The sequence below is a fragment of the Salmo salar genome, chromosome 06 (assembly GCF_965601325.2).
Source record: "Salmo salar chromosome 06, fSalSal1, whole genome shotgun sequence".
Classification (NCBI taxonomy): Eukaryota; Metazoa; Chordata; class Actinopteri; order Salmoniformes; family Salmonidae; genus Salmo; species Salmo salar.
In genome coordinates, this window is record NC_138296.1 from 11,273,292 (window position 1) to 11,345,380 (window position 72,089).

At 41.9% G+C, this 72,089-nt stretch overlaps 1 protein-coding gene and 1 non-coding gene across 3 annotated transcripts; one reads left to right on the forward strand and one right to left on the reverse strand.

Moving 5' to 3' along the window:
- Window positions 1–7,950: 7,950 nt before the first annotated feature.
- On the forward strand, window positions 7,951–54,988 carry LOC106606280 (NLR family CARD domain-containing protein 3). 2 transcript variants are annotated; one of them, XM_014202424.3, is made up of 9 exons: window positions 7,951–8,070; window positions 11,347–11,445; window positions 45,464–45,548; window positions 45,672–45,900; window positions 47,637–49,422; window positions 49,688–49,861; window positions 52,744–52,917; window positions 53,080–53,126; window positions 54,089–54,988. In XM_014202424.3, the coding sequence occupies exons 2-9, from the start codon at window positions 11,363–11,365 to the stop codon at window positions 54,643–54,645; spliced, it is 3,135 nt and encodes a 1,044-aa protein (XP_014057899.3). In that variant the 5' UTR covers window positions 7,951–8,070; window positions 11,347–11,362; the 3' UTR covers window positions 54,646–54,988. The 2 variants fall into 2 exon arrangements, with proteins under 2 accessions (XP_014057899.3, XP_082832446.1); XM_082976320.1 differs by lacking the exon at window positions 7,951–8,070 and adding an exon at window positions 9,506–9,982.
- Window positions 54,989–55,744: 756 nt separating this feature from the next.
- On the reverse strand, window positions 55,745–55,820 carry trnaa-ugc (transfer RNA alanine (anticodon UGC)). The gene has a single exon. It is a non-coding gene; the product is annotated as a tRNA-Ala (tRNA).
- Between the last annotated feature and the right edge of the window lie 16,269 nt (window positions 55,821–72,089).

The following is a 72,089-nucleotide window of genomic DNA, read 5'->3' on the forward strand; positions in this document are numbered from 1 at the left end:
GGGTGGTGCTTTGGTAAAAGGGTGTTTGATTTAGTATTTCCGGGTTTTTGGTTTATGGTCTATGTTTATGTATTTCTATGTGTAGTCTAGTAAGTGTGTTTCTATGGTTGGTTAATTGGGGTTGGGATTCTCAATTGAAGGCAGGTGTTTTCCCTTTTGCCTTTGATTGAGAGTCCCATATATTAGGGTGTGTTTGTTTGTCATTTGTGGGAGATTGTTCTGTGTTTAGCCGTGTGCCTTGCTAGACTGTCTATTAATCGGTCGTGCGCTTGTTTTGTTATTTTTGTACGTTCATTTTGGAAGTTAATAAACGTCAAGATGAGCTTACACATACCTGCTGCGTTTTGGTCCTCCATAACCGACGAAAACCGTGACAGTCAGCCTATAGTCAGTTAGGCTACACATTACCTGTACTGTGTTTATGTCCTGTTTTGTATATGTTATATTTGTATATGTTATCTGACAGAGTTGATAGTATTGTGGTGCTTTATATGATAAAGTGGGTTATTCTTTTACATGGCTTAACTTATATTGTGATGTAATAATATGTGTAATTAGAGGGGGAGGGGCTTACCTACTTTGTCCGAGTCGCCAGACTCCCTGTGTCTACTGTTCTATAGTACATTGAAGTGTTGGGGTGTATTGCTGGCCCTGACAATCAAATTTCTTAACCTCTAACAAAATAAGACTACTTCCAGTGTGGATTCACCAACAATGAAATGTTTTTGTAGGAATCACACAACATAATAAGTCTTCAGACAGAGAGAATTCTAAGTAGGAATCAGCTCTGGTAGGTTAGAAACAGAACAGATGAAGCAGAGGTGCTCTCCTTCATACAACAGCAGCTTCAAACATCAAGTTCACAACATGGCTACCGCTGGATGCACCAGAAATGTTGGATGGCCGGAATAGTTACCGACAGGGAAACTGTCCGTCAACTTCTGTGCCTTCTGGATGGTGAGGGTGTGAACCTGGGAGCAAGGAACCACCTGAGAAGGAGAGTAAATAACGGTCGTGGCCCACATTAATTTTTGCACTTGGACGAAACTTTAAACTACCTCTACCAACAGAGGTATTTTCCAAATTGGTTCAAACATTGAACACAGGTCAACACCCCTACTATTATCAAAATTGGTTCAAACATAGATCAAGGAATCCATAAGGCACATGAAAGTTCACATGTTCGAGAAGGCATTTCTGCCAAAAAATGCATTTTGATTAAAAAAAGAGTTTACGTTCAAACGGCTCTCCTGTGAAGTAGTGACCCGCGACATACGCCTAGTTTCCTGAAACGGGTCACAAATGAACATGTGGGAGGGCTTGTTTAGATTTTTGTTTCACAGGGATTTTTGTCTTCTGCCTGCATTATGTGTGAATGTCAAGGCGATCCCCATAGGATGGTAGGTGTGAAGCTGATCCCCAAAGGATGGTAGGTAGGTGTGAGTGGAAGCACACTTTCATCACTTTAATGCAGGGAGGATATTAAGAAAGGTGACTTTTTTGGTGTAAATAATATATTTTCCACTGAAATAAAACATCTATAGTCTTTTAAGTTCATATCCACAAGTTACTTCAAGTGGGGAGTTATTTAAATATATATGTAATTTGATCCAGTGGAAATGTATTGAATGACCTCTCCTGTGATTAGATTCAACACTGCTGCTCAGAACAGCTTGATTCCAGGGAAAACCACACTATCTGGATTTATCTCCACTTTAGCACCTTCTCTTTCTCCATCTTTCTTATAGTCTCCTCCGGAATTTTCCTGCCTCGTAGGAAACTATAAAAGTTGTCCATCCTGCACACACACATTTGACATGTACACTTGAACTGATGCTCTCTGTAATGATACAATGCCATCATATTGTTACCTTAACAACCTTTCTCTACAGTCCAATACATTGAATCCAACACAGTGCAAACCACTCCATACCAGAGTTAGAATTTCAATGGCGAAAGTGCATAAAGATGTAGGAATTCAGATATGATGTAATTGATTTTACCACTGGTCCACAGAGTTCTTAAACTATGGTGCGCCACATGGTTCAACGTGCCAGTAAATCAGCACAATCTACTTTTTCTTTTTTTTCCAAATTACTGCAATCTTGGAGCAAAAATGTTGATTATATATACTGTGCTACTGACAGCTAGAATTGGGATCATGTATACTGTGCTACTGACAATACAAGAAATAAGTAACGGAGAGCACTGTACAATATGGCAAACAAGGCATTTGTGAAATACATGGGGGCTGCCATCTTTATGCACCTTCACCATTAAAACAATCAATCCATGAAGTGGATATTATGCACTTTGTAGTAACACACACACAATATATATTACTGACTAGGATGTCTTACATACCTGGAAGGTTTTTGCTGAGCTGAGCTCTGGATAGATGGAAATCACCACCCAATGCTACAACTGAAGAAACATGTCCTGTCAGTACCATATATATGCTATCTCAAAATGTTTACTTAGGTATCTTGCATTTCCGACATACTATCTTGAAATTTCGAGATAGCATCTACATTTGTTTTATTTAGGTATCTCGAAATGTTGACTTAGTGTCTCAGTTTCTAGATAAATGTTTTGGGGGTGGCGAGAATGGACTTCCATAGATCAAGGAATCCATCAACTCTGACATAATACATTATAAAGGTTTACTATCCTTTCAAGACCTAAAATAGGCGGCTGGGTGCAGTGTCCAGAGGCACCTTTCCAAGCACTCTGATTGGTTGGCAATGGCAGGGCTATGGCGGGTGATGGATAACTAAGGTAGGCTAAACGGCCAAACTAACGGGACTCAAGGGAAACTGAAGGGACTGAGGTGAAATTTAGGTAGAGGTGGGGAGCAGGTCATATTTTTTACAAAACCATTAATTACAGTACAGTTGGAATGTAGTTAGAACTCTCAACCCGTTTCCATCAAACAGAAAAACAACAAGAAAGCTGGATAAACACATTAGATTTTAAAAAGTGCACTTGGCTTTTGCATTACCCATATTACCCAGGCCATACAAAGGCAGAGTGCAGTATCAGAATTTTAAGGGTCATAGGTCAGATCAGTAGTCATGGTTGATATGCACGGACAAAAAAACACATTTTAAAGCCATTTTTCTCAAATTCACTGTTTGTGTAGACTGCTCTTTGTCTTTGTAGGGCAGTAGTTCAGGTGGCTGCCCTTGCCCTTAGTCTACCTCTTGTCTCTCCTATCGCCATGGGTACACCTTCCTAACAACAATGACACCATACTTTTCTGAAACTTGTTTTGCCAGTTCATGTCCTTAAAGACTAGAATGTTCCATTGTTGTTGGCCAAAAAGATGAAAGATAGTTCACACATTCATCATTCAGGGTTACTATCAAACAGATATGTCACATTCTGGTTCGTCCATAATGTGGTTCCTGCTTGTAGCAGGCGGTGTTTACAGGAATCCTTTTCTCTAACTAGAAGTCACATGATTTCATGAGAATGTTTTTCTGCAGTGAGAGTCTAATGCAAGTCAATGTGTCCTTGGATGAATGTCAACAAGATTTATAACCAGCGTTGTTACATTAACCGTTGTAATTGAGAAAAAAATATTATGTTTCATTGTCACATAGGAGCAGTGAAATGTGTTGTTTTACAGGGTCAGTCATAGTAGTACGGCTCCCCTGGAGCAGATCAGGTTTAAGTGCCATGATTAAATATATTACATTTCTATCTCTCCATTCCTCCCCCTGTCTACATCCCTCTATCTCTCCATCCCTCCCCCGTCTACATTTCTCCATCCCTCCCCCTGGCAATATCCCTCTCTCTCTCCATCCCTGCCCGTCTCATCACTCTCTCGCCATCCCTCCCCCTGTCTACATCCCTCTATCTCTCCATCCCTCCCCTGTCTACATCCCTCTATCTCTCCATCCCTCCCCCTGTCTACATTCTTTGTATCTCCATCCCTCCCCTGTCTACATCCCTCTATCTCTATCCCTCCCCCTGTCTATATCCCTCTATCTCTCAATCCCTCCCCCTGTCTACATCCCTCTATCTCGCCATCCCACCCTGTCTACATCCCTCTATCTCTCCATCCCTCCCTCTGTCTACATCCTTTATCTCTCCATCCCTCCCCTGTCTACATCCCTCTATCTCTCCATCCCTCCCCCTGTCTACATTCTTTGTCTCCATCCCTCCCCCTGTCTACATCCCTCTATCGCTCCCCTGGCTACATCCCTCTATCTCTCCATCCCTCCCCCTGTCTACATCCCTCTATCTCTCCATCCCTCCCCTGTCTACATCCCTCTATCTCTCCATCCCTCCCCCCTGTCTACATCCCTCTATCTCTCTATCCCTCCCCCTGTCTACATCCCTCTCTCCATCTCTCCTCTCTGTGTGTGTATGCTGACTGCAGTGATGAGTAACGTGCTTCTACAGATAACTGCCAAAATAAAGTGAACACCAACATAGTGTCTTAATAGGGCGTTTTGTCACCATGAGCCACCAGAACAATGCTCATTGGTGTAGATACGCCTTGAAATACATTCTACAAGTGTCTGGAACTCTATTGGAGGGATGCGACATCATTCCTCCACAAGAAATTCTGTCATTTGGTGTTTTGTTGATGTTGGTGGAATATACTGTCTCAGGCGCCGCTCCAGGATCTCCCATAAGTGTTCAATTGGGATGGGACCTGGTTACTGAGACGACCATGGTTACTGAGACGACCATATCAGCAAGTTGAGCCCTCGTTACTGAAGCTGCTGCCCAACATGCCCCAGCAATAGTCAATCGTTCAGCTCTTCCCGAGCAGGGTCGCAGTCTCGCCTGGTAGAAATCTCTCTCTCTCTCTCTCTCTCTCTCTCTCTCTCTCTCTCTCTCTCTCTCTCACACACACACACACACACACAATACACGTTTACAACACGTCGCAGTTGTAAATGTTGTAAATGAGAACTTGTTGTAAATGAGAACTTGTTCTCAACTGGCCTACCTGGTCAAATAAAGGTTAAATAAAAAACATCCATAGAGCAGCTTTAAGTGATACAGTCTACTGTGTTCTCAACTCACCTCTGTTCTCTCTCCAACTGCCCTCTTTGGTCACTTTCTCTGTGTCTTGTCTGTTGCTGTCTGTGTGTTGTCTGTTGCTGTCTCTGTGTCTTGTCTGGTGTCTCTCTCCATCATATCCTATTCTTCTGTTGCTGTCTCTGTGTCTTGTCTGGTGTCTCTCTCCATCATATCCTATTCTTCTGTTGCTGTCTCTGTGTCTTGTCTGGTGTCTCTCTCCATCATATCCTATTCTTCTGTTGCTGTCTCTGTGTCTTGTCTGGTGTCTCTCTCCATCATATCCTATTCTTCTGTTGCTGTCTCTGTGTCTTGTCTGGTGTCTCTCTCCATCATATCCTATTCTTCTGTTGCTGTCTCTGTGTCTTGTCTGGTGTCTCTCTCCATCATATACTATTCTTCTGTTGCTGTCTCTGTGTCTTGTCTGGTGTCTCTCTCCATCATATCCTATTCTTCTGTTGCTGTCTCTGTGTCTTGTCTGGTGTCTCTCTCCATCATATCCTATTCTTCTGTTGCTGTCACTGTGTCTTGTCTGGTGTCTCTCTCCATCATATCCTATTCTTCTGTTGCTGTCTCTGTGTCTTGTCTGGTGTCTCTCTCCATCATATCCTATTCTTCTGTTGCTGTCTCTGTGTCTTGTCTGGTGTCTCTCTCCATCATATCCTATTCTTCTGTTGCTGTCTCTGTGTCTTGTCTGGTGCGTCTCTTTAGTTTTGCAATCCAAAATGGTCAAGGTGATATTGGGGTATCTTAACTTGTTTTCTGCCTGTGTAACACTGTTGCGATGACTGTATTACCGCCACACCGGTAGTCATGAGTCATGAACGCAATAAAATTCCATGTGACTGTTGAGTCACGGTAATTTCCTCTTCTACACTCAGAACATGTGTTGGTACCAACTCTCTAACAAGGCTCTGTCTCCAGAATTAACCCTCATGTTGTGTTTGTTTCATGTTAATTAATTCTGTGTTCCCGGTTCAAAATGACCGCCCCATTATAGTTGATTATAAATCCATAATAATACATATATTATCACTTAATGTTGTGTTAGATCTTTTTAGCAACTTAAGTTCTTGTGAACATTACAAGTTTTGAACTTCTATTTGCTCTTTATGGCCTGTAGGCCTCATTGACCTGAGCTCATACAATTTGTTTTTGAGTAGAAAAAGCATCATGTATGGATTATTTTGACTATAACAAATACTCAGATGAAACATATTGTGCTATTTATCACAGACTACTTCACTGTCAGTTTCCTGGCCTCTCTCCTCACCAGTGTCATGATCAAAGATATGATCAAGAGCCTCACATACAGTATATCGTATATACAGTATATACAGTATATAGTTTGGTGCTATATATTATTGTCTTGTCAACAGGTGTTGTTCCCGTGGGGGAAAGATTCTATTGGGGAAAGGTTCCCGTGGGGGCTGCCATGGAAGCCAAGAAGGGGAGTGAGGTGTGTGTGTGTGTGTGTGTGTGTGTGTGTGTGTGTGTGTGTGTGTGTGTGTGTGTGTGTGTGTGTGTGTGTGTGTGTGTGTGTGTGTGTGTGTGTGTGTGTGTGTGTGTGTGTGTGTGCTCAAACACACATGCATGTGTGGGTCTGGGAGTGTAAGTGTGTCCATCTGATGAATGGGCATGTGCCTGAACTCAATTTTATACACTAATTGTAGTCTCACCCATTCATTTCCAATGACCGGTCATTTTTGACCGGGAACACAACAGGTGTACAAAAGTTACATAAAACACCCAAAATGTAATGAAAATCATCAAAATGTATTTTGTGTGTTCAGATGCCCTGTGTGGACAAATTCATGGAACCTTATGACCATCAGATTAAATGAACCTCATTTTTCAGAGAGAAAACTAGTAAATCGGTCCAATTCGACCGAAACACAACAGGAGGGTTAATAAACATCAGAAAGGCAAAACTTCCACTGCAGAACAACAAAGATAAGAATATTAGACAACTTTTCGTTACCATGTCCTTCCTTACTGATATGTAATGACTAGCCCACTATATGGCATAATTACATCAGTCACCTCTATCATGGATTTGTTGTTGTACTCAAGGAAGGGAAGCAAGGTCTCGGCTATACAGTCATATAGTATTTACTGAATTCCACTGGTCCCTCTGTTCTTGTACTTTCTGTCTCTTTAATACGTTCTAATGCTTCAAATTAAAGTTACATTAATAAATCATGATGACTTAATATCAGTTGATACTAAAATATAATATTTCTGTCACGTCCTGGCCAGTATATAAGGTTAATTGTTTTGTAGTTTGGTCAGGGCGTGGCAGGGGGTATTTGTTTTATGTGGTTCGGGGTGGTGCGTTTGTGTAAAGGGTGTTTGATTTAGTATTTCCGGGTTTTGGTTTATGTTTAGTTAATTCTATGGTTAGTCTAGTGTGTGTGTTTCTATGTTTGGTTGATTGGGGTTGGGACTCTCAGTTGAAGGCAGGTGTTGTCTATCTGCCTTTGATTGAGAGTCCCATATATTAGGGTGTGTTTGTGTGTGTTATTTGTGGGTGATTGTTCTGTGTGTAAGCCGTATGCTTTACCAGACTGTTTGTAGTCGTTCGTTCGTTCGTTCGTTCGTTCGTTCGTTCGTTCGTTCCGTTTTGTTATTTTGTATGTTCATTTTTGTAGTTAATAAAAATCAAGATGAGCATACACGTACCTGCTGCGTTTTGGTCCTCCTTCACCGACAACAACCGTGACAATTTCTTGGAACTTTTGAGTTTCAAGGATATGTTTCTGTACATGTCTGTTTTATTGTTATTTTTTATTTGTTACATTGGTTGGCTATATCTGTGTCTGCATATGTGTGTGTGAGAGAGAGAGACAGAGAGAGAGAGAGAGAGAGATAAAGAAAGAGAGATAGATAAAGAGATATGTAGATAGACAAAGACAGAGAGAGAGAGAGATAAAGAGGGAAGGAGTTGGAAAGAAAAGAGGCAGAACCTGAAAGTAACTTTCGATGAACGAATGTACATTCCAGGCTCTGCTTCTGTTGAGAGAGAAATAAAAGGTAAGACGACGGTTATTGTGTTTTCATATAGTTGATGATATTGTTATGTTTATTCATATAGTTGATGATATTGTTATGTTTATTCATATAGTTGATGATATTGATATGTGTATTCATATAGCTGATGATATTGTTGTGTGTATTCATATAGTTGATGATATTGTTATGTGTATTCATATAGTTGATGAAATTGTTATGTGTATTAATATAGTTGATGATATTGTTATGTGTATTAATATAGTTGATTATATTTTTGTGTGTATTCATATAGTTGATGATATTGTTATGTGTATTCATATAGTTGATGATATTGTTAAGTGTATTCATATAGTTGATGAAATTGTTATGTGTATTAATATAGTTGATGATATTGTTATGTGTATTAATATAGTTGATTATATTTTTGTTGGACAGTGTTATAATAAGCCTACTCTCCTTAAAATGTATTAGATGTAAATTAGATGGGGGGGATTCGTTCCGTGCCCATCTGTGTTCCCCAGGGTGATCTCTACTGTATCATAGGCCTGTAGGCTTGTCTTCTCAAAACAGGCTAAAAACACAACAAACAACAAACAAACATTTTCTCTTCCTAATCTACTGTTAACTCTTTTCACTCAGGAAGGTATTTTGTGTGAAAAAAATAAAAATAAATATTGTGGAAAGACTAACAACTTACACTCCCTCAAAACAGGTTGTGTGTGCTCATTAGTGTCCACCGTAGCAAAACGTTTGGCAACGGAAACCGTTTGGGTCACGTATAGAGTTTGGAGCAAACCGTTTACACAACATTGCAAAACTGTTGGCTGTGGTGTAAACTAGTGAATACGACCCAGGTATTAGTCTACGACTCGGTTGTTGATGCCTGCCTGATGCTGAAACCTGAACATAGCTTGAGGGGTATACTATTATGCAAGCTAGTGTGTTTGCCTTTCACACCACCAACCTGGGTTCACTTGCTACATTGGTGTCAGAAGTGGTATGGCGGCTGTGAGGCCATCAGAATGACTGGACATGTGAGGGGCCAGAGTAGCGAAGCATGGGGATGTGCCTTCTCCTTCAGAGGGGCCAGAGTAGTTGAAGCATGGGGATGTGCCTTCTCGTTCAGAGGGGCCAGAGTAGCGAAGCATGGGGATGTGCCTTCTCGTTCAGAGGGGCCAGAGTAGCGAAGCATGGGGATGTGCCTTCTCCTTCAGAGGGGCCAGAGTAGTTGAAGCATGGGAATGTGCCTTCTCCTTCAGAGGGGCCAGAGTAGCGAAGCATGGGGATGTGCCTTCTCGTTCAGAGGGGCCAGAGTAGCGAAGCATGGGAATGTGCCTTCTCGTTCAGAGGGGCCAGAGTAGTTGAAGCATGGGGATGTGCCTTCTCGTTTAGAGGGGCCAGAGTAGTTGAAGCATGGGAATGTGCCTTCTCGTTCAGAGGGGCCAGAGTAGCGAAGCATGGGGATGTGTCTTCTCGTTCAGAGGGGCCAGAGTAGCGAAGCATGGGGATGTGTCTTCTCGTTCAGAGGGGCCAGAGTAGTTGAAGCATGGGGATGTGCCTTCTCGTTCAGAGGGGCCAGAGTAGTTGAAGCATGGGGATGTGTCTTCTCGTTCAGAGGGGCCAGAGTAGTTGAAGCATGGGGATGTGTCTTCTCGTTCAGAGGGGCCAGAGTAGCGAAGCATGGGGATGTGTCTTCTCGTTCAGAGGGGCCAGAGTAGTTGAAGCATGGGGATGTGCCTTCTCGTTCAGAGGGGCCAGAGTAGCGAAGCATGGGGATGTCTCTTCTTGTTCAGAGGGGCCAGAGTTGTTGAAGCATGGGGATGTGTCTTCTCATTCAGAGGGGGCAGTGTGAGCCATGTTACAATTCCCAGCAAGTGGGCGGCTGCACCAGTGACCGTCAAAAGTTACGGGATTTCCAGATATGAAAGTGAAAGTAAGTGTTTAGTCTACTCAGTTACAACGCTGCTCTCTGATCATTTATCAAGGATAAATGCCCATTAACAGGGATGTAAACAAATATGTGCATATAATGTGAGAGAAATAAGCTTTTTGTGCGTAAAGAACATTTCTGGTATCTTTTATTTTAGCTCATGAAACATGGGACCAACACTTTACATTTAAATTTTTGTTCAGTGTCGATATTTCACCTTCATAGTAGGTGGACAGATAGCTCAAGGCGTAGAGCAACATGGCAGAGGAAGCAATCCTGAAATCATAGCTCACTTGTATTCAATCTTGAGATGCACTATTTAGATTTTTCCCCTTTCTCAAACAGTCATTGTAAATGAATGGCTCTTGTAGTTATTGGTAATTATCAAATTATGGATCTTAATTGTTTTGTTAATATGTAAAAGTGAGTTGAATAAGTTTAATTCAAACGCAAAGCAAAGTTGACAAGCAGTGATAAATGACATACCAAGTTTAGTTTGATCCCTCAGTTAGAGGATCCCACTGTTATTTCCAAAATATCAGCCTCTGCTGGACACTACTTACAGCCTTAGTCTAGATATTATTCTCCATTTCCTCTGCTGGACACTACTTACAGCCTTAGTCTGGATATTCTTCTCCATTTCCTCTGCTGGACACTACTTACAGGCTGAGTCTAGATATTATTCTCCATTTCCTCTGCTGGACACTACTTACAGCCTTAGTCTGGATATTCTTCTCCATTTCCTCTGCTGGACACTACTTACAGCCTTAGTCTAGATATTATTCTCCATTTCCTCTGCTGGACACTACTTACAGCCTTAGTCTGGATATTCTTCTCCATTTCCTCTGCTGGACACTACTTACAGGCTGAGTCTAGATATTATCCTCCATTTCCTCTGCTGGACACTACTTACAGCCTTAGTCAGGATATTCTTCTCCATTTCCTCTGCTGGACACTACTTACAGCTTTAGTCTAGATATTATTCTCCATTTCCTCTGCTGGACACTACTTACAGCTTTAGTCTAGATATTCTTCTCCATTTCCTCTGCTGGACACTACTTACAGCCTTAGTCTAGATATTCTTCTCCATTTCCTCTGCTGGACACTACTGGACACCGCCATGAGTGTCTTTGAGAAACCTTCCTAAAACCCCACCTGTTTCATCTAGGTTGTTGTTGATGACTCTTTGATTTATTTATTGTTGGGGAATGTAACAATTTTCAGATGATCGCATTAAATCACCTGACTGTTTGGATGTTTCTGTTAGTACATATTTTATGAATTTTATGAATGAAAGAGAACGATTTACAATCAAGAATTTGTTTTCACTGTGTTAACCTCAACCAACGTTCTGGATCTCTGTTTAGGGGTCAGTGCTCTAAAATGAGTCTCTCTGGGGAGAGAGAGGAGGGGGGCCCTGCCTCTGAAATGGATCTCTCTGGGGAACATGACACCAAAGCTAAGAGGTAAGATAAACATTTTCTTTACGAATTTATGAAGGCTTTATTTTCAAAACGCTATATCGCATTAAAAAACGCAGTTTTTTTTTTTATCAGAAATTATTGTTTATGGGTGGGTAGCTTCAATATTACTTTTCTCAGATTTTATATTTATAGATTTTAGATGTGTATAAAACATGTTCATCAGGGAAAAGTCATTCTGACATTTTAAAATGGACATTACAAACTTTAGAAGACTTTTTAAACCTCAAATAAATTACAAGTTTGCCTTTCCTGCCGTGCAGGAAAATTCCTGCAATTACAGGATGATCAAATTAAGATACAGTTGAAGTCGGAAGTTTACATACACTTAGGTTGGAGTCATTAAAACTTGTTTTTCAACCACTCCACAAATTTCTTGATAACAAACTATAGTTTTTACAGAAGATTATTTCACTTATAATTCACATTATCACAATTCCAGTGGGTCAGAAGTTTACAAACACTAAGTTGACTGTGCCTTTAAACAGCTTGGAACATTTCAGAAAATAATGTCATGGCTTTAGAAGCTTCTGATAGGCTAATTGACATAATTTGAGTCAATTGGAGGTGTACCTGTGGATGTATTCCAAAGCCTACCTTAAAACTCAGTGCCTCTTTGCTTGACATCATGGGAAAATCTAAATAAATCAGCCAAGGCCTCAGAAAAATAATTCTAGTCCTCGACAAGTCTTGTTCATCCTTGGGAGCAATTTCCAAACGCCTGAAGTGTTTGGAAATGAATCTGGAAATGAATCTGTACAAACAATAGGACGCAAGTATAAACACCATGGGACCACGCAGCCGTCATACCGCTCAGGAAGGAGACGCGTTCTATCTCCTAGAGATGAACGTACTTTGGTGCGAAAAGTGCAAATCAATCCCAGAACAACAGCAAAGGACCTTGTGAAGATGCTGGAGGAAACAGGAACAAAAGTTTCTATATCCACAGTAAAACGAGTCCTATATCGACATAACCTGAAAAGCTGCTCAGCAAGGAAGAAGCCACTGCTCCAAAACCGCCATAAAAAAGACAAACTACAGTTTGCAACTGCACATGGGGACAAAGATTATACTCTTCGGAGAAATGTCCTCTGGTCTGATGAAACAAAAATAGAACTGTTTAGCCATAATGACCATCATTATGTTTGGAGGAAAAAGGGGGAGGCTTGCTGTCACAGGCGTAGTACTGAACAGACCAAGGTGCAGTGCGTATAGTGCCCATTCTCAAATCTTTAATGATTAACACTTTACAAAAGGAACAAAAACGACCAACAGTTCCGTCAGGTATGACAACTAAACGGAAAATAACCACCCATGAAACCCAAAGGAAAACAGGCTGCCTAAGTATGGCTTCCAATCAGAGACAATGAAAGATACCTGCCTCTGATTAGAAACCATACTCGGCCAAACATAAAAACAAAACATAGAAATAGAAAACTAGAACAAAAGCCCCTAGAACCCAAAAAAAAAAAAAACACACAAAACAACCCCCCTGCCACGCCCTGACCATTCTACTATGGCAAAAGACCCCTTTTCACTGGTCAGGACGTGACACTTACAAGCCGAAGAACACCATCCCAACCGTGAAGCACCAGGGTGGCAGCATCATGTTGTGGGGGTGCTTTGCTGCAGGAGGAACTGGTGCACTTCACAAAATAGATGGCATCATGAGAAGAAAAATTAAGTGGATATTTTGAAGCAACATCTCAAGACATCAGTTAGGAAGTTAAAGCTTGGTCGCAAATGGGACTTCCAAATGGACAATGACCCCAAGCATACTTCCAAAGTTGTGGCAAAATGGTTATGGACAACAATGTCAAGGTATAGGAGTGGCCATCACAAAGCCTTGACCTCAAGCATATAGAACATTTGTGGGCAGAACTGAAAAAGTGTGTGCGAGCAAGGAGGTCTACAAACCTGACTCAGTTACATCTGTCAGGAGGAATGGGCCAAAATGCACCCAATTTATTGTGGGAAGCTTGTGGAAGGCTACCCAAAACGTTTGACCCAAGTTAAACAATTTAAAGGCAATGCTACCAAATACTAATTGAGTGTATGTAAACTTCTGACCCACTGGGAATGTGATGAAAGAAATAAAAGCTGAAATAAATCATTCTCTCTACTAGTATTCTTACATTTCACATTCTGAAAATAAAGTGGTGATCCTAACTGACCTAAGACAGGGAATTTTTACTAGGATTAAATGTCAGGAATTGTGAAAACTGATTTTAAATGTATTTGGCTAAGGTGTATGTAAACTTCCGACTTGAACTGTACACCAACTGTACTGTAACTCTATGTGGCCGGTTTCCTGATAGCGATGGAATTTTGGCTTACGAGGAGTGTTTTAAAGATGCATCTTTCCTACAACGGCCGAAGATGTAATGCATGTATGGATACTAATAGGATGGAAAGAAAGGGAGCGCTGCTCTCAGATTTCTCCATTCAAATCTTTCTTTAACATTTATAATTAGCAGATTTTTTTTATCTCAGTGCTTCTATTTTTGGACAACTCCAAAGTGGAATAGTTTACCTATTTACCTAGTTTGCTTGCTGTTGTGAAATATTCCTCTCCAGGCACATTCAAATGGCGAGAACCATAAGAGGGAAGTATGTATTCTGACAGGCAGACTGGAAGCACACAATTTGAACAGTGCTCTCAGCATATCAATTAGCTGATTGTTGATTTGCGGCAGTCAGCTAAAGCATCTAAAAAAGGCCTATCACAATATTTCAGAATAGTCTACAATCACTGGTAAACACAAAAGAGAAGAGACATAGAAACAACTAACCTGTCTTTAGGTAATCAAAATCCTCAACTAGCAATAGGCTATTGAGTGAACAGTAGTATCTTATTGGCACTATATAGCAGAGAGCGTCAGCCCCAGTCAGTGCTGTCTTTATCATTGGGTGAGTCCTCCTGGGAAGTGTTTTAGGACAATTTCCTTCAATATGTCTTTCCGCTTTTCATAGGCCTTGGTTAGGTGGTTGTATTCAAGACATGGTCGTTTTTAATTATCTTTGTTTGTCAGTCATCAGTAGTACCTGCTACCCTGTCATTGTTGTTGTATTAAATATTCTGCTATTGTAGTACCTGCTACCCTGTCGTTGTTGTATTAAATATTCTGCTATAGTTGTACCTGCTACCCTGTCATTGTTGTGGTATTAAATATTCTGCTATTGTAATAGCTTCTACTCTGTCATTGTTGTGGTATTAAATATTCTGCTATTATAGTAGCTGCTACTCTGTCATTGTTGAGGTATTAAATATTATTCTATTATCTCCAGTCATGGAGAGTAAAGTGTCATAGAATTGCATGTAATATGTTCATAAAAGGTCAGGTATATTCATATCCGCAAAAAAAATGTTCCTCTAGCTGGGCTGAGCTCTGGATGTGTGCAATGAAAGGAGAAGAAAAACAGGTATTTTATGTGAACAGTGAGTCAGTTATATTATTAACCTGACTTATTACTTGCCTAGTTAAATAAAGGTTAAATAAAAAAATATTACCATCCAATCTACTATTAAATATATATATAGTCAGATACATTATTAACTTATTACTATCCCATCTACTATTAACTATATATATAGTCAGTTATATTATTAACTTATTACTATCCCATCTACTATTAACTATATATATAGTCAGTTACATTATTAACCTAACGTATTACTATCCCATCTACTATTCACTATATATATAATAAGTTATATGATTAACTTATTACTATCCCATCTACTTTTAACTATATATATATATATATATATATAGTCAGTTACATTATTAACCTAACGTATTACTATCCCATCTACTATTAACTATATATATAATAAGTTATATGATTAACTTATTACTATCCCATCTACTTTTAACTATATATATAGTCAGTTATATTATTAACCTAACGTATTACTATCCAATCTACTATTAACTATATATATCGTCATTTATATTATTAACTTATTACTATCCCATCTACTATTAACTATATATATAGTCAGTTATATTATTAACCTAACTTATTACTATCCAATTTACTATTCACTTTAGGAATAGGAGGCTATTTTACATTAGTCTGCAAATGCATTGATAGAAGCATGCAATACTTTATTATAAAGGCAATTATGTTTTGTTTATTTTTTGGGATGTTGCTTCCTTTATCTTCAAACTCAAGTGCGGCCAAGACCAAAATCAAGCTTAGTAGTATCTGTTTTATCTTGGGACAAAGTGTCCTTGTTCAATTGCCTTCTGTTTCAGAGAAAAAGGAGTGTCAAACTACAAAATTCCAGTAAAAACAAGGAAACAGCAGTAAGTGAAGTTACTGCCATCTGACTTTGTTCCACCATGTTTTACTGCAGTTACTGAGGTTTTGTTTGGTATTCTATCAGACTCCGAGATCAGGCCATCCCAACCATGACACCCACCCTCACACACTCCATGAGACAGCCAGTGATCCAGTTATCACCAGAATAAACATGGCACAACGGTTGAACTCATATTGAAACGCAAATACCCAGATAATGGTAAAAAAGAGGGCAAACAAAATATACTGCTCAAAAAAATAAAGGGAACACTTAAACAACACAATGTAACTCCAAGTCAATCACACTTCTATGAAATCAAACTGTCCACTTAGGAAGCAACACTGATTGACAATACATTTCACATGCTGTTGTGCAAATGGAATAGACAACAGGTGGAAACTATAGGCAATTAGCAAGACACCCTTTCACTCTAGTGGTAGCATGAGACTGTGGCTCAGGTAGTGCAGCTCATCCAGGATGGCACATCAATGCGAGCTGTGGCAAGAAGGTTTGCTGTGTCTGTCAGCGTAGTGTCCAGAGCATGGAGGCGCTACCAGGAGACAGGCCAGTACATCAGGAGACGTGGAGGAGGCCGTAGGAGAGCAACAACCCAGCAGCAGGACCGCTACCTCTGCCTTTGTGCAAGGAGGAGCAGGAGGAGCACTGCCAGAGCCCTGCAAAATGACCTCCAGCAGGCCACAAATGTGCATGTGTCTGCTCAAACGGTCAGAAACAGACTCCATGAGGGTGGTATGAGGGCCCGATGTCCACAGGTGGGGGTTGTGCGTACAGCCCAACACCATGCAGAACGTTTGGCATTTGCCAGAGAACACCAAGATTGGCAAATTCGCCACTGGCGCCCTGTGCTCTTCACAGATGAAAGCAGGTTCACACAGCACATGTGACAGATGTGACAGAGTCTGGAGACACCGTGGAGAACGTTCTGCTGCCTGCAACATCCTCCAGCATGACCGGTTTGGCGGTGGGTCAGTCATGGTGTGGGGTGGCATTTCTTTGGGGGGCCGCACAGCCCTCCATGTGCTCGCCAGAGGTAGCCTGACTGCCATTAGGTACCGAGATGAGATCCTCAGACCCCTTGTGAGACCATATGCTGGTGCGGTTGGCCCTGGGTTCATCCTAATGCAAGACAATGCTAGACCTCATGTGGCTGGAGTGTGTCAGCAGTTCCTGCAAGAGGAAGGCATTGATGCTATGGACTGGCCCGCCCGTTCCCCAGACCTGAATCCAATTGAGCACATCTGGGACATCATGTCTCGCTCCATCCACCAACGCCACGTTGCACCACAGACTGTCCAGGAGTTGGCGGATGCTTTAGTCCAGGTCTGGGAGGAGATCCCTCAGGAGACCATCAGACACCTCATCAGGAGCATACCCAGGCGTTGTAGAGAGGTCATACAGGCACATGGAGGCCACACACACTACTGAGCATCATTTTGACTTGTTTTAAGGACATTACATCAAAGTTGGATCAGCCTGTAGTGTGGTTTTCCACTTTAATTTTGAGTGTGACTCCAAATCCAGACCTCCATGGGTTGATAAATTGGATTTCCATTGATTATTTTTATGTGATTTTGTTGTCAGCACATTCAACTATGTAAAGAATAAAGTATTTAATAAGATTATTTCATTCATTCAGATCTAGGGTGTGTTATTTTAGTGTTCCCTTTATTTTTTGGAGCAGTGTATATAAATACTAGCTAACATAAAGAAAATGACAGAATTGATAGTAATACAAAGTCAAATATTTGTTCAAAGTATAAACATTCTCTGTGATGAAATAACCTCATGGCAAAAAAATTGTTGAGGGTTAGGCCTACTACAATACAACATTCAAAACAGGAAAACAAAACTACATAACACCATTAGGGGCTCCCGAGTGGAGCAGCGGTCTAAGGCACTGCATCTCAGTGCAAGAGGCATCACTACAGTCCCTGGTTCAAATCCAGGCTGTATCACATCTGGCCGTGATTGGGAGTCCTATAGGGCGGCGCACAATTGGCCCAGCGTCATCCGGGTTTGGCAGGGGTAGGCAGTCATTGTAAATAAGAATTTGTTCTTAACTGACAAGCCTAATTAAATAAAGGTTACAATTAAATACAGTTGAATGTGGTTGGAACTCTCAAAGGGTTTCCATCAAACAGAAAACCAACAAGAAAGCTGGATCAACACATTTAGATTTATAGATACTGCACTTTGCTTTTGCATTACCCATATAGCTGTTTAAGCTCAACCAAAGGCAGAGTGCAGTATCAATGTTTTAGGGGTCATAGGTCAGGTCATTGGTCATGGTTGATATGCAGGGAGAGCAAAAAAAACCTAAAAAACTTTAAAGCCATTTCTCTCAGATTCACTATTTGTGTGGACTGCTCTTTGTCTTTGTAGGGCAGTAGTTCAGGTGGCTGCCCTTGCCCTTAGTCTGCCTCATGTCCCTCCTATCGCCATGGGTACACCTTCCTAACAACAATGACACCATACTTTGCTTTAACCTGTTCTGCCAGTTCATGTCCTTAAAGACTAGAATGTTCCAATGTGGTTAGCCAAAAAGATGACAAGATAGTTCACACATTCATTATTCAGGGTTACTATCAAACAGATATGTCACATTTCTGGTTCGTCCATAATGTGGTTCCTGCTTGTAGCATGCCGCGTTTACAGGAATCCCTTTCTCTAACTATAAGTCACATGATTTCATGAGAAACATTTTCTGCAGTGAAAGGGTAATGCAAGTCAACGTGTCTTTGGATGAATGTCAACAAGATTTATAACCAGCATTGTTAAAAGTCAAGCTAACCATACCAGTTCACACCTTATAAGAAGACAATGCTCAAATGTAGTCCATAAAGAGGAATTAGGATTATGTGCACAGGTATTCTGGCGTACAATTGCAATCTGCTGCTACACATTTGGTCAGATATGAGTTCATACTGAAATCAGGCTTAGCAGTATCTGTTATATCTAGTGACAAAGTATCCTAGTTCAATTATCTTCCGTTTCAGAGAAAATGGACTGTCAAATGTGAAGTAACTTCAAAATCCCAGTTAAAACCCAGTAAAAATGACCTGCTGCCCCACATATAGGTGATGGAGGAGAAGGAGGGGGGGAATATATTGTTACATATAGGTGATGGGGAGAAGGAGAGGGGGATATATCTGTTACATATAGGTGATGAGGGAGAGAGAAGGAGAGGGGGGAATATATTGTTACATATGATGGAGGGAGGGAGAAGGAGAGGGGGATATATATGTTACATATGATGGAGGGAGGGAGAAGGAGAGGGGGATATATCTGTTACATATAGGTGATGGAGGGAGGGAGAAGGAGAGGGGGGAATATATTGTTACATATAGGTGATGAAGGAGAGGGGGATATCTGTTACATATAGGTGATGGAGGGAGGGAGAAGGAGAGGGGGATATATCTGTTACATATAGGTGATGGAGGAGAAGGAGAGGGGGATATATCTGTTACATATAGGTGATGGAGGGAGGGAGAAGGAGAGGGGGATATATCTGTTACATATAGGTGATGGAGGAGAAGGAAAGGGGGGATATATCTGTTACATATAGGTGATGGAGGAGAAGGAGAGGGGGATATATCTGTTACATATAGGTGATGGAGGAGAAGGAGAGGGGGATATATCTGTTACATATAGATGATGGAGGAGAAGGAGAGGGGGGATATATCTGTTACATATAGGTGATGGGGAGAAGGAGAGGGGGGATATATCTGTTACATATAGGTGATGGAGGGAGAGAGAAGAAGAGGGGGGAATATATTGTTACATATGATGGAGGGAGGGAGAAGGAGAGGGGGATATATCTGTTACATATGATGGAGGGAGGGAGAAGGTGAGGGGGATATATCTGTTACATGCTGCCCCACATATAGGTGATGGAGGAGAAGGAGGGGGGGAATATATTGTTACATATAGGTGATGGGGAGAAGGAGAGGGGGATATATCTGTTACATATAGGTGATGTAGGGAGAGAGAAGGAGAGGGGGGAATATATTGTTACATATGATGGAGGGAGGGAGAAGGAGAGGAGGATATATCTGTTACATATGATGGAGGGAGGTAGAAGGAGAGGGGGATATATCTGTTACATATAGGTGATGGAGGGAGGGAGAAGGAGAGGGGGGAATATATTGTTACATATAGGTGATGGAGGGAGGGAGAAGGAGAGGGGTTATATATGTTACATATAGGTGATGGAGGAGAAGGAGAGGGGGATATATCTGTTACATATAGGTGATGGAGGAGAAGGAGAGGGGGATATATCTGTTACATATAGGTGATGGAGGAGAAGGAGAGGGGGATATATCTGTTACATATAGGTGATGGAGGAGAAGGAGAGGGGGATATATCTGTTACATATAGGTGATGGAGGAGAAGGAGAGGGGGGATATATCTGTAACATATAGGTGATGGAGGAGAAGGAGAGGGGGATATATCTGTTACATATAGGTGATGGAGGAGAAGGAGAGGGGGATGTATATGTTACATATAGGTGATGGGGAGAAGGAGAGGGGGATATATCTGTTACATATAGGTGATGGGGAGAAGGAGAGGGGGATATATCTGTTACATATAGGTGATGGAGGAGAAGGAGAGGGGAATATATTGTTACATATAGGTGATGGAGGAGAAGGAGAGTGGGGGTATATCTGTTACATATAGGTGATGGGGAGAAGGAGAGGGGGATATATCTGTTACATATAGGTGATGGAGGAGAAGGAGAGGGGGATATATATGTTACATATAGGTGATGGAGGAGAAGGAGAGGGGGATATATATGTTACATATAGGTGATGGAGAGAGAAGGAGAGGGGGGAATATATTGTTACATATAGGTGATGGGGAGAAGGAGAGAGGGGATATATCTGTTACATATAGGTGATGGAGGAGAAGGAGAGGGGGATATATCTGTTACATATAGGTGATGGAGAGAGAAGGAGAGGGGGGATATATCTGTTACATATAGGTGATGGAGGAGAAGGAGAGGGGGATATATCTGTTACATATAGGTGATGGAGGAGAAGGAGAGGGGGATATATCTGTTACATATAGGTGATGGAGGGAGGGAGAAGGAGAGGGGGATATATCTGTTACATATAGGTGATGGGGAGAAGGAGAGGGGGATATATCTGTTACATATAGGTGATGGAGGAGAAGGAGAGGGGGATATATCTGTTACATATAGGTGATGGGGAGAAGGAGACGGGGATATATCTGTTACATATAGGTGATGGAGGGAGAAGGAGAGGGGGATATATCTGTTACATATAGATGATGGGGAGAAGGAGAGGGGGATATATCTGTTACATAGAGTATAGTGCATTCGGAAAGTATTCAGACCCCTTGACTTTTTCCAAATTTTATTCTAAAATTGATAATATATATATTTTTGTCCAGATCAATTTACACACAATACCCAATAATGACAAAGCAAGAACAGCACATTTACATAAGTATTCAGACCCTTTACTCAGTTCTTTGTTGAATCACCTTTTGCAGTGATTACAGCCTAGAATCTTCTTGGGTATGATGCTACAAGTTTGGCACAGCTGTATTTTGCAGAGTTTCTCCCATTCTTCTCTGCAGATCCTCTCATGCTCTGTCAGGTTGGAAGCGGATCGTCGCTGCACAGCTATTTTCATGTCTCTCCGGAGATGTTCGATTGGGTTCAAGTCTGGGCTCTGGCTGGGCCACTCAAGGATATTCAGAGACTTGTCCCGAAGCGACTCCTGCGTTGTTTTGACTCTGTGCTTAGGGTTGTTGTCCTGCTGGAAGGTGAACCTTTGTCCCAGTCTGAGGTCCTGAGTGCTCTGGAGCAGGTTTTTATCAATGATCTCTCTGTACTTTGCTCCGTTCATCTTTCCCTCGATCCTGACTAGTCTCACAGTCCCTGATGCTGAAAAACATCCCCATAGCATGATGCTGCCACCAACATGCCAGGTTTCCTCCAAACGTGAAGCTTGGCATTCTGGCCAAAGAGTTCAATCTTGGTTTCATCAGACCAGAGAATCTTGTTTCTCATGGTCTGAGTCCTTTAGGTGTCTTTTGGCAAACTTCAAGCGGCCTGTCATGTGCCTTTAATTGAAGAGGGGTTTCCGTCTGACCACTCTACCATAAAGGCCTGATTGGTGGAGTGCTGTAACGTAACAACATGTGGAAAAAAGTCAAGGGGTCTGAATACTTTTCAAATGCACTGTATGTGCATGTACAGACTGTCATGGAATTACAACATTATGTTAATCACATTACTCTTATATTAGAATGTAATCCTATTTTAGTACTCTCATTGTCTGTTTTTCTTAGAGGCAACAGAATAGGATTGTTAGAATTTTCATGTGTCTGTGTGTGGAGTGAAGCCTGAGATTTAAGTAGATTGACGATGGTTTGGTGATAACCTAAAGACTGCATTACATTACAATCCATGATTAGTGTCTGTGTGCTTGTCTTTCAGTGCCAGGGAGACCCAATCTCCAGTTTATTTAGGGAAAGGATTTAGTATTCTATTTTGCATTAGTACTTTTGTGTAAGCAAGCAGTAAATTAACTAGAGACAGATATTATGCGGCATGTAAATCTTCATGTTTTTGGCATGAGAGCACAATGTACCTTTAGTATAATTTCAACGTATCTGTTCTTCGTCAGGAAGACTATAAAGAGTTGTAAGCGAATACTGTTTATTTGGGCTTTAAGTCTACACCATTGGGTGATTGTTAACGTTCCATTACTGCAGTAATAACTAATAAAGTGTAATTGTTTTGAAGAAATCTAAAAGTCTCTCCTTTGATTATAATAATTCCACGACAAGTACCAGTCAAAAGTTTGGACACAACTACTCATTCAAGGATTTTTTTTATTTTTTACAATTTTCTACATTGTAGAATAATAGTGAAGACGTCAAAACTATGAAATAACACATATGGAATCATGTAGTAACCAAATAAGTGTTAAACAAATCAATATATATTTTATATTTGAGATTCTTCAATGTAGCCACCCTTTATCTTGATTACTGCTTTGCACACTCTTGGCATTCAACTAGCTTTATGAGGTAGTCACCTCGAATGCATTTCAATTAACAGGTGTGCCTTGTTAAAAGTTCATTTGTGGAATTTCTTTCCTTCTGTCACATCCTGACCAGCAGGGGGAGTAATTGTATGAATATTTGGTCAGGACGTGGCAGAAGGGTATTTGTTTTGTATGGTTGGGGTTGTGTGTATTATTAAAGGGGTGTTTGGTTTATGTAGTCTGGGGTTTGAGTATATGTTCTAGTGTTGGTTTTCTATGGTTTTCTAGTCTGTCTATTTCTGTGTGGTTTGTGTGGCTCCCAATCAGGAACAGCTGTACGTCGTTGTTACATTTACATTTTACATTTTAGTCATTTAGCAGACGCTCTTATCCAGAGCGACTTACAGCAGTGAATGCATACATTTCATAGATTTTTTTTTTTCTGTGCTGGCCCCCCGTGGGAATCGAACCCACAACCCTGGTGTTGCAAACACCATGCTCTACCAACTGAGCTACAGGGATTCCTGATTGGGAGTCATATATTAGTTGCTTGTTTTCACCTGGGGGTTTGTGGGTAGTTGTTTTTGCACTGCGTTGTGTATAGCTTGCAAAACTGTTCCTGTCGGTCTTTGGTTCTTGTTTTTCTTGGTGTTCACATTTAAATAAAATATGATGAGCACGCAACCCGCTGCGCCTTGGTCTCATCAATATGACAGCAGTGACAGAACTACCCACCAAACACGGACCAAGCAGCGGAGGAAGGAGTAACGGGTTGACTATCGCGAGTCATGGACTTGGGAGCAGATTCTGGCCGGAGAGGGTCCATGGAGGGAGTCTGGTGAGGACCGGGGAACACGGCTGGTAAGGGAGCCCGAGAGGCAGCCCCAATCATTTTTTTGGGGGGGGGACACGGGTAGTTTGGCTGGGCGAGGATTGAGCCCCAGGTCAAATCCCCATACATTTTTTGGGCGACATATGACCGGACAGGTCCCGTGCTTAGGGGTGATAGGTGCTGTGGCGAGGCCGGGTATTTTCAGGCCGGTATGCGCAGTACCAGCGCCCCGCATGTGCCAGGGGAAAGTGGGCATCCAGCCAGTAGGGGTGATGCCAGTCCTGCGCTCGAGACCGCCAGTGAGCCTCTACGGTCCAGTGTTTCCCGCTACACGCTCTAGCCTTGAGGTGCGTGTCTCCAGGCTGGCACATCCAGCACCACGCATCAAGCTTCCAGTGAGTCAGCCCAGTCCAACTCAGCCTGTTCCCGCTCCCCGCACTAGCCCGGAGGTGCGTGTCCCCAAACTGGCACTTCCAGCACCACGCATCAGGCTTCCAGTGCGTCAGACCAGGCCCGAGATTCCGATGACAGTGCCTCGTCCAGAGTGTCCGGCAACAGTGCCTCGTCCAGAGTGTCCGGCAACAGTGCCTCGTCCAGAGTGTCCGGCAACAGTGCCTCGTCCAGAGTATCCGGAACCGGGTGAGATGGCCCACTGTCCGGAACCGGGTGAGACGGCCCACTGTCCGGAACCGGGTGAGACGGCCCGCGACCCAGAACCGAGTGAGTCTGCCCGCGACCCGGAACCGAGGGAGTCTGCCCGCGACCCGGAACCGAGTGAGTCTGCCCGCGACCCGGAACAGAATAAGGTTGACAATAACTTTGAAATGTGTGAGTCTACTTACAGCTCGGAACTGAAGGAGTCTGCCTACGACCCGGAACCGAGTGAGTCTGCCTACCGTTCGGAGCAAAGAGACTCTGTCTACAGTCTGGAGGACAGTAGGCCAGAACCAGAGCCACCTCCAGTATAGGTGGGTTGGGGAGGGGGGGTGTAGCACAGGTGCCGTCGTTGACGGCAGCCACCCTCCCTTCCCTCCCTTTAGTTTAGGGGGAAATTGTTTTTTTTTGTTGTTTTGGGGGATTTTGCTTTTTCTTATGAGGTGCATCCGGGGTCTGCACCTTTTTTTGGGGGGGGGGGGTACTATCACGTCCTGACCAGCAGAGGGAGTAATTGTATTAATATTTGGTCAGGACATGGCAGAAGGGTATTTGTTTTGTATGGTTGGGGTTGTGTGTATTATTAAAGGGGTGTTTGGTTTATGTAGTCTGGGGTTTGAGTGTATGTTCTAGTGTTGGTTTTCTATGGTTTTCTAGTCTGTCTATTTCTGTGTGGTTTGTGTGGCTCCCAATCAGGAACAGCTGTACGTCGTTGTTCCTGATTGTGAGTCATATATTAGTTGCTTGTTTTCACCTGGGGGTTTCTTAATGCGTTTGAGCCAATTAGTTGTGTTGTGAGTCCATATTATGGCAAGAACAGCTCAAATAAGCAAAGACAGTGCATCATTACTCTAAGACATGAAGGTCAGTCAATCCGTAAAATTTCACAAACTCTGAAAGTTTCTTAAAGTGCAGTCGCAAAAACCATCAAGCGCTATGATGAAACTAGCTCTCATGAGGACCGCCACAGGAAAGGAAGACCCAGAGGATCAGTTCATTGGAGTTACCAGCCTCAGAAATTACAGCTCAAATAAATGCTTCACAGAGTTCAAGTAACAGACACATCTCTACATCAACTGTTCAGAGGAGACTGCGTGAATGAGGCCTTCATGGTCGAATTTCTGCAAAGAAACCACTACTAAAGGACACCAATAAGAAGAAGAGACTTGCTTGGGCCAAGAGACATGAGCAATGGACATTAGAGCGGTGAAAATCTGTCCTTTAGTCTGATGAGTCCAAATTTGAGAATTTTGGTTCCAACCGCCATGTCTTTGTGAGACGCAGAGTAGTTGAACGGATAATCTCCGCATGTGTGGTTCCCACCGTGAAGCAAGGAGGAGGAGGTGTGATGGTGTGGGGGTGCTTTGCTGGTGACACTGTTAGTGATTTATTTATAATTCAAGGCACACTTAACCAGCATGGCTACCACAGCATTATGCAGCGATACTCCTTCCCATCAGTTTTTTTGCTTAGTGGGACTATAATTTGTTTTTCAACAGGACAATGACCCAACACACCTCCAGGCTGTGCAAGGGCTATTTGACCAAGAAGGAGAGTGATGGACTGCTGCATCAGATGACCTGGCCTCTACAATCACCTGACCTCAACCCAATTGAGATGGTTTGGGATGAGTTGGACCGCAGAGTGAAGGAAAAGCAGCCGACAAGTGCTCAGCATATGTGGGAACTCCTACAATATGGTTGGAAAAGCATTCCAGGTGAAGCTGGTTGAGAGAATGCCAAGAATGTGCAAAGCTGTCATCAAGGCAAAGGGTGGCTACTTTGAAGAATCTGGTCACATTAGATGTCGAGAGTCTATATACCAGCATTCCCCATGCGGGGGGGCTGGCAGCACTAGCTCACTATTTGGGAGACAGAGATACTAATGAATATCCACCAACAAACTTTATTTTAGAGCTGGCAGAATATGTTTTAAAGTATAACTATTTTAGGTTTGATGATGAATACTACCTCCAAACGAATGGAACGTCGATGGGCTCCACATTCGCTCCGAGCTATGCTAACCTTTATGTGGGTCTATTTGAAGAACTTTTAGTCATTAACAAAAACGAAAATCCATTTTTGAATAAAATCCTGAAGTGGTATCGATATATTGACGACATTTTTTGCATATGGGAAGGAACTGAACAAGAGCTGTCAGATTTTATGGCACTACTCAATGACATGGATCCCAATCTCAAATTTACTATTGAAAGTGACACTCAACGCGTTCATTACCTCGATATGTGGATTGAGAAATCAAATGGAACCCTGTTTACAACTCTGTATCGAAAAGAAACAGACAGAAATACTCTATTACAGGGGGACAGCTTCCACCCTGAGCCATTAAAAAGAGGACTTCCTAGAAGCCAGTTTTTCAGACTGCGCCGTATATGCTATTCCGATGATGATTATCTAGAAAAAGCAGCAGAGATGCGCACTAGGTTTCTAAGAAGAGGCTATTCGCCACAATGTGTGGATGAAGCTCTTCATTTGGCATTGGGAAAAACACGAGATGAATTGTTACAAAAAAGACCAGCTAAAGCAAAAGAACACTCCGTTATGTTCACAACCACATATACTTTGAATTCGCGAAAAGTGGGAGGTGTGGTTAAGAAACATTGGCATATTTTATCATCGGACCCAGCTTTGCCGGCTGAATTCAAGAATCCACCACTCATTGTGTATAGGAGAGGTCGCAATTTGCGCGATAAATTGGTTCATGCAAACTGCCAGCCACGAAAGAAAATCAGCCAGGCTCTTTTACGCCCGCTACCAAATGGTAGCTATAAATGTAGAGGATGCGCACAGTGCAACAATATGATGAAGAGTGAATATTTCTGCCACCCACACACAGGAAAACGGTTTCAAATTAACGATATCATCACGTGCACCACCACCCATGTTATTTACATTATTAAATGTCCATGTGGGCTCTGCTATGTCGGTAAAACCTCCCGCTCTCTCAAACAGAGAATTAGTGAACATAAAAGTTCAATCAGGCGAAACGACAGGGATTATCCAGTCGCAGTACATTTTAATGACCAAAAGCATGACATTTCTACCTTTAGATTTTGTGGTATAGAGAAAGTCAAGATATCAGACAGGGGAGGTGATATTAATAATACTCTGAGCAAAAGAGAATGTTTTTGGATTTTCACCCTCCAGACATTATTTCCTAAAGGACTTAATGATGAAATGCCTATGTATGTTATGTTGTGAATTTAAATTATGTTCCTATTTAAGATTACTTTGTTTTTTCGTATGATGTACCCAATGATTAATGAAAACTTGCTATGTCCTCGTTGTGATTTTATGGACGTGTTCGCTACGTCTTGTCTATACACTTTTGTAATATTTGTGAAATGCATATTGTTATGTTTGGTAGCACTTATTTATTTTTCCTTTGCCTCCAACTCCTTTCCATACGTGGAACGGATGTGGGTGGGGCTAGGTCTACATAGAGGTGCTGTTTTCTGAAAATTCACAAAAGCTCTGACGAAGGCCGTGAGGCCGATACGTAAGCTTATTATATATCAGTGATACTATCAAGAACAGTGTGCGGTTTCCTTTTTTCATTCATACTTTGAAGAATCTAAAATCTAAAATAGATTTTAATTTGTTGAACACTTGTTTGGTTACTACATGATTCCATATGTGTAATTTCAGAGTTTTGATGTGTTCACTATTATTCTACAATATAGAAAATAGTTAAAAAAAATAATCAAAAACTTGAATGAGTAGATGTGTCTAAACCTTTGACTGGTACTGTATGTGTGATGGGATGTATAATTCTGGACAGTATATAGATAGAATATGTAGTATATCAGAAGAATATGTAGGATAGAACAGTATAGTTAAGTAGGATGGCCGTGACTAGAATATTTGTATTTATTTTTATGTAACCTTTATTTAACTAGGCAAGTGAGTTAAGAACAAAGTCTTATTTACAATGACGGCCAACACCGGCCAAACACGGACGACGCTGGGCCAATTGTGCACCGCCCTATGGGACTCCATATCACGACCTATTGTGATACAGCCTGGATTCAAACCAGGGTGTCTGTAGTGATGGCTCAAGCACTGAGATGCAGTGCCTTAGACCGCTATGCCACTCGGGAACCCAGTATATACACTACCTTTAATAAAAAGTTTGGGATCACTTAGAAATGTCCTTGTTTTTGTCAGAAAAACACAATTTTTGTCCATTAAAATAACATCAAATTGATCAGAAATACAGTGTAGACATTGTTAATGTTGTAAATGACCATTGTACCTGGAAACGAGTGATTTCTAATGGAATATCTACATAGGTGTACCGAGGCCCATTATCAGCAACCATCACTCCTGTACTCCAATGGCATGCTGTGTTAACCAATCCAAGTTTATAATTTTAAAAGGCTAATTGACCATTAGAAAACCTTTTTGCAATTATGTTAGCACAGCTGAAAACTGAAGCAATAAAACTGGCCTTCTTTAGAATAGTTGAGTATCTGGAGCATCAGCATTTGTGGGTTCGATTACAGGCTCAAAATGTCCAGAAACAAAGAACTTTCTTCTGAAACTTGTCAGTCTATTCTTGTTCAGAGAAATGAAGGCTATTCCATGCACGAAATTTCAAGAAACTGAAGATCTCGTACAACGCTGTGCATTACTCTCTTCACAGAACAGTGCAAAGTGGCTCTAACCAGAATAGAAAGAGGAGTGGGAGGACAAGAGGACAAGTACATTAAAGTGTCTAGTTTGAGAAACAGATGCCTCACAAGTCCTCACCTGGCAGCTTCATTAAATAGTACCCGCAAAACACCAGTCTCAACGTCAACAGTGAAGAGGCGACTCTGGGATGCTGGCCTTCTAGACAGAGTTGCAAAAAAAAAGCCATATCTCAGACTGGCCAAGAAAAATAAAAGATTAAGATGGGCAAAAGAACACTGGACAGAGGAAGATTGAAAAACAGTGTTATGGACAGACGAATCTAAGTTTGAGGTGCTGGAGGAGTTCTTGAAACCATCTGTCAAGCATGGTGGAGGCAATGGGATGGTCTGTGGGTGCTTTGGTGGTGGTAAAAGGGATCTTGAAGAAGGAAGGCTATCACTTCATTTTTCAACGCCATGCAATACTCTGTGGACAGCGCTTTATTGGAGCCAATTTCCTCTTACAAGAGGACAATGACCCAAAGCACAGCTCCAAACTATGCAAGAACTATTTAGGGAAGAAGCAGTCAGCTGGTGTTCTGTCTAGAATGGAATGGCCATCTCAGTCATAGGATCTCAACCCTATTGAGCTGTTGTGGGAGCAGCTTGACCGTATGGTACGTAAGAAGTGCTCATCAAGCCAATCCAACTTGTGGGAGGTTCTTCAGGAAGCATGGGGTGAAATCTCTTCAGATTACATAAAAACAAATCGACAACTAGAATGCCAAAGGTCTGCAAGGCTGTAACTGCTGCAAATGTAGTATTATTTTACCAAAGCAAAGTTTGAAGGACACAATTATTATTTAAAATAAAAATCATTATTTATAACCTTGTCAACATCTTGACTATATTTCCTATTCATTTTGCAACTCATTTCATGTATGTTTTCATGGAAAACAAGGACATTTCTAACTGACCACAAACATTTTAACAGTAGTGTCCACTGAACTGATGCAATAATAAAAAATATTTTATTGAGTTACAGTTCAATAAAGGAAATCAATCAATTTTAATAAATGAATTAAGCCCTAATCTATTGATTTCACATAACTGGGAATACAGATCTGTTTGTCACAGATACAAGAACAATAGGTGCATGGATCAGAAAATCAGTCAGTATCTGGAATGACCATTTGCCTCATGCAGCGTGACACATCTCCTTCACATAGAGTTAATCAGGGTTTTGATTAGTGACCTGTGGAATGTTGTCCCACTCCTCTTCAATGTCTGTGCGAAGTTGCCAGAGCATCCCAAACATGCTCAATGGGTGACAAGTCTGGTGAGTATGCAGGCCATGGAAGAACTGGGACATTTTCAGCTTCCAGGAAGCTGTGTACAGATCCTTGCGACATGGGACTTTGCAATATCATGCTGAAACATGAGGTGAGGGCGGGAATTAATGGCACGACCTTATGATCTTGTCATGGTATCTCTGTGCATTCAATTGCCATTGATAAAATGCAATTGTGTTCGTTGTCTGTAGTTTATGCCTGTCCATACCACAACCCCACTGATGTCGGTTTACGACGCCGAACAGCAATCAGGTCAAGACCCTGGTGAGGACGACGAGCATGCAGATGAGCTTCCATGAGACGGTTTCTAACAGTTTGTGCAGAATTTCTTTGGTTGTGCAAACCCACAGCGTCATCAGCTGTCCGAGTGGCTGGTCTCAGACGATCCCGCAGGTTAAGAAGCCAGATGTGGAGGTCCTGGGCTAGCGTGGTTACACGTGGTCTGCGGTTGTGAGGCCGGTTGGACGTACTGCCAAATTCTCCAAAACGACATTGGAGGCAGCTTATGGTGGAGAAATGAACATTCAATTCTCTTGCAACAGCTCTGTTGGACATTCCTGCAGTGAGGATGCCAATTGCAAGCTCACTCAAAACTTGAGACATCTGAGGCATTGTGTTGTGTGACAAAACTGCACATTTTAGAGTGGTCTTTTATTGTCCCCAGCACAAGGTGCACCTGTGTAATGATCATGCTGTTTAATCAGGTTCTTGATATGCCAGACCTGTCAGATGGTTGGATTATTTTGGCAAAGGAGAAATGCTCACTAACAGGGATTTAAATACATTTGTGCTCAACATTTGAGATTAACAAGCTTTTTGTGCGTATTGAACATTTCTGGGATCTTTTATTTAAGCTCACGAAACATGGGACCAACACTTTACATGTTGCGTAATTTTTGTTGTTCAGTGACCAGTGTTATGGGCAACAGGTGGCCTGGCAGGTAGGAGCGTTGGAGTGCTGTTCACCTTAATGCCTTCAACTGAAACGTGTCTTCCGCATTTAACCAAACCCCTCTGAATCAGAGAGGTTCGAACAATGGGGTTAACTGCTTTGCTCAGGGCCAGTAACCAAAATGTTTCTGGATCGAATCCCAGAGCCAACAAGGTAAAAATCTGTCAATTTGCCTCTGAGCAAGGCAGTTAATCCACTGTTCCCTGATTAAGGTCGCCCTCTGCAACTCTGTGATTCAGAGGTTGAATGCAGAAAACAAATTTCAGTTGAAGGGATTCAGATGTAAAACTGACTAGGTGTCCACCTTTCCCTTTCTCTTCCATGACTATGTTCATAGGGCAGAAGTCTATAACATGCATGGTGGAATAACTGGGTGGTAGCCAGCTAGTAACAGTGACAAAGATTCTGGGCAGGGTAATGACTAAAGTTCAGGGCAGGGTACAGTGACTAAAGTTCAGGGCAGGGTACAGTGACTAAAGTTCAGGGCAGGGTACAGTGACTAAAGTTCAGGGCAGGGTACAGTGACTAAAGTTCAGGGCAGGGTACAGTGACTACAGTTCAGGGCAGGGTAGTGGGCGGAATCCGGCTAGTGGTGACTATTGGCCTTGAGAAAGTCTAATGGCCTTGAGATAGAAGCTGTTTTTCAGTCTCTCGGTCCCAGCTTTGATGCACCTGTACTGACCTCGCCTTCTAGATGTTAACGGGGGTTACAGCCCGAAAGGATGCTCTCAATGGTGCATCTGTAAACGTTTTTGAGAGTCTTAGCAGCCAATCCAAATGTCTTCATCCTCCTGAGGCTGAAGAGGTGCTGTTGCGCCTTCTTAACCACAATGTATGTGTTGACCATTTTAGTTTGTCAGTGTATACCGAGGAACTTTAAGCTTTTCACCTTCACCACTGTGGCCCCCACTGAGCTATGGTGAAAGTGCGACCCACTGTTCATACTAATCTGGTGATGCGGTTGCTCTGGATAGTAAGTGAATTTGAAATCGATTAAAGCAGACTAAGGAAGTATATTAGCTACAAAATAACGCACCATGTCAGAAGTCTCTGCAACATCAGGTAGAGAACGGTATGGAACTGACCAATGGGAACACTTTTAATGGCAAAGACCAGGGGTTCCCAAACTTTTTTGCTTCATAAACCAATACCAATTACCTTTGTGGGCCTCCTCGTCAGTATACCCGCAGACACAGACACACACAAATATGGGCGCAGTTCAGTCATCTGCGCCCAATGCAGCTATAGCCTTTAACATATTCTTACATATTCTTATATATTCTTACCTCTTTGCTGATTGATATCCATTGAATTGTTTCTGTTTCCTGTTTTACAAATAATAATTTTAAAAGGGAGAAAGTTTCAAACAAGCCATTTGCACAAATATAAAATTATATCAATTTAGATAATATAGGGAGAAACCTTACCTTAAGGCCAGATCGTTCTTCAAAAATGTTCAAAAGTTCATAGATGACCAGCAGGGTTACATAATAATTACAGTGGTTATAGAGGGTGCAACAGGTCAGCACCTCATGAGTAAATGTCAGTTGGCTTTTCATAGCTGAGCATTTAAAGGTTCGAGACAAAAGGTGCAGTAGAGAGAGAGACGGAGAGGGAGAGAGAGGGTCGAAACAGCAGGTTCGGGACAAGGTCGCACGTCCGGTGAACAGGTCAGAGAAACTGGATCAGCAGCATGAGAAACTGGATCAGAAACTGGATCAGCAGCATGACAGGTTACACGTCCGGTGGAGCATGTATCGAGAACTGATATGATCGAAAGAAAGAAAGGGAGTGCTGTTCTCGGATCAGTTTTCTCCATTTAAATCTTTCCTTAACATTATAATTATTTCACAACACTGACGACGGATCAGCTCCTAGAGAGATATTATCACCTATGGCTGCAAATATTGCAAATATTGAGGTGGCTTATTCTAATGTTTACCCAATAAAAATGCACCAAATCACAGATTCGGTACATCATTGAGCACATGCTTGTAACGTCTGTGTCCAACTCACACTCCAAAACACTTAGATCCCCTGAACGCAGCCCACTTTCCAGCTCCCTCTCCAGATCCCAATCACCCGAATTCTAATCACCTGTTCACACACCTGCATGTCATCATCCCACACTATTTAGTTCAGTTATTTGCACCCCATCACTGTGAGGTATTGTTTGTTTTGAGACACACGGTTTCGGAGCACTGTTTTTCCCCCCGTCCTTCTCTCCTCCTGTGTATGATAGTTTTTGCCTGCCTCACTCACGATGCCTTTTGCCTGCCTGTACTGTTGCCATTTTTGGACCTACTGTCTATGACCTTCTGCCTGCCCCCTGGACCCAGCTACCTGCCTCCTCCTATGGTCCCTTTCATTAAACACCTGCTGCGCTCTGATCTTGAAACCAGCTCTCTGTCTCCCTCGTGTTCATTACAATGTTAGGCTACATATTATGAAATATATTAAGAAAAATTACAGACACTACAAGTAGCAAAATATAACTCAATTGATTGAACAAGAAACGTATTTCAATATGATTGAAATATGCCTATTGCCGCGTATTTATATTTTAATGCAGGTATCCTGGTTTTCATTTGAAGCATAATTGTATACGTCACCTGTTTGTATCAATTGCAAAGACACTGGCAACTTTGTATTTGTAGTGAACTTTGTTCTGAAGTTATCGGCGATCATAGAGAGAAGGATAAACCATGTGATTCTATGTTTAGCTGAGATCTTCTCTGTATAAAGTGACGCAGGAGGGCAAAAATGCATCTAACTTAGCTGTTCTACTGTTCTATTGTGTTTTTTACATTGGATGAACGTTGCGACTCAGAGCTACAAAATGGTATATCATACACTGCATTTGAGGAACAATTGGAAAGTAATTCTGCTTTGAAAGTTGATAAACTTGTAACCCCACTTTTTTTTAGAAAATGGCCTTTGAATGTTTTGGTACCTACTGGAGGGCTCTCTTTGTCTACACCCATTTAGCATTGTTCACACCCTCTTAAGCCCCACCCATCTCTTTAGGGATTCACATGTGAGGTCATGTACTAAAGGTCATGTAGTGTGGTAAAGATTAAGATGAAAAGTGGTAAAATAAGGAACATTTCAGGTAAACAGAAAGTGTCCAAATAAAATTATTTTATAAATATTAGATGACGCTTATTCAGACACACTTGTCTAAATTGTTGGGTCATGTGAAAGAAATGCTATAACCCCGAGCCACATCATGCTAAGTGGGTCACTACAGAAGATGTAAACAATACAGCAATAACAAAAAATATATAGTTTCAATATAAAGAAAATAAGAAAAAGTGTCAATGCCAGTAGAGAAATAACAAAATAATATACAGTATGAAGAAGAATAATATCAATAACAATATCAGTGATACTGGTGACAGATGAGGTAGTTATATGCATACAATCAGGGGTGAAGTGGCAGCGGGATAAACCAATAAATAGTAGGAGCAAAGTATGGCGTGTGTTAGGAGAGAGTCATGTGAACAGGGGCACTGCAGATACTGCTCATGACTGTGAACTCGCCCCCAGTGATGAACTGGTCTGTCTGAACCATGCATGAACAAACAATGAACCATAATCCCAATCCATAGTGTACTAGCAATACAAACCAATTGTCATAGCTAGCTAAAGTTAACTGAATAGGTTCAATGTTAGCTAGTTAGCTAACATTAGGCTATAACTAGCCATGCAAATGGCTTGCTGAGATAATATTTCTACACAGATCATAAATGTAAGGTTAGCTAGTGAGCCAGCCATCTAACGTCAGCTAGCTTGCTAACAGTACGTTTTAAAACTTCTTAGGGATAGCCCCCTTTTTTTAAATTTTCGCCTAAATGACATACCCAAATCTAACTGTCTGTAGCTCAGGCCCTGAAGCAAGGATTTGCATATTCTTGGTATCATTTGAAAGGAAACACTTTGAATGTAGGAGAATATAACACAATAGATCTGGTAGAAGAAAATACAAAGAAAAAACCAAACTGTTTTTTTTCTACCACCATCTTTGAAATGCAACAGAAAGGTCCCTGTTCCAGCCATCACCATCATTCCGATGGTGTCCACAAGATGGCAGCAGTGTATGTGCAAAGTTTCAGACGGATAACTTGAAGTTTGAGCAAACTACATGACTTTTAGTGTGAAGTCACCCAGGTACATTTGGGCTTATCGTGAAGGAGACATTCACATTCACATTACATTTTTCTGCAAGAATATCGTCTGTATACTTGAACTTTGATTTAGCTTTTCCAGTATTAGTAGCTTATTATAAGTTCAACAATTTTTGTCCAAAAGGAAAAGGCATGCTGTCGCAAAAGGTTAGCACCTACATTTTGCAACATATACAGGGCTTCCAGATACTCCCGTAAAGCCCAGCTCATTGGCTATCTAGCTAGCTTTGTTTGCCCCCGATTGGTGCTTATTTGACAAAGATACAGTTGATCAAATGAAGACCGGCCGCGTCATCGGTGTGCCTTGAAGGCGTCGCTCTCTGACCAAATACAGTGTCCTATAGGATATACTACTCCCCTAATGATATAGTGAAGTCTGGTTATGTTCTAAGATCTCTGAGGAATACCTACAAACGTGATTTGCCCGGTTGAAACAACATTTAGAGTTAGATTTTCACAGATTCCTTTCTTTGCAAATTGAACAAGTGTAAATACAAAATCGATTGTGCATGCTATATGGACCTTTTTAGGATATGAAAATAGATTTTATCTAACAAAACAACACTTCATGTTATCTCTGGGACCCTTTGGATGATAAATCAGAGCAAGATGTCAGAATGTAAGTACACATTTCACCTTCAGAGGTGAATTTATCAAACCTATTGTGGTGAAAAAAGTGTTTTGTTGTTAGGAGCTCTCCTCAAACAATAGCATGGCATTTTTTCCGCAGTAATAGCTACTGTAAATTCGACAGTGCAGTTATATTAACAAGAATTTAAGCATTCAGCCAATATAAGACACTTATATGTACCGACATGTGTTGTTTATCTAAAATATGCGATGGTAACATAAGGCGCTGCGTGATTTACAACTGTCCCGTTAAAGGGACGCCTATCCCTACTTAGACATCTAGCTAGCTAGCTAAATAATAACTTGCCATGAAAACAACTTTCTGACAAAATTAGAAACATATAATATCTGAAACTGTAGCTAGACTCTTACCCGTATACATGGATGATCGCTTCACAGCAGACTGCAACCCCTGTCATTAAATAAGATGTCCTGTGTTGTTTCCGTTTTGTTTGTACAGTCCTCCTGAAAGTAGTCCATCACAACCGTTTCCCACTGACCTTTGTCGATAGCGCCTGACAAATTCAGAGCAGCAATGCTATTGAGAGCATTAGCAACACATTTGCAGTTCTCCACGGCTAATTTTAAAATCTTTTGAAAAAAACAGTACTAGAAAGGATTAACGAGCAGCTCATTTTATAGACAGAAGGGTCATACACGGCAGACCAATCCGAAACTCATCTCTCGGCATGTCCAGCCCATTCATTATCTCAGCCAATCATGGCTATTGGACAGGTTCCTGTCTTTTTCTGCGGCTAAACACAACTGGGCTGGTAATTTAACAAATGTATTCGTATTTACAGATGGCATACACATTTGTTATTAAGGCACATAAAAGTTCAAATGTTTCAGAAGGCATTTCTGCCCCCCAAAACTTTTTGATAAACATTTTAAATAAACGTTCAAATGCTTCTCCTGTGTCGTTGTCACGTCCTGACCCTAGTAAGATGTCATTTTCATTAGTAGAGTAGGGCAGGGCGTGACAGGGGGTGTTTTTTGGTTGTTCTATGTTTTCTATTTCTATGTTTTAGTTCTAGTTGTTCTATTTCTATGTTGGGATTGTTTGGGGTTGATCTCTAATTGGAGGCAGCTGATCCTCATTGCCTCTGATTAGAGATCATATTTAAGTAGGGGATTTTCTCTTCCTGTTTTGTGGGTGATTATATTTTGTGAGTGTGTTTGTTCCTCCTGCGTCATGGTTTATTATTTTGTACTTAAGTTTACTTTGTTATTGCATTCAGTTTCACTATCTAATGAATATGAGGAACGAATCCGACGCTGCATTTTGGTCCGCTCCTTCTAACAGGCAGGCTGGGGAGTATCGCCGACCGAAGGAGGAACTTGAGGCAGCGAAGGCAGAGCGGCGATAATATGAGGCGCTATATCCACCTAGAGGCAAGTGCGAGATGCAGCCCCCAAAAAGTGTTTTTGAGGGGGGGGGGGGGGCACACGAGGAGTTGGGCAGAGTCAGGGTGGAGTCCTGAGCCAACTTCCTGTGCTTACTGTGGGGAGCAAGTGACGGGGCAGGCACCGTGTTGTGCGGTGATGCGCACTGTGTCATCAGGGCACATTCACACCCTGCAGTTATCGAGATGAGGTGAGCATCCAGCCAGGGCGGGTTGTGCAAGCCATACGCGCCAGGTCTCCAGTGCGCATCCACGACCCAGTAGTCCTGTGCCTGCTCCTCACACTCTCCCTCCAGTGCGCCTCCATAGTCCAGTACATCCTGTGCCTGCTCCTCGCACTCTCCTTTCAGTGCGCATCCATAACCCGGTACAGCCAGTGCCTGCTGGGAGCACTCGGCCCTTAGTGCGTCTCCCCAGTCCGGTGAGACCGATTCCTGCTCCTCGCACTCTCCCTCCAGTGCGCCTCCATAGCCCAGTACGTCCTGTGCCTGCTCCTCGCACTCTCCCTCCAGTGCGCCTCCATAGCCCAGTACGTACTGTGCCTGCTCCCCGCACTCGCCCGGAGGTGTGTGATACTAGTCTGGCGCCTACTATGCCAGCTCCACGCATCAGGCCTCCAGTGCGCCTGCCCAGTCCGGGGTGTCCTGTTTGTGCTCCCTGCACTCGACCTGTGGTGCGTGTTACCAGTCTGGCGCCACCTATGCCAGTCCCACGCATCGGACCTCCAAAATCAAATCAAATCAAATGTATTTATATAGCCCTTCTTACATCAGCTGATATCTCAAAGTGTTGTACAGAAACCCAGCCTAAAACCCCAAACAGCAAGCAATGCAGGTGTAGAAGCACGGTGGCTAGGAAAAACTCCCTAGAAAGGCCAAAACCTAGGAAGAAACCTAGAGAGGAACCAGGCTATGAGGGGTGGCCAGTCCTCTTCTGGCTGTGCCGGGTGGAGATTATAACAGCACATGGCCTAGATGTTCAAATGTTCATAAATGACCAGCAGTGTCAAATAATAATAATCATAGTAGTTGTCGAGGGTGCAACAAGTCAGTAACACAAGAGTAAGTGTCAGTTGGCTTTTTCATAGCCGATCTTTGAGAGTATCTCTACCGCTCCTGCTGTCTCTAGAGAGTTGAAAACAGCAGGTCTGGGACAGGTAGCACGTCCGGTGAATAGGTCAGGGTTCCAGCAGGTCTGGGACAACAGGTCTGGGACAGGTAGCACGTCCGGTGAACAGGTCAGGGTTCCATAGCTGCAGGCAGAAGAGTTGGAACTGGAGCAGCAGCACGGCCAGGTGAACTGGGGACAGCAAGGAGTCATCAAGCCAGGTAATCCTGAGGCATGGTCCTAGGGCTCAGGTCCTCCGAGAGAGAGAAAGAAAGAAAGAGAAAGAGAGAATTAGAGAGAGCATATTTCAATTCACACAGGACACCGGAAAAGACAAGAGAAATACTCCAGATGTGACAGACTGATCCTAGCCCCCCGACACATAAACTACTGCAGCATAAATACTGGAGGCTGAGACAGGAGGGGTCAGGAGACACTGTGGCCCCATCCGATGAAACCCCCGGACAGGGCCAAACAGGTAGGATATAACCCCACCCACTTTGCCAAAGCACAGCCTCCACACCACTGGAAGGATATCTCCAGCCCCCAACATACCATCCCGGGAAAAGGCCGAGTATAGCCCACAGAGATCTCCGCCACGGCACAGCCCAAGGGGGGGCACCAACCCAGACAGGAAGACCACGTCAGTGACTCAACCCACTCAAGTGACGCACCCCTCCCAGGGACAGCATGGAAGAACACCAGTAAGCCAGTGACTCAGCCCCCGTAATAGGGGTAGAGGCAGAGAATCCCAGTGGAAAGAGGGGAAACCGGCCAGGCAGAGACAGCAAGGGCGGTTCGTTGCTCCAGCCTTTCCGTTCACCTTCATACCCCTGGGCCAGACTACACTTAAAACCTCTTACATCTAGACGTTCCGCTAGCGGAACACCTGCTCCAATATCCAATGATAGGCGTGGCGCGAATTACAAATTCCTCAAAAATACAAAAACTTCAATTTTTCAAACATATGACTATTTCACAGCATTTTAAAGACAAGACTCTCCTTTATCTAACCACACTGTCCGATTTCAAAAAGGCTTTACAGCGAAAGCAAAACATTAGATTATGTCAGCAGAGTACCCAGCCAGAAATAATCAGACACCCATTTTTCAAGCTAGCATATAATGTCACAAAAACCCAGAAGACAGCTAAATGCAGCACTAACCTTTGATGATCTTCATCAGATGACACACCTAGGACATTATGTTATACAATACATGCATGTTTTGTTCAATCAAGTTCATATTTATATCAAAAAACAGCTTTTTACATTAGCATGTGACGTTCAGAACTAGCATACCCCCTGCAAACTTCCGGGGAATTTACTAACAATTTACTAAATTACTCACGATAAACGTTCACAAAAAGCATAACAATTATTTTAAGAATTATAGATACAGAACTCCTCTATGCACTCGATATGTCCGATTTTAAAATAGCTTTTTGGTGAAAGCACATTTTGCAATATTCTAAGTACATAGCCCAGCCATCACGGGCTAGCTATTTAGACACCCGGCAAGTTTAGCCTTCACCAAAATCAGATTTACTATTACAAAAGTTTGATTACCTTTTGTTGTCTTCGTCAGAATGCACTCCCAGGACTGCTACTTCAATAACAAATGTTGTTTGGTCCAAAATAATCCATCCTTATATCCGAATAGCGGCGTTTTGTTCGTGCGTTCCAGAAACTATCCGAAATGGTAAATCAGGGTCGCGAGCATGGCGCAATTCGTGACAAAAAAAATCTAAATATTCCATTACCGTACTTCGAAGCATGTCAACCGCTGTTTAAAATCAATTTTTATGCAATTTATCTCGTAAAAAAGCGATAATATTCCGACCGGGAATCTCATTTTCGGCAAACAGAGGAAAAATCACAAAGACGGGGGCCGCCAGGGCACGCGCCCTAGCCCACAGTCCCTTGATCGGCCACTTGAGAAAGGCGATAATGTGTTTCAGCCTGGGGCTGGGATGACGACATTCTGTTTTTTCCCGGGCTCTGAGAGCCTATGGAAGACGTAGGAAGTGTCACGTTAGAGCAGAGATCCTTTGTAATTGAATGAGATGGCAAAGAAGTTCAAGAAATGGTCAGACAGGCCACTTCCTGTAAAGGAATCTCTCAGGTTTTGACCTGCCATTTGAGTTCTGTTATACTCACAGACACCATTCAAACAGTTTTAGAAACTTTGGAGTGTTTTCTATCCAAAGCCAATAATTATATGCATATTCTAGTTACTGGGCAGGAGTAGTAACAAGATTAAATCGGGTACGTTTTTTATCCAGCCGTGAAAATACTGCCCCCTAGCGATAACAGGTTAATCATAGGACCTACTGAAGAGATGTGTCTTCAGTAAAGAGTTAAAGGTTGAGAATGAGTCTGTGTCTCTCACATGGGTAGGCAGACTATTCCATAAAAATTGAGCTCTATAGGAGAAAGCCCTGCCTCCAGCTGTTTGCTTAGAAATTCTAGGAACAATTAGGAGGCCCGCGTCTTGTGATCGTAGCGTATGTGTAGGTATGTACGGCAGGACCAAATCGGAAAGATAGGTAGGAGCAAGCCCATGTAATGCTTTGTAGGTTAGCAGTAAAACCTTGAAATCAGCCCTTGCCTTAACAGGAAGCCAGTGTAGGGAGGCTAGCACTGGAGTAATATGATCCAATTTTTTGGTTCTAGTCAGGATTCTAGCAGCCGTATTTAGCACTAACTGAAGTTTATTTAGTGCTTTATCCGGGTAGCCGGAAAGTAGAGTATTGCAGTAGTCCAACCTAGAAGTAACAAAGGCATGGATTAATTTTTCTGCGTCATTTTTGGACAGAAAGTTTAAGATTTTTGCAATGTTACGTAGATGGAAAAAAGCTGTCCTTGAAACAGTCTTCATATGTTCTTCAAAAGAGAGATCAGGGTCCAGAGTAACGCCGAGGTCCTTCACAGTTTTATTTGAGACGACTGTACAACCATCCAGATTAATTGTCAGATTCAACAGAAGATCTCTTTGTTTCTTGGGACCTAGAACAAGCATCTCTGTTTTGTCCGAGTTTAAGAGTAGAAAGTTTGCAGCCATTCACTTCCTTATGTCTGAGACACAGGCTTCTAGCATGGGCAATTTTGGGGCTTCACCATGTTTCATTGAAATGTACAGCTGTGTGTCATCCGCATAACAGTGAAATTTAACATTATGTTTTCGAATGACATCCCCAAGAGGTAAAATATATATTGAAAACAATAGTGGTCCTAAAATGGAACCTTGAGGAACACCGAAATTTACAGTTGATTTGTCAGAGGACAAACCATTCACAGAGACAAACTGATATCTTTCCAACAGATAAGACCTAAACCAGGCCAGAACTTGTCCATGTAGACCAATTTGGGTTTCCAATCTCTCCAAAAGAATGTGGTGATCGATGGTATCAAAAGCAGCACTAAGATCTAGGAGCACGAGGACAGACGCAGAACCTCGGTCTGACGTCATTAAAAGGTCATTTACCACCTTCACAAGTGCAGTCTCAGTGCTATGATGGGGTCTAAAACCAGACTGAAGCGTTTTGTGTACATTGTTTGTCTTCAGGAAGGCAGTGAGTTGCTGCGCAACAGCTTTTTCAAACATTTTTGAGAGGAATGGAAGATTTGATATAGGCCGATAGTTTTTTATAATTTCTGGGTCAAGATTTGGCTTTTTCAAGAGAGGCTTTATTACTGCCACTTTTAGTGAGTTTGGTGCACATCCGGTGGATAGAGAGCCGTTTATTATGTTCAACATAGGAGGGCCAAGCACAGAAAGCAGCTCTTTCAGTAGTTTAGTTGGAATAGGGTCCAGTATGCAGCTTGAAGGTTAGAGGCCATGATTATTTTCATCATTGTGTCAAGACATATAGTACTAAAGAACTTTAGTGTCTCCCTTGATCCTAGGTCCTGGCAGGGTTGTGCAGACTCAGGACAACGGAGCTTTGGAGGAATACGCAGATTTAAAGAGCAGTCCCTAATTTGCTTTCTAATGATCATGATCTTTTCCTCAAAGAAGTTCATGAATTCATCACTGCTGAAGTGAGAGCCATCCTCTCTTGGGGAATGCTGCTTTTTAGTTAACTTTGCGACAGTATCAAAAAGACATTTCGGATTGTTCTCCAGTGCGCATCCCTAGTCCCGAGCCTCCAGCGACGCTCCTTAGCCCGGAGCCTCCAGCGATGCTCCTTAGCCAGGAGCCTGCAGCGACGCTCCTCAGCCCGGAGCCTTCAGCGGTGGTCTGCAATCCAGAGCCTTCAGTGGTGGTCTGCAGCCCAGAGCCTTCAGCAGCGGTCTGCAGCCCAGAGTTTTCAACAGCGCTCTGCAGCCCAGTGTCTCCAGCGGCGGCCTTTAGCCCAGAGTCTTCAGCGGCGTTTGGCGGTCCAAAGCCTCCGGCGATGATCCATGGTCTGGTTCCTCCGGACATACAGAAGCGTGGGGATCAGCGGGCGGTGGGGGTACTACGCCCGGAACCAGAGCCGCCGCCATAGACATTAGTCACCCACCCTACCCTCCCTTTGTGTTTTGTGTTTTGTGTTTTTTTTTTTTTTTTTTTGCATTCGGAGTCTGCACCTTTGGGGGGGGGGGGGGTACTGTCACGTCCTGACCCTAGTAAGATATCATTTTCATTAGTAGAGTAGGGCAGGGCGTGACAGGGGGTGTTTTTTGATTCTATGTTTTCTATTTCTGTTTTAGTTCTAGTTGTTCTATTTCTAAGTTGGGATTGTTTTGGGGTTGATCTCTAATTGGAGGCAGCTGATCCTCATTGCCTCTGATTAGAGATCATATTTAAATAGGGTTTTTTCTCTTACTGTTTTGTGGGTGATTATATTTTGTGAGTGTGTTTGTTCCTCCTGCGTCACGGTTTGTTGTTTTGTACTTAAGTTTACTTTGTTCTACTGAACAAAGGTAAGAATAACTCATGGGTCATGGTCAGTGATATAAACAACACTGTCCCTAGTAATTTCTCCTCTCCCATTTTCCCATTTTTCTTTTTTTAATCCATAGGCTAATCCTTTTTAAAAGTGTGTGTGTGTGAATGCACTACCTGGATGAGGAGATGTAATCTCTATCCTGATTGTCACTTTTATCCCTGCCTATTTGTAAATATTACCTCAACTACCTGGTACCCCTGCACATTGACTCAGTACTGGTACTCCTTACAGTCTCATTATTACCTCAACTACCTGGTACCCCTGCACATAGACTCAATAATGGTACTCCTTAAAACCTCTTACATCTAGACATCTAGCGGAACACCACTCCAATATCCAATGATAGGGCGTGGCGCGAAATACAAACTCCTCAAAAATCCGAAAACTTACAAAATACAAAAACCTAAAAAATGCAATAATTTAAATTTTTCAAACATATGACTATTTTACACCATTTTAAAGACAAGACTCTCCTTTATCTAACCACACTGTCGGATTTCAAAAATACTTTACAACGAAAGCAAAACATTAGATTATGTCAGGAGAGTACCCAGCCAGAAATAATCAGACACCCATTTTTCAAGCTAGCATATAATGTCACAAAAACCAAAACCACAGCTAAATGCAGCACTAACCTTTGATGATCTTCAACAGATGACACTCCTAGGACATTATGTTATACAATACATGCATGTTTTGTTCAATCAAGTTCATATTTATATCAAAAAACAGCTTTTTACATTAGCATGTGATGTTCAGAACTAGCATTCCCACCGAACACTTCCGGTGAATTTACTAAATTACTCACGATAAACGTTCACAAAAAACATAACAATTATTTTAAGAATTATAGATACAGAACTCCTTTATGCAATCGCGGTGTCCGATTTTAAAATAGCTTTTCGGTGAAAGCACATTTTGCAATATTCTGAGTAGATAGCCCGGCCATCACAGGCTAGCTATTTTGACACCCACCAAGTATGGTACTCACCAAACTCAGATTTACTATAAGAAAAATTGGATTACCTTTGCTGTTCTTCGTCAGAATGCACTCCCAGGACATCTACTTCAACAACAAATGTTGTTTTGGTTCCAAATAATCCATAGTTATATCCAAATAGCGGCGTTTTGTTCGTACGTTCAAGACACTATCCGAAAGGTAACGAAGGGTGATGCGCCGGCGCATATCGTGACAAAACATTTTCAAAATATTCCATTACTGTACTTCGAAGCATGTCAAACGCTGTTTAAAATCCATTTTTATGTGATTTTTCTCGTAAATAAGCGATAATATTCCGACCGGGAGTCGTTGTTTTCGTTCAAAGACTGATAAAGTAAAATGGACTCTTCACGTGCATGCGTGCGCCCGTCTCATTGTTCTCAGATCGACCACTTACCAAATGCGCTACTGTTTTTCAGCCAGAGACTGCAGAGTCATCATTCAACGTTCTGGCGCCTTCTGAGAGCCTATGGGAGCCTTAGAAAGTGTCACGTTACAGCAGAGATCCTCTGTTTTGGATAGAGATGACAAAGAAGGCCAAGAAATGGTCAGACAGGGTACTTCCTGTACAGAATCTTCTCAGGTTTTGGCCTGCTATTTGAGTTCTGTTATACTCACAGACACCATTCAAAGAGTTTTAGAAACTTTGGAGTGTTTTCTATCCAAAGCTACTAATTATATGCATATTCCAGTTTCTGGGCAGGAGTAAAAACCAGATTAAATCGGGTACGTTTTTTATCCGGCCGTGAAAATACTGCCCCCTATCCATAACAAGTTAAAGCCTCATTATTGTTATTTTTGTGTGTTACTATTTCCTTTGTTAATTTAACAATTTTTTTTGTTACTTTTTAAATGGATTGTTGAGAAAGGGCTCGTAAGTAAGCATGTCACCGTAATGTTATCATTCCCTGTGTGTGTGTGTGTACTCTCTGGATAAGGAGATGTAATCTCATATTTTGTCCACAGAAACCAACAGGAGAGATCAGAGTCAGACATTCTCAGTGGTCAGTCTTCCCAGAGTCATCAAACAGACCTGGCCTCCATGTTCAGTGTATGTGGTCCTGTTATGTGCATTTGTTTACCTCAAGTAAAGTTGATCTTTCAACTATTCATGAATGTGTTAATGAGAAAGCATTTCTTCTCTTGCTTAACTTATTTACTTTATTTATTTCAGTTGCTTGAAGAGAATATTATGACATTTGTGAAGAACGAGTTGAAGATGTTCAAGAGGATTCTTAGTCCAGAACTCCCACAAGGCTTTGAGAGTCAGAAGCAGGATAAAGAAGTGGTGGATGCTGAAGATGCGAAGTATGAGTGCAGTGCCAGAGAGGGGGCTCTGAAGATCACATTGTACGTCCTGAGGAAAATGAACCAGAAGGAGCTTGCTGACACACTGGAGAAAAGTAAGAGCTGTCTGCCAAATGTCGAATGCTGTTTTATAACAACATTTCAAAGTACAGCTAAAGTAGCTGAGTAACTCAATGATATTGTAACAGCCTTAACATGGCAACTAGTCACCCTGCCATGTAGCAGCAGGGATGTGTTGTGGCGATTAATTTAGAAAGAGAGAAGGAAGAAAAGACAGACAAGAGAAGAAAGACATCAATAATGTTGTCATGACTCTCTCTCCTTGGTGAGGATCAAAGGTGCCAGATCAGCTTAGCACATGGCAGAGGGGGCCGGTTTTATGACTTCACGACTGGTCGTAAACTTTCTCTCTCCTGGTTCTGCAGTATGGAGAAGTTAAAAATCATTTGCGTGTCGAGAGAGACTCTTGTTGAAAACTCTAGCATCCAAAAGTGGATAATGAAACAATATTTCTAACATAAAGAATGTGGGAATTGGTCGGTGGGATACAAACAATAAACATGTCATATCATTTCTGATTTTGTGATTTCATTAAGGATGGCGGAACAAGTTAACTGTAACTCTGAAGGTTTACATGTCCTAGTTATCAGGTTTGCTTCTAAATCTTGTAAAAATTAAATGATTAAATATGAGAACACTTTTGTGGAGAAAGCAAGGTGATTTTAGCCTTCTAATTGAGATAATGGATATTCATATAAACCTATGCCAAGTCAGTAGCCATGCTCACGTGAGCACAGACATTATGTCAGTGTGATGGGACGCCCCTTGGCCAGAGTGTTTAAAAGGACTCGCTGAAGAATTAACACATTAGACCGAAACATGCCGGGAGACCAAAACATGCTGGGTTGCTGCCGGTCTGTACAGTGGTCCTAGCTGTACCCTGAATAATCAACCATTGAGACCAGACAGAGTGGAGCGGTGGCTACACGGCTGACAAATGGTTTAAAACTACCAGACCAGAAAATGGTAAGACCCTCCGAAACTCTTGAATGAAGAAGATAAAGACTACACCTTAACATTCACAGTCTGCAGCTGTGTATTGTAAAATAGTTTAGGAAATTCAACCGAAGAAGAGGCAAAGAACAGTTTCCTCTCACCACCATAGGTACCTCTGGTGTATCTAACAAACAGAGCGAAGAACAAGCCTCACTGAACACCACATGGTACGCCTCTGGAGGGTCCATTCTAGCGAACGCTCCGAGACAAAGAAGCTACAACTACAACGACAAAGGACATTGAGACCTCTGGTGGACAAACCACAGACTTCTGTCGAACTACTCCCCACAGACGGACCGGGTGATTTCAACAGAGACGACATAGACATACATGCGTAAATATGTGTTGCAATTATTTTTCTGAATGAGCGGTCGTTCATATGCAATGTATTAATTCTCAACACTTTCAGCTTTCACATGTATGTACGATAAGCCCAATCTCTTTGTCTCTCCTGCTCTTCTTACATGCCCCTCCCTTTCCATTGTGTAACAAGCCGTCAATTAATTGTTACAATATTAATTTAATCGCATAATAATTAAATGTGGTATGTAATTATTCGATGGATAGCCATCATCACATTAATGTCAAGTCACGACAATACCATCAATAATACCAATAATATTATAATCAGTCATTCCAGAGTGTAATGAAAAAATGTACAGTTAGTTAAGATAATACATGATTATAAAGTACAACTTTATAACACAGTCATACAATACTGTAGGCATTAAAACAGACATAATACTACTATCCTCTGTCTTATTTCTTCATTCAGATGAGCTTGCTGTGACTTGCCAACGTGAACTCAAATCTAATCTAAAGAAGAAGTTTCAATATGTATTTGAAGGGATCGCTAAACAAGGAAACCCAACACTTCTCAATAAGATCTACACAGACCTCTACATCACAGAGGGTGGAAAAGGAGAGGTCAATAATGAACATGAGCTGAGAGAGATTGAGACAACAACCAGGAAACAAGCAAGAGCAGAGACTGCAATCAAATGTCATGACATCTTCAAACCCTTAACTGGACAAGACAAACTTATCAAAACTATGCTGACAAAAGGAGTCGCTGGAATTGGAAAAACAGTCTCTGTGCAGAAGTTTATTCTGGACTGGGCTGAAGGAAAAGCAAATAAGGATGTGCAATTTGTATTTCCACTTCCTTTTCGGGAGCTGAATATGATGGAAGGGAAAAAACAAACATTGATTGAACTTCTCAATCACTTCTCAATTGAAACCAACCAATCAACAAACTACGACAAGTACAAAGTTCTGTTAATCTTTGATGGTCTGGATGAGTGCCGACTGCCCCTAGACTTCCAGAAGAACAACATCTGTTGTGACGTGACAAAGTCAACCTCAGTGGATGTTCTGCTGACAAATCTCATGAAGGGAAATCTGCTTCCCTCTGCTCTCCTCTGGATAACTACCCAACCTGCAGCAGCCAATAAGATCCCTTCAGAGTATATTGACCAGGTGACTGAGGTACGAGGGTTCAATGACCCACAGAAGGAGGAGTACTTCAGGAAGAGATTAAGTGATCAGGACATGGCCAGCAGAATCATCTCACACATAAAGACATCAAGGAGCCTCCACATCATGTGCCACATTCCAGTCTTCTGTTGGATTTCTGCAATAGTCCTTGAACACATGCTGAAACATAAGAGAGAAGAGATGCCCAAGACTCTGACTGAGATGTACATTCACCTTGTGGAGTTTCATAACAATCAGAAGAATGACAAGTATCCTGGGAAAGAAGACACAGGTCCACACTGGAATAAAGAGATCATTCTGTCACTGGGAAAACTGGCTTTTCAACAGCTTGTGAATGGAAATCTGAATTTCTATGAAAAAGACCTGAAAGAGGCTGGCATTGGTGTCAGTGAAGCCTCAGTGTACTCAGGATTGTGCACACAGCTCTTTAAAGAGGAATGTGGGCTGTACCAGGACAAGGTGTACAGCTTTGTGCATCGGAGCATTCAGGAGTTTCTGGCTGCTGTATATGTGTTCCTCTTATTCATCAACAACAAAGAAAATCGATTGGCCAAACCGCAATCAACGTCCAGTTACTTTTTTGCGCTGTTCAGAGACGAGCCTGAAGTTACACTCTACAAGAGTGCTGTGGATAAAGCCTTACAAAGTGAAACGGGAAAACTGGACCTTTTCCTTCGCTTCCTTCTGGGCCTCTCACTGAAGTCCAATCAGAAGCACTTACGAGGTCTACTGACAAAGACAAGAAGCAGCTCACAGAGCCATGAAGAAACAGTCAAGTACATCAAGGAGAAGATCAGGGAGAATCCCTCTCCAGAGAGGTGCATCAATCTGTTCCACTGTCTGAATGAACTGAATGATCATTCTCTAGTGGAGGAGATCCAAAGCTACCTGAGCTCAGGAAGGCTCTCAAAAGCCAAACTGTCACCTGCACAGTGGTCAGATCTGGTCTTTGTGTTGCTGACTTCAGAAAAGGAGCTGGATGTGTTTGACCTGAAGAAATACTCCAGATCAGAGGAAGGTCTTCTGAGGCTGCTGCCAGTGGTCAAAGCCTCCAGAGCTGCTCTGTGAGTAAATACAATTACATTTAAGTACTAATCATCATGTAGAAGTATTCCGTTTAGAGAAAAATAGGAATTATTGAAAAACATATTGAATGATTGCATTGATGTTCACATTAGTATAACAATATGACCGTACAATTCTAGGAGACAGAAGATGAATCTGTGTTGTTTGAGAGAGTAAACCAAACGCATCTGCCATTAACCTTCTACACTACCGTTGTTACATTAACAGTGTGTTCGTGAAATCATGATGATCTCTCTTTGTCAGGCTCTCAGGCTGTGGAGTCACAGAGAAAGGCTGTGGTTCTCTGGTCTCTGCTCTGATGTCAAACCTCTCATACCTTAGAGAGCTGGATTTGAGTAACAATGACCTGAAGGATTCAGGAGTGAAGCTGCTCTCTGCTGGACTTGGGAATCGTCACTGTAAACTGGAGACTCTGAGGTCAGTATTCCTGTATTTGGTAAACAAGTAATAACTGTTCACCAGATCTACATGTGTTTACCAGGCACACATAGTTCACACCATATGTGTTTGGACACTGAAGCTTGCAGTTTTAAATCTGGTGCTATCCTCCAGCATTTTGGATTTGAGATACAGTAGCAAGGAAATTATGTGAACCCTTTGGAATTACCTGGATTTCTCCATAAAATGGTCATACATTTTGATCTGATCTTCATCTAAGTCACAACAATAGACAAACACAGTCTGCTTAAACTAATAACAGACAAACAATTATTTGTTTTCATGTCTTTATTGAACACACCGTTTAAACATTCACAGTGCACGGTGGAAAAGTATGTGAACCTTTGGATTTAACAACTGGTTGATCCTCCTTTGACAGCAATAACCTCAACCAAATGTTTTATGTAGTTGCGAATCAGACCTGCACAACGGTCAGGAGGAATTTTGGATCATTCCTCTTTACAAACTGTTTCAGTTCGGCAATATTCTTGGAATGTCTGGTGTGAACCGGTCTCTCGAAGGGCATGCCACAGCATCTCAATCGGGTTGAGGTCAGGACTCTGGCTGGGCCACTCCAGAAGACGTATTTTCTTCTGTTGAAGCCATTCTGTTGTTGATTTACCTCTGTGTTTTGGGTCGTTCTCCTGTTGCATTATCAAACTTTTGTTGAGCTTAAATTGTCTGACAGATAGCCTTACATTCTCCTGCAAAATGTCTTGATAAACTTGAGAATTCATTTACCTGATGATGATGATATCAAGCTGTCCAGGCCCTGAGGCAGCAAAGCAGCCCCATTCAATGACACTCCCTCCACCATACTTTACAGTTGGAATGAGGTTTTGATGTTGGAGTGTTGTGCCTTTTTCTTCTCCACACATAGTGTTGTGTGTCCCTTCAAACAACTCAACTTTAGTTTCATCTGTCCACAGAATATTTTGCCAGTAGCGCTGTGGAACATCCAAGTGCTATTTGGCGAAATTCAGACGTGCAGCAATGTTGTTTTGGACAGCAGTGGCTTCTTCCGTGGTGTCCTCCCATGAACACCATTCTTGTTTTGTGTTTTACGTATCGTAGACTCGTCAACAGAGATGTTATCATGTTCCAGAGATTTCTGTCAGTCTTTAGCTGACACATTCTGACACATTCTGCGCTGTGCTCTTGCAGTCATCTTTGCAGGACGGCCACTCCTAGGGAGAGTAGCAACCAGTGCTGAACTTTCTCCATTTATAGACTATTTGCCTTACCATGGTCTGATGAATATCAAGGCTTTTAGAGATACTTTTGTAACCCTTTCCAGCTTTATGAAAGTCAACGATTCTTAATCTTAGGTCTTCTGAGATCTCTTTTGTTCGTGGCATGGTTCATATCAGGCAACGCTTCTTGTGAATAGCAAAGTCAAATTTTGTGAGTGTTTATTATAGCGCAGGGAAGCTCTAACCAACATCTCCAATCTCATCTCATTGATTGGACTCCAGGTTAGCTGACTCCTGACTCCAATTACCTTTCGGAGAAGTCATTAGCCTAGGGGTTCACATACTTTTCCCAACCTACACTGTGAATGTTTAAACGATGTATTCAATAGACAAAAAAAATACAATAATTAGTGTGTTATTAGTTTAAGCACACTGTGTTTGTCCATTGTTGTGACTTAGATGAAGATCAGATCAAATGTTATGACCATTTTATGCAGAAATCCAGGTAATTCCGAAGGGTTCACAAACTTTTTCTTGCCACTGTATTTCATATTTGGCGACTGTAGATAATGCTACCTTTTATTTGAGGGTAATGGTGAGAGGTTAGCATGTTTTCTTCTAGCCTCTGTAACTTTCTCACTCATTGTTATTCAAGATTCATTCATGATTTTCTTAATCATGCCATAATCAGGATTAATTTAGTACTGTTTAGAAACATGTTATCTAATAGCTTAGAAAGAAAATTACTCCTGTTTTCAACAACCATTCAGTTACTATTGGGCAAAACGTAACTCAAAACACAACCAAAAAGGGCTTTCATATCTAAACGTGAAACATATGTATGAAAATACCCTCAAATAAAAGTGACATTATATACTGTCACCTCATATGAAACATTCGATCTCAAATCAAAAATCCTGGAGTATCGAGACAAATTTTACATTTTATATTCACTGTCAAAATAGATGTGGACTGTATACTCAATACCATCTAAATCTGATACCTCAGTGTCTGTCTCACTGTCTGTCTTTTGACTGTTACTGCATTTTAAACGGGTCTACCAGTCTACTCAAATATTTGTGCTATACATTTCTATCTCTACAAACAATACTTTTGTCATTTCTAATGATGATACAATCATTTATGAATAGATATGGCATGTTTCAGGACACTGATATATCTGAATATGTTGAAATAATACATTGCCACTCTATTTTCACCACCAAAGAATAGCAGTGTGGTTTAAAAATGATTTTACAGGGCTTCCGAGTGGCGCAGCGGTCTAAGGCACTGCTAAAGGTGTTACTACGGTCCTGCATTCATATCCCGGACTGTGCCACAACTGGCCGTGGTCGGGAGTTCCACAGAACGGCGCGGGGGGGGAGGGTTTTGCTGGTGGGGCTTTACTTGGCTCATTGCACTTTACCGACTCCTTGTGGCGGGCCAGGAGCTTGTGGGCTGACCCCGGACCCCAGTTGAACTGTGTTTCCTCCGACACATTGGTGTGGCTGGCTTCCGCTTTAGCTGGCGGGTGTGCGGTTAGGTGGGTCATATTTCGGAGGATGTATGACTCTACCTTCACCTCTCCCGAGCCTGTTAGGGAGCTGCAGCGATGAGCCAAGATTGAAAAAGAGGGAAATATAAATAAAAGGATTTGACTCTTTGCAGGCTGTCACGCTGTCAAGTCACAGAGGAAGGCTGTGCTTCTCTGGCCTCAGCTCTGAGGTCAAACCCCTCACACCTGAGAGAGCTGGACCTGAGCTACAATCACCCAGGAGACTCAGGAGTCAGACTGCTCTCTGTTGGACTGGAGGATCCAAACTGCAGACTGGAGATACTCAAGTATGTAGAGGGTTTATGTCAATGATCATATAAGACATGTTTGAGTTATCAGGCTAGTTAAGACAAACATTCTTCAATCACTTGGACAAAGTTATATGCTGACTGTGTGTGAGTTCACGTGTATCATTCAATAACTGTCGGTTCTTCTGCTTACCGCTACAGTGTGGAACATGGTGGAGAGTACACAATGAAACCTGGGCTTAGAAAATGTGAGTGTTGTTGAATGCTGTGAAAAATATGACTAAGAATAAGTCTTAAGTTAAGTCAAAGACCACCATCATTACTTACTTTGTCATATTAAATATAAGCTGTAGTTCTACAGAAGCAGAAATCAGTGACACCAACGTTTAGAAATAGTTGTTTTGACAATGTTTGTGTCTGTGTATATGGGTGTCACTGATCCCTCCATATCTGTTGCTCTTTCCATGCACCAGTTTCGGAGGTCTACGTCACCGGCCTCTATGAACTGAACTGTGTCATTACGCACACCTGGTCCCCATTTCCTCACTGATTAATATTTGTATAAATGTGCCCATTTGGTTCACGATTTATTGTTCCAATGTCTGTTGTGCCTGTGAGTACCTGTGCTGTGTTGTTTTGTCTTTCGTGCCGTTTGGTTGCGTATATATTATTAAGGGTCTCGTCCCCTGGTGTATCATTGTGTCCTTTTGTTTTCGGGTCTCGTCCCGTGTATGTATTACGGGTCTCGTCCCGTGTATTTATTTGAAGTACTCCTCGCTCTTTTGTTTGGGTTCAACCCTGTGTTTTGTATATGTGTTTGTTTGCTCTTCGTCCCCGTGCCTTTACACGGCACGTTGTAATTTGGGTCAATAAAAACCCTTATTATGCATTCCTGCGCCTGTCTCCCGATCCTTCACACAACGTGACAGTGTGTGGCGTGTTCGTGTTACATTAGAAATGTGTGTGTATGTTCATGCATGCATACAAGGTGTGAGCATGTGTGTCTCTGTGTGTGTTAAATTAATAGGAATGAGCGTGTTTGATATTACCATACTGTATAACATATGATCATTCAACAAGTCTCACGTTACCTTAACTTCTCATTTTGATACCTAGAAACATCTAAATTAAATGAATTAGTGAAAAGTGAGTTAACATTCTAATGTGATTGATTATGATTTCTAATATTGTGTCTGGTTTCATCCATCAGATGCCTGTGATCTCACACTGGACCAAAACACAGTAAACAGACACCTCTCTCTGTCTGAGGAGAACAGAAAGGTGACATTTAGGAGAGAGGAGCAGCCGTATCATAATCACCCAAAGAGATTTGAGGTCTGGCCACAGGTGCTGTGTAGAGAGGGTCTGACTGGGCGCTGTTACTGGGAGGTAGAGTGGAGTGGGAGAGGGGCTGATATAGGAGTGACATATAATGGAATCAGAAGGAGAGGAGGGGGAAATGACTGTGGGCTTGGATACAATGACAAGTCCTGGAGTCTGTTCTGCTATGACAACAGTTACAGAGCCTGGCATAATAACAATCTCACTATCATAGACGTCCCCTTCTCCAGCTCCCACAGAGTAGGAGTGTATCTGGACTGGCCAGCCGGCACTCTGTCCTTCTACAGAGTCTCCTCTGACACACTGACCCACCTGTACACATTCCACACCACATTCACTGAGACCCTCTATCCAGGGTTTAGGGTTTGGTATGATGACTCCTCAGTGTCCCTGTGTCAGGTGGTCCCTGTGTCAAACACAACATGATGTTTGACTCTAATCATGGTTCAGTAAGACACAATAGAATATCTCTCTAGTGTATAAACATATGATAGTAAATATTCATGAATACACACCATTGAAGTTGACAGATATTGTCAACGAGAGTCATTTATTAATAGAATGAATCACCACACTGTGTTGTAAAAACTGTTTTCATTTACAAATCACTGATCTTGTTGTTATTGGGCTTCTTGGTGTTTGTACATATTATTATCTGTAGAATGTTTATTTGTCAAATTCTTGACACAACAATATTGTTTCTGTATGAACTCAATTCCACTGAATGAAATGTACATGTGACAGATGTGACTAATAAAAGTTAATCAACCAGATGAAAGAAGAGAGGTGTAAATGTTTTAATATTGATCAGAATATGACAGTACAGTAAATGGAGTACAGTAATAGGGGTTGTGTTCAGTATATAAAAATGGGCCTTATTCAGTTGAAGAGGAAGCTTTTATGATCGGACAGGACAATGAGTGCATCTCAATAATCTAAAGTGGCCTCCTCTCCTTATTTCCTCTCCTTTATCTTGACTCATCTGAAAACCCAAGATAGGCAGCCACCATATTACTTTGACCTATCAGGACATTGCTTTCACCTGTCCAGTTCTCTGATGTCGGTTTAGATGAAGGAAAGGAGACAGAAATCCACTGGAATGCCCCCCCAACTGGTAACTACTAGTGGGAAACACATCTATCAATCCACTGGAATGCCCCTCCAACTGGTAATTACTAGTGGGAAACTCATCTATCAATCCACTGGAATGCCCCTCTAACTGGTAATTACTAGTGGGAAACTCATCTATCAACCCACTGGAATGCCCCTCTAACTGGTAATTACTAGTGGGAAACTCATCTATCAATCCACTGGAACGCCCCTCTAACTGGTAATTACTAGTGGGAAACTTGTCTATCATCTCTGACTTCTCCCACATCCTGAACTCTGACATAATTTCGCAACACCCATTTTACATTTTTTACATTTTAGTCATTTAGCAGACGCTCTTATCCAGAGCGACTTACAGTAGTGAATGCATACATTTCATACATTTATTATTATTATTGTTTTTTTCCCCCCGTATTGGTCCCCCGTGGGAATCGAACCCACAACCCTGGCGTTGCAAACACCATGCTCTACCAACTGAGCCACACGGGACCACCCGCATTAACTTCTGTAAGGATGCGCATGCGACCAATTCGAATTTATTTGATTTTGACATTCTAATGAAATTACCTTGATTACTGCATTTTCTGCACTTAGATGTAACAACAAAACATTATTTATAAAAACACAAATTTGTTGACAAGCATAATAGCTGTACATTCAGTTTATGGTTGACGCATCTTGTCTGCCATTAGCCAATCAGCGTTCTCAACGAGTTCAAAACACAAGAAAGCACAGAACTCATTGCTCCCAGTTTACAAGTAGTATTTTCTGAGTTTCCCACTTGTTGTGAACGCAGCATCAGTAACAGGTTGTGCACGTTCCTCTGCTCAGACGTTGCTGACAGTCGATGACTTGGCACCGAATCATTGGTGGATGCATACAACATCTGAGCAAGGGAACACAACCTTTAACTTTCCTATCACTGCGTGTACAATCAAAGATGGTGGATAAATGAAGATGTCACACTCAGGCTGTTTAGCATTGAAACTAATTGTCAGAGTTCCGGTCTGCTTAAGTGGCAATGAGTTGTTGCTACATCTATTATTGACATGTACTGATTTATTCTTGAAGAATATAACTTATAAATGCCTCCTCATGAGCTTAGTTCAACTGTCGTACCCCATGAGAACCCAAAATATAAGCTTGTTTTACTCCAATGTTTCTAAACAAAGTAAATGTAAAGAAACACTATGTAGCCTCAAAACATGTTTAAAACTATACTTTTTATACCATGGATGGTCAGTCCTTGCATCAATTACTCTGTCTATGAATTTAAGAGCCACATACATCCCTGTTTACTGATTTAGGGGTGGGGCTCATGTGGCGGTTAACTTCTGTTTTATCAAATGAGGAGACACAAACTTGTCACACAAGTCAGAGTTATACTTAAACTAAATCTTTATTTACTTATTAATAAGGAAAGCAGGTCACACCAGAGATGCAAGTGACTGATGTGAGTGCTTTGCAATAACGATGGCTAGTTGACGAATCACCTTTAGATGATTCGTCGTGAGCCCCGACACAAAGAATACAAAGATCTTTTATAGCAAAGGTTACAAGGTTACACTTCGTATGAAAGAAATGAATAATTCACAGCAGACAGTATCTGCTGTAAAGACTGTTCTCATTGTGTAGAAACCAGGGTCTGGCCCCCAACACAAGGTTCCTCTCATAGTTATCTATACACGAGCCATCTCTACCTGGTACCTTCCAGCACACAAACACCAACTCATGCTATGGAATGCAGACTTTTAGGTTTTATCACCAAAGACATCGTAAATCTACAGTCAGCATTAAGCCCCAGAGGCCCACTCTCAGTATTTTTTATTTTTGTATTTTATTTCACCTTTATTTAACCAGGTAGGTCAGTTGAGAACAATTATGTTGCATAAAATTACAATTTGATGCAATAACAGCATTATAACATAATCTTGTAATCACACTCATCCCTCAGCTGTTTACTGAATAAGGGGTTGGGCTACCGCTTGTTATTGTTTCTACTGCTGATTGACGCTTTAAGGGGTGGCTCTCGGTTAGTGCTATCCTGGGATAATTGGGACGTCCCTACCTTAAACCCTAACCTTAACCCTTACCCTAACCATAACCCTTACCTTAACTGTTTAAAATGTCAACATCAATGGGATGACGTCCATTTAGACTTTTCCATTGGCTCTCCCATAAACACCAATGAGATAGCAGCTGGTTCTGGTTTACTTCAGGGATGGGCAACTATCATGGGAGTGGGGGACACAAAACATCTGAACTCATCATGAGGTTCTGCAGTGTCTCGCGGGTTTGCCATGGAGAGAAGATTTTGCAATTTAAAACTAATTTCATGCAATTCTTCTCAGTTTCTCTTTTCTATCCTAATACTTCTTCTAGTTGTGGAAGCAGTAGTAGTAGCAGCAGCTCTGCAAGGTCCTCTACAATGCAGTAGTAGTAGCAGCTCTCCAAGGTCCTCTAGAATGCAGCTCTCCAAGGTCCTCTAGAATGCAGTAGTAGTAGCAGCTCTCCAAGGTCCTCTAGAATGCAGTAGTAGTAGCAGCTCTCCAAGGTCCTCTAGAATGCAGTAGTAGTAGCAGCTCTCCAAGGTCCTCTAGAATGCAGTAGTAGTAGCAGCTCTCCAAGGTCCTCTAGAATGCAGCTCTCCAAGGTCCTCTAGAATGCAGTAGTAGTAGCAGCTCTCCAAGGTCCTCTAGAATGCAGTAGTAGTAGCAGCTCTCCAAGGTCCTCTACAATGCAGTAGTAGTAGCAGCTCTCCAAGGTCCTCTAGAATGCAGCTCTCCAAGGTCCTCTAGAATGCAGTAGTAGTAGCAGCTCTCCAAGGTCCTCTAGAATGCAGCTCTCCAAGGTCCTCTAGAATGCAGTAGTAGTAGCAGCTCTCCAAGGTCCTCTAGAATGCAGTAGTAGTAGCAGCTCTCCAAGGTCCTCTAGAATGCAGCTCTCCAAGGTCCTCTAGAATGCAGCTCTCCAAGGTCCTCTAGAATGCAGCTCTCCAAGTTCTAGAATGCAGACTGAGTTAAATGGAATTCAGCTTTGTAGTGAATTACCACGAATAAAACAATAACAAAACAGCAGCCAATTATTGCAGGATATCCAAGTATATGCAGTAAGAATAATCACCCGTATTTCAGTTCATTTTTTTATGGAGACGATTTTGCAATTTTACAGCACATTTCCTTCAATTCTTCATATTTTGCAAAAGGGTGGAGAGAAATGTTTGCAGTTTCAAAATATGAAATCTGAGTGAGAGTGAGTAACAAAATCAATGGGGACTCAAACCAAGAGAAAGGGCAAACCAAGATGGCTGACTGAACACAGCAGTGTAGATCACCTCATGATAAAAACATAATATTCAATATCGGTAAGTTAGACTAAATACTAGCACTTCACAAACTGGTGGGTAATAACCTTCAATCTGGATAACACAAATCAAATCATAAGGCTAGAGAAATGTATCGACAAATATTACGAAAACAGGCAACACCCAAACATGACGGAGAGTAAAAAAGGAAAACGTGACTCTTTGACAGGCTTAAGCTTTTCACCACGGGGAATACTAAGGGTGGAAACCGATCTGTTAAAGTCGATAAAAGACTAACTGCGCATACTTGAATTAGTCAGTAAAGATATTAAGGAGTTTAAGGCAAGCATCAAAATGAGTGACGAAAAATCTGCGACAATGGAGGAAGAAACAATTAAACTAAAAGGGACAGTCAATACGATAGAAATGCACGTTAATGAACTTAAAAAAGAAAGCCTGAGAGAAGCCTTACTAGACATACAGACTAGATCTATGAGAGAAAATCTAGTACTTACGGGTATTCAAGAAAGCGAAGGAGAAGTTCTGGAAAGAGTAGTTAAGGACTTCTTTCTTACAGCACTTCAAATCCCAGTTGATGCTGTCGATAAAATCCAACTCGAACGTGTTCACCGTTTCAGACAGAGAGGACAGAGATATGAGCATCCAATCATTGCCAAATTTGCTTTCATTAAGGATAAAGTAATGATTAAAAGCCTGGATAAAAGACTCGCTGGCATGAAAATAGGCATGAATGATCAGTTCCTGAGGGAGATTGCAGAACGGCGCAAAGTTCTGTACCCAATCTTCAAGGAGAATAGATTAAAAGGGAAGCGTGTAGTTCTAGTAGTCAATAAACTGTATATTGACAGACTACTGCGTGGGTATTCTAAAAACCACAAAGTTATCAGATGAGTCGAATAATGGAACACCAAATACTAGCCATGGTAGGGATTGTAGTAATAATAATAAAAACATAGATAGAAAAGCAATAAAATTAAACAATTGTTAAATAAACTACAACGACACTATACCATTCGAGATAGGGAGTGTTTTTTGTTGTATTTTTAGTATTTTATACATGGATAAAACAGCATTAGAAGAAAGGATACCTAGCAAAATAATACATCTTCAAATATAACTCTTTGGAACACAAAAGTACTCAATCAACATGGTGGAGATAAAAACACAGCAAACTAAAGACATAGAAGGCACAGTATCTAGGTATGTGTGGATGTATTGTGATGGCCGGTGTGGTGTGTGTTTTTGTGTTTGGAAAGGTGTCGCGTTGAGTGAGAAATGAAACGTTTGCATATCCCAGAACCAATGTGTGTCTGTGAGCAGGGGTTGCAAGAGAGAGCTTTCAATTTTATGCACATGAGGGGTATACATTTTAAAATAAATTATACATCTAATTTAATTATTTATTGTCCTATCATGATGGAACGGTCCCCAACCTTATACCCTAGACACCCACCTGAGCGACCCATACACTAAAGTGAAGTCCTTATCTGTTTTATGGGCTAACTGTAAGTTGCCTATATGCAGCCAAAAAAGAAAGAGCAATGTGGACAGAGACCTACTAGAGCAACACAGCCCCCTCAAGATTCTTATCCTGCCTGGCAGGGTTGGTCCTACAAAGCCAGAGCCCCCTGATGGTAGAGCATAATATACAAGGAAATTCTCAAAGCTGCTAATGAGAACCTTGACGACCTTGTATCTTGCCGGTGGGGATTCCGGTGGGGTACCCCCACCCAGGTAGTGGCAGTACTCGCAACACTAGCTGCAGTAACCCATGGGGAGGGGGTCACACTCTGACATTAAGAGAGGGGACATATTATTGTGACCCTGGTGGCACAAAATATTAAAGGTCTGACTGCACAGAGATGCTTGGGAATACGATCACAACAGGGGACCATTTGTGGGTGTTTCAGGGGAAGGGGGTGCATCTGATCTCCATCATCTAGGACTTGATAATTCATCAAATCTCCAATTTGTGCACATTTTTGCTCGATCTTGCATGCTTTCTCAAACAGCTGTAACTGTTTCGTAAATCAGGTTCGTTCTTAAGCTGGGCTCTGGGATGTAACAACATCTTAGCTTATGATTGATTGTGGGGGAAAGGGGTTGAGTGTGTGAAGTGTGTGTGTGTGTGTGTGTGTGTGGTGTGTGTGTGTGTGTGTGTGTGTGTGTGTGTGTGTGTGTGTGTGTGTGTGTGTGTGTGTGTGTGTGTGTGTGTGTGTGTGTGTGTGTGTGGGCTGAGTATGGTTTCCAATCAGAGGCAGCTGTCTATTGTTGTCTCTGATTGGGAATCATACTTAGGCAGCCCTTTTCCCTCCTTCAGAGTGGGATCTTGTTTTTGTACAGCTCAGTATAGACTGCAGAACGTGAAGTTCGTTTTCCTTTGTTCGTTATTTTGATTTAGTATTCTGAGTTATAATAAATACGGAACATGAGCACCTACCATGCTGCACCTTGGTCTCCTTCACCTTACGAAAACCGTCACAGAAGATCCCACCACAAAAAGACCAAGCAGCGTGGTCCGGAGCAATGGACCTGGGAAGACATCCTGGACGGAAAGGGATCCTGGAAGTGGGAGGAGATCCAGGTTGGATGGCATTGCTTCCCATGGGAACAGGTGGAGGCGCAAGAGCAGAGCGGCGACGAGACGATGAACTAGCACGGCAATGACGGAAGCACGAGAGGCAGCCCCCAAAAATGTTTTTGGGGGGGCGCACGGGGAGATTGGCAGAGTCAGGGTGGAGACCTGAGCCAACTCCCCGTGCTTACCGTGGGGAGCGAGTGGCTGAGCAAGCACCGTGTTATGCGGTGATGCGCACGGTGTCGCCAGTGCGCATTCACAGCCCAGTGCGCTCTGTGTCAGCGCCCCGCATTTGCAGGGCTAGAGTTAACATTCAGCCAGGAAGCGTGGTGCCAGCTCAGCGCTCCTGGTCTCCAGTTCGCCTCCTCGGTCCAGGATATCCTGCGCCGGATCCGTGCACTGTGTCGCCAGTGCGCATTCACAGCCCAGTGCGTCCTGTGCCAGCGCCCCGCATTTGCCGGGCGAAAGTAAGCATCCAGCCAGGACAGGTTGTGCCAGTTCTACGCTCGAGACCTCCAGTGCGCCTCCACGGCCCAGTATATTTTGTGCCTGCTCCACGCACCCGACCTCCAGTGAGTCTCTCCAGTCTGGTACGCCCTGTGCCTGCTCCTCGTACTTGCCCGGGGGTGCCCAGCGGCGCCCCTGTGCCGCCCTGCTCAGGCCGGGCGCCGCCCAGTCCGGGTGCCGCGCCCCCACCGCCGGGTGCGTGCCAGCGGCGCCACGCAGCCCCCATCAGGCCTCCAGTGCGCCTTCCCAGTCCAGAGCTTCCGGCGACAGTTCCCAGTCCAGAGCTTCCGGCGACGTCCCCCAGTCCGGAGCCTCCAGCGACGTTCCCCAGTCCGGTGAGACCTGTTCCGGCTCCACGAAAGAAGCCTCCAGTGATGATCCATGGTCTGAAGCCTTCAGTGATGATCCATGGCACGAAGCCTCCAGTGATGATCCATGGCCCGGAGCCTGTAGTGATGATCCATGGCACGAAGCCTCCAGTGATAATCCATGGCCCAGAGCCTCCAGTGATAATCCATAATCCTGCAGTCCAGAGTCTTCAGCGATGATCTGCAGCCAGGAGTCTTTAGCGACGGTCTGCAGTCCCGAGTCTTCAGCGACGGTCTGCAGTCCGGAGTCTTCAGCGGCGGTCTGCAGTCCCGAGTCTTCAGCGACGGTCTGCAGTCCGGAGTCTTCAGCGGCGGTCTGCAGTCCGGAGCCTCGAGCGGCGGTCTGCAGTCCGGAGCCTCAAGCAGCGGCCTGCAGCCCAGAGCCTCCAGCGGCGGCCTGCAGCCCAGAGCCTCCAGCGGCGGCCTGCAGCCCAGATCCTCCAGCGGCGGCCTGCAGCACAGAGCCTCCAGCGGCGGCCTGCAGCCCAGAGCCTCCAGCAGCGGCCTGCAGTACAGAGCCTCCGACGATGATCTACGGTCCGGTTCCTCCAACGACGATCCACGGTCCAGTGGCACAAAAGCGGAGGGATCAGTGGGCAGAGCGGGGGCTACGCCCCGAACCGGAGCCGCCCCCATGGGTAGATGCCCACCCGGTCCCTCCCCTATAGGTTCAGGTTTGCGGCCGGGAGTCCGCACCTTTGGGGGGGGTACTGTCACGCCCTGACCTGAGCGAGACATTTTATTTCTCTATTTTGTTAGGTCAGGGTGTGCGGTTGGCATTCTATGTGTTGTATTTCTTTGTTTTGGCTGAGTATGGTTTCCAATCAGAGGCAGCTGTCTATCGTTGTCTCTGATTGGGAATCATACTTAGGCAGCCCTTTTCCCTCCTTCAGAGTGGGATCTTGTTTTTGTACAGCTCAGTATAGCCTGCAGAACGTGACGTTCGTTTTCCGTGTTCTGAGTTATAATAAATACTGAACATGAGCACTTACCACGATGCACCTTGGTCTCCTTCACCTTACAAAAACCATCACAGTGTGTGTGTGTGTGTGTGTTTGTGTGTTTGTGTGTATCCCACATCTGTTGCAAGGGTGTAAGGATGTTAAGGAGAATATAGGACGAGTCACAATAATTGTTTGCTAAAATAATAATTGTTCGACAAAAATGTAATGTAATGCAATGGCAATCCTGGCTATAGGTAACAATCCTTTGCATGAACTGCCAACATTATTATGCATATTAATTGATAATGATGGAAATTAAGATACGCAAGATATTTTATTAGATAGAGTATATCAGTTTAATAGCTAGATATAAAGAAAATTGATGTGAGAGGATTGGAAATACTTTTAGCGCTTGACCTGCTTCTGTTCTGTGGGTGGCACTGTGTGTTATTTTCGAAGGATGGGTCTTGGCCTCTCGGGGGCCTAGGGATCCGGGGGGATGGGGTGGTCTGCCGATCACTGGGATGACAACCCAATTTCGGATGGGGAGGTGTTTTAGTGGGGGGAATAGATTTACATTTAGATTTGAAACTTGTATCTCATTATGGTAAATGGTGAAATAAGTATAGCCAGTTATAATTGTAATGGCTTAGCAGATAATAAGAAAATAATATAAAATAAAATAAACAATATTTACCTGGCTCAAAGAGAAGGAATATAATATCTATTGTTTACAGGAAACTCATTCAACAATTTTGAAGTTGTGTGGAAAAAGGACTGGGGGGGCGAAGTATACTTCTCCCGTGGGCAAAGAAACTCAAAACGGGTGATGATATTCATTTTTTCCAAACAGATCTGCAAGGTAGATGGATGATTTTAAATAGGACCATAAACAGATATGGCTCATTTACCTTTATGGACAAAATAATGATGATCCATGCTTATTTGAAAACTTGTTTTTAACTAGGACAGAGGAATTAATTACTGCATTTTTCCGACATAACATAGGTGCAGCAAATCCCCTTATTTTATGGGAAACTTTTAAATGTGACTTTAGAGGCCATGCAATTCAGTACTCATCTCTAAAACAAAAGCAATTTAGGTCAAAAGAGTCCATACTAACAAAGGAAATAGAAGGTCTAACAGAACAGATTGATAGCAATAAAGAATTTACCATAGACGTTCAGAATAAGTTATAGAAAAAACAAAAAGAAATTGAGGAACTTATTCAAGAAAGATCAAGTGTAATATATTAAAACATAAAGCAAACTGGATGGAATATGGGGACATGTTCTAATCTTCAACATAAAAATGCTACCAAAAAGAATTTACTGAGACTGGTTACATATGACGGAGTCACTCATGATTCACCAAATTATATTTTGAAAGAAGAAGCAAAGTACTTTGAGCATATGTTTTGGTTTCAGTCTCCTCCATCTCCTCTAACCAAAGCTAATTGTATAGATTTTTTTCCTATTAATTATGTAAAATTAACAGCCGTACAGAAAGACTCGAAATTAGAGAGGAGGAACTTCTTGATGCAATTAAAGCCTTTAAGTCTGGGAAAACTCCATGGCTGTATGGCATACCAGTTGAGGTATACCAAAACCTTTTAGATATAATCAGAGGACCATTATTACCATGTTTTAACCACTCATATGTACATATAGGATTATCAGACACTCAACAAGAAGGTCTGAATTCATTATTACTGAAACAGGATACAAGTGGGAAATATAAATATCCAGTTCATTTAAAAAATTGGAGGCCCCTTGCACTTCAGTGTTGTGATGCAAAAATAGTGTATAGAATTAAAAAGGTTTTGTCTGACATTATTCATTCTAATCAGACAGGTTTTTTACATGGACGTTACATTGGAGATAATATAAGGTAAGTACTGTAAACAATAGAACACTATGAAACATCTGGGAAACCAGGCCTGCTATTCATAGCTGAATTTGAAAAGGCTTTTGATAAAGTACGACTATAATTTATATATAAATGCCTGGAACATTTCCATTTTGGAGAATCTCTTATAAAATGGGTTAAAATCATATATAGTAACCCTAGGTGTAAAATAGTAAATAATGGCTACTTCTCAGAAAGTTTTAAACTGTCAAGAGGAGTTAAACAAGGTTGTCCACTATCAGCATATATATTTAAATGGCCATCAAATGTTAGCTATTAAAATCAGAACTTTTACTTTACTGTGTAGTTTACCAATAAAATGGTCTGATGGTGATGTGGATATACTAGGTATACATATCCCAAAATAAATAAATTATCTCACTCCAATACATTTTTATAGAAAGTTAGCAAAAATAGATAAGATCTTGCTACCATGGAAAGGTAAATACCTGTCTATTTGTGGACAAATCACACTGATTAACTCTTTAGTAATATCCCAGTTTACCTATTTGCTTATGATCTTGCCTACACCTATCAGGAATCAAGGTAAGACTCAAGTGCAGACTGTGTGAAGGAACACTGTTTATTGTAACAACAGGTGCAGGCAAGCGACAGACCAAAGGAAGGCAGGGGTCGATATTCTATAGTAGAGGACAAGGTACAGGACGGCAGGCAGGCTCAGAGTCAGGTCAGGCAGAGGTCGGTAATCCAGAGGTGGAGCAAAGGTACAGGATGGCAGGCATAATCAGGGTCAGGGACAGTCAGAGTGGTCAGGTGGGCGGATACAGGGTCAGGACAGGCAGGGGTCAAAAACCAAGAGGACGAGAAAAAAAAGACTGGGGAAAAAACAGGAGCTGAGACAAAATGCTGGTTTGAACAAACAAGACAAATTGGCACAGACAGACAGAAAACACAGGTATAAATACCTAGGGGTAAGTGGGGAAGATGGGCGACACCTGGAGGGGGTGGAGACAAGTACAAAGACAGGTGAAACAGATCAGGGCGAGACAATTTCTTTTAATTATATGAGAAAAAAATTAAACGGGCCAATATATATATAATGAATATGAATTTGGAGTGCAGAAATTGTTAAATATTAAAGCATTAGACCTCTCACTAAAGGCTTCAGTCATGCAACAGTTATACTTAACCTCTATGGGCTAGGTCCACCCGTGGTGCACTCCATCAACAGCAGGTGCATTTCAAGAGCGGCAAATTTGAATCCAAATAAATGTCAAAATTCAAATTTTTCAAACATACAACTATTTTACACCCTTTGAAAGATAAACATCTCCTTAATCTAACCACGTTTTACGATTTCAAAAAGGTTTTACGGCGAAAGCATAAATTTAGAGTATGTTAGGACAGTACATTTACAAGAGTTGTGTGTAATGTTGTGCCAATTCAAAGACAGGCGTCACCAAAACCATAAAATCAGCTAAAATTATGCACTAACCTTTTACAATCTCCAACAGATGACACTCCTAGGACATTGTGTTAGACAATGCATGCATTTTTAGTTCTATCAAGTTCATATTTATATCCAAAAACAGCGTTTTACTGTGGCGTTGATGTTCAGGAAATCGTTTCCCTCCAATAACCGGCATTCAAGTCAGCACCACAAATTAAATAATTAAAATTAGAAAACATTGGTAAAATATTATATTGTCATTTAAAGAATTATAGATTTACATCTCTTGAACGCAATCAACTTGCCAGATTTAAAAATAACCTTACTGGGAAATCACACTTTGCAATAATCTGAGCACTGCGCCCAGAAAAATAGGCGTTGCGATACAGACTAGCCGCCATGTTGGGGAGATCTAAAATCGAAAATACTATGTAAATAATCCATTACCTTTGATTCTCTTCATCAGATGTCACTTCCAGGTATCACAGGTCCATAACGAATGTCGTTTTGTTCAAAAAAGCTCATCATTTATGTCCAAAAATCTCCGTCTTGTTAGCACATGATCTAAGCCCGCCGGACTTCACTTCATGAACGAGGGGAAAAAATATATTTACGTTCGTTCAAACATGTCAAACGTTGTATAGCATAAATCATTAGGGCCTTTTTTAACCAGAACATGAATAATATTCAAGGTGGACGAATGCATTCTCTTTTATAACGTATTGGAACGAGGGTACCCAACATGAACTCGCGCGCCAGGTGTCTAATGGGCCATCATCGTTCCATGGCTCTTGTTCGGTCAGATCTCCCTCCAGAAGACTCAAAACACTTTGTAAAGGCTGGTGACATCTAGTGGAAGCAATAGGAAGTGCCAAAATATTCCTCAGCCCCTGTGTTTTTCAATGGCATAGGTTTAAAGGTAATACAACACATCAGGTATCCACTTCCTGTCAGAAAATGTCTCAGGGTTTTGCCTGCCAAATGAGTTCTGTTATACTCACAGACACCATTCAAACAGTTTTAGAAACTTTAGGGTGTTTTCTATCCATATATAATACGTATATGCATATTCTAGTTACTGGGTAGGATTAGTAACCAGATTAAATCGGGTACATTTTTTTATCCAGCCGTGCAAATACTGCCCCCTAGCCCCAACAGGTTAAATCCGAACTGGTTCTCTAGCAAATTAGTAAGAATGTCTCATCATGATTACACACACCTGCTTCAAATCCCCACTCTATCACTGTATATATACTTCCTCTGTCATTTGTCTTTGTCGGTCATTGTAAATGTTGCTTGTTTTCCTGAGAGGAATCTCCTACTTTTTCCTGAGTACTTTATATTTTTCACTGTGGGTTTCGTCCCGCTTTAAGCAATGGTGCTTTAATACATTCAGTAGTTCTAAACCTGTGATAGCCTTCTGCCTACTCCTCTCTACACCTGTGACAGAATGGCCTTTTTCCCTTTATTCAGATTGCAACCTCTCACTTTCAGTTGTTTGAAAAGGAAATGATCTCCCAAATATCACTATTTTTAAAACAATTTCAATGTAATCCACCAGAACGGACAGAACAAATATTGTGGTTAAACTGAAATACACTAATTGATTATACCTTTTTTTAAAGGTATAATCTTCGTAAATGATATCATAGGTAGGACTGGTGGAGTTATGTTGCACATGCAGCTAAAAAAAACATATGGAAATGTCTGCTTTACCCAAAATTACAACCAACTAATTGCAGCATTTCTGCAAAAATGGAAGAGGGAGGTGGAAGGGGGAAAAAGTTAAGAACTTGTCTGTCGGCACTGCATGAAAGACCATAATTGGTTAATATTCGAAAGTCGTCTTAATTTTCACTCAAAAAACTCCTGGGACTTATTTTTGGGCATGTTTCATTTCTAAATGTCTGCGCAAGAGTGACAGTTTCACCGAGTTGTGACATAGTACTTTTGCACATATTAAAGACTGTGGCTGAGGAAAGGCACTAGTCCCAATATAAGTGAACCCCAAATCAATGTAGTTCTCATCATATTTGCGCCTCTTCGATGGTCCAACATCCCTGTCTGTTGTTTGGGTAAGGAGGCAGTAGCTCTTCGGCTGCATCAGATTCACAACTGTCAGTGTCCATGCTAGCTGGGCTAACAACAAATGTAGAATTACTACTGCTAGCATTGGATGTGCATGTGGAAGCAGAACAAGTTGTGTCGTCGACAGGTGCAGGTGTAGTACTGCTGGTAGTAGCAGTACTACCAGTAGAGCTGGTATGTATCTCTATGGATATGGGCCTTACTTTTTTTAACCATTTATCAATTTATCAAACGGAATGAGCAGCAGCTCCGTTTGGCTACATACAGACCGTTAGTGGAATTCCCGCTCAAGAGTAATGGTTAATGTGATTGGATGTTAATTATTTGACTAGGCTACCTGTATTTGACATTGTGTTGTTATTTCGCTGAACACTCGATTATTACATTTTATTTTTGGCAGTGAAACGAAGCCCCAATGAATAGCCCCGTTGGAAAATCTAAATGGACTATTTGAAAATGTGAATCACATTTTTATTTGGCGTACCCCAGAAGGCATTGCGCGTACCCCTGGGGGTACCCCAGTTTGTGAATACCCATTTGTATGTAACCCTGGCTGTTGCCAACAAGCATGGGACTATTCAGTTCATATCCATATGATTCATATTTAATTCAGTGATGGAAATTACGACCCCATCCTCAGTTGCATATTCCAGCAGGCTGCTGGGCAACAGAAGCACTTCCTACCTCAAAATAACCTTGCTATTCATGTTAAATAAATTAGTCTGTCAATTTGAACTAAGCAAGCTGCTAAATTGTTCAGCTTACATCTTGCCTACATCTTGCCCAGGCTAATGTAGGCTATCTGAAATAAGATGTAGGCCTATCAAGGGCACATTTTTGGGGACTAGTTTTCAGGCTAGAAAAAGTCATTGCATTAAATCACCTGACTGTTTGGATGTGTCTGTTAGTACAACCAACATTCTGGATCTCTGTTTAGGGGTCAGTGCTCAAATGAGTCTATCTTGGGAGAGAGAAGAGGAAAGGGGGCTGACACTAAATTTAGTATCTCTGGGGGACATGACACCAAAAATAAGAGGTGAGCTGACAATATTGTAACTGTTGGGGCTAGGGGTCAGTATTTTCACGGCCGGATAAAAAACGATTTAAACTGGTTACTACTCTTGCCCAGAAACGAGAATATGCATATTATTAGTAGATTTGGATAGAAAACACTCTGAAGTTTCTAAAACTGTTTGAATGGTGTCTGTGAGTATAACAGAACTCATATGGCAGGCAAACACCTGAAAAGATTCCAAGCAGGAAGTGGCCTGTCTGCGAATTTGTAGTTCTTCTTTCTAGTCCCTTTCGAAACTACAGTATCTGTGGGGTTACGTAGCACTTTCTAAGGCTCCCATTGGCTCTCTAAAGCCTTCAGAAAGCGGATTGAGGCGTCTCTGGGCAGAGTATAGTAGCTCAGTTTCTCAGTGGTCTGCCTGGTGACTAAGAGATTGGATATGCGCGGTCTCGTGACCATGCTGTTTTTTCTTTTCCTCTTTGAATGAATACACTATTGTCCGGTTGGAATATTTGCGCTATTTTCCGAGAAAAATACCATAAAAATTGATTTTAAACAGCATTTGACATGCTTCTAAGTACGGTAAAGGAACATTTTGAATTTTCTTGTCTCGATATGCACTCGCGCGTTACCCTTTGGATAGTGACCTGAACGCAGGAACAAAACGGAGGTATTTGGACATAACTATGGATTATTTGGAACAAAAACAAAATTTCTTGTGGAAGTAGCAGTCCTGGGAGTGCATTCTGACGAAGATCAGCAAAGGTAATACAATATTTCTAATACTAATTCTGAGTTTTGTGTGCCCGAAGTTGGCGGGTGTCAAAATAGCTAGCCGTGTTGGCTGAGCTATGTACTCAGAATATTGCAAAATGTGTTTTTGCCGAAAAGCTATTTTAAAATCTGACATAGCGATTGCATAAAGGAGTTCTGTATCTATAATTCTTAAAATAATTGTTCTGTATTTTGTCAACGTTTATGATGAGTAATTTAGTCAATTCACCAGAAGTTTTGGGTGGGAATGCATGTTCTGAACATCACATGCCAATGTAAAAAGCTGGTTTTTGGATATAAATATGAACTTGATTGAGACAAAACATGCGTGTATTGTATAACATAATGTCCTAGGAGTGTCATCTGATGAAGATCATCAAAGGTTAGTGCTTCATTTAGCTGTGTTTTGGGTTTATGTGACATATATGCTTGCTTGGAAAATGGCTGTGTGATTATTTGTGGCTATAAACTCTCCTGACATAATCTAATGTCTTGCTTTTGCTGTAAAGCCTTTTTAAAATCGGACAATGTGGTTAGATTAACGAGAGTCTTATCTTTAAAATGGTGTAAAATAGTTTATTGTTTGAAAAATTTAAATTATTGCATTTTTTAGGTTTTTGTATTTTGCGCCACGCTGTTCCACTGGCTGTTGAATAGGGTGGGACGGTGACGTCCCACTTGCCCAGAGAGGTTAAGAATTTATATTCCAAAACGCTATATACAAAAGAATATCACATTTGTGTTTTTTCATCAGAAATTATTGCTTATTGGTACCTTCAATATAACTGTTCTAAATTTTAGATGTGTATGAAAATGATTTTTTATGCAAATGCTACATATCCATTGTTTAGCTGGAATGGAATGCTCGTATCCTGTATATTTGACTGTGATATGTGGTTGTCTCACCTAGCGATCTTACTTAAGATGAATGAACTCACATATGCCATATCTTAATTTGAACCAGTTTCTCACAGCAGGAAAATAATCCTGCAGCAACAGCAAATGAGCATTTTTGTTATGGATTATAATTAATGGAAATGTTTTGTAGAGGCTGATCCATTTTTCATTGGGGCAAATCAAGTCTGACATTTTAAAGTGGACATAACCCATTTTAGAAGCCTTTATAAAGCCTTGCAGGGGTTTAATAATTTCTTTAAACAATAAAAGCTAATTTACCTACCTTTCTGAAAATGGACATAGAGCGTTTTGGAATGAAACTCTTCTTATGTTTCCCCATCTGCGCTCAGAGTAGATGAGTGATCAAATGTTTTTTTTCTGTTGTGTTGAAGCCCAATCAAGCAGGAGAGACCAGCCTCCCCTCTACCCAGCTGTGTGTCCATGAAGAGTGACCGGTCTATAGATCCTCCTATAATGTTTATAGAGAGAGACTTTTCTACTGAACAAAGGTAAGAAAACTCATGGGTCATGTTCAGTGAGTTAAACAACACAGTTATTTCCCCTCTCTTCCCCTCTCCTGTTTTTATTTTTGTTGTTTTCATCATCCATAGGCTAATCTTTTTTTCCATTTTCATAGTCCCAAAATAATATTAAACAAACACAACATTCCGTGTGTGTGTGTGTGTGTGTGTGTGTGTGTGTGTGTGTGTGTGTGTGTGTGTGTGTGTGTGTGTGTGTGTGTGTGTGTGTGTGTGTGTGTGTGTGTGTGTGTGTGTGTGTGTCATGGACGAATCAGAATTAGTTGGGTAACATAGAAAATTAAGATGTTTTATTAGTATAATATGCTTATTTGAGGTACTTGTCATTAGAAAGTGTCCATTGGACTCTGGTGTCTTTTCAGTTGCACGTCTACCTTAGCTGGGGCTCAGACACTTGGGGCCCAGA

Bases quoted from the DNA above. Each gene is read 5' to 3' on its own strand.
- LOC106606280 (XM_014202424.3), top strand. From the start codon at position 11,363: ATGAGTCTCTCTGGGGAGAGAGAGGAGGGGGGCCCTGCCTCTGAAATG. The intron at 45,901-47,636 runs GTAAGAGCTGTC...TTCTTCATTCAG, and splicing joins TGCTGACACACTGGAGAAAA to ATGAGCTTGCTGTGACTTGC. The intron at 52,918-53,079 runs GTATGTAGAGGG...TTACCGCTACAG, and splicing joins TGCAGACTGGAGATACTCAA to TGTGGAACATGGTGGAGAGT.